The sequence below is a fragment of the Nicotiana tabacum genome, chromosome 1 (assembly GCF_000715075.1).
Source record: "Nicotiana tabacum cultivar K326 chromosome 1, ASM71507v2, whole genome shotgun sequence".
In the NCBI taxonomy this organism is placed as follows: domain Eukaryota; kingdom Viridiplantae; phylum Streptophyta; class Magnoliopsida; order Solanales; family Solanaceae; genus Nicotiana; species Nicotiana tabacum.
Window position 1 is genome coordinate 185117051 of NC_134080.1, and position 72089 is coordinate 185189139.

General features: G+C 36.5%; 3 protein-coding genes and 1 non-coding gene across 5 annotated transcripts in view; 2 read left to right on the forward strand and 2 right to left on the reverse strand.

Annotated features, from left to right (window-relative positions):
- Positions 1–12693: 12693 nt before the first annotated feature.
- Positions 12694–18683, forward strand: LOC107793495 (bifunctional L-3-cyanoalanine synthase/cysteine synthase 1, mitochondrial). Of its 2 annotated transcripts, none has more exons than XM_016615866.2 (10): positions 12694–12947; positions 15489–15598; positions 15698–15755; positions 16429–16692; positions 17121–17258; positions 17350–17401; positions 17595–17674; positions 17954–18013; positions 18275–18355; positions 18466–18683. In XM_016615866.2, exons 1-10 carry the CDS (start codon positions 12783–12785, stop codon positions 18562–18564), a joined length of 1107 nt encoding a protein of 368 aa, XP_016471352.1. In that variant the 5' UTR covers positions 12694–12782; the 3' UTR covers positions 18565–18683. The 2 variants fall into 2 exon arrangements, with proteins under 2 accessions (XP_016471352.1, XP_075111326.1); XM_075255225.1 differs by lacking the exon at positions 12694–12947 and adding an exon at positions 15371–15400.
- Positions 18684–30053: 11370 nt separating this feature from the next.
- On the forward strand, positions 30054–30139 carry TRNAY-GUA (transfer RNA tyrosine (anticodon GUA)). Its single transcript is given in 2 exon segments — positions 30054–30090; positions 30104–30139. It is a non-coding gene; the product is annotated as a tRNA-Tyr (tRNA).
- A 1134-nt stretch (positions 30140–31273) lies between these two features.
- On the reverse strand, positions 31274–36069 carry LOC107793496 (ubiquitin-conjugating enzyme E2-23 kDa-like). Its single transcript, XM_016615867.2, has 6 exons — positions 35888–36069; positions 35709–35788; positions 34820–34934; positions 34664–34716; positions 34434–34562; positions 31274–31591 (listed from the first exon to the last, which is right to left on the reverse strand). The coding sequence occupies exons 1-6, from the start codon at positions 35929–35931 to the stop codon at positions 31461–31463; spliced, it is 552 nt and encodes a 183-aa protein (XP_016471353.1). The 5' UTR covers positions 35932–36069; the 3' UTR covers positions 31274–31460.
- Positions 36070–71688: 35619 nt separating this feature from the next.
- Positions 71689–72089, reverse strand: part of LOC107793497 (AT-rich interactive domain-containing protein 1-like) — an 8492-nt gene continuing 8091 nt past the window's right edge. Inside the window, exon 3 of the mRNA XM_016615868.2 lies at positions 71689–72089. This exon is cut by the window's right edge and continues 738 nt beyond it. Coding sequence (XP_016471354.1) covers positions 72000–72089 — 90 coding nt within the window. The 3' untranslated portion in view covers positions 71689–71999.

Below are 72089 nucleotides of genomic sequence, written 5' to 3' on the forward strand. Positions count from 1 at the left end.
ACAACAATCACAAGGCAAATAGGGTAAGGGAATTCTATAACCTCGAAATAAAATCAAATAATAATAGAAAATCAGTAAATAAACGTAAAGGACAACATAACTCAACTATTAGCAAGAATAAGGGAAATCAAGGACAAGTGCATAACACCACCCTTTGTGCTTTTACTCTTGTCCTCACCATAAGAATCAATACAATAGGCATAGAATGGTACATCGTGCAGCACGACATCACCCTTCGTGCTTTACACTTTTTCCTCACCATGAAATCAATATAATAGGCACAGAATGGTACATCGTGCGGCACGACATCACCCTTTGTACTTTACACTCTTTCCTCACAATAATACAAACAATGCATGGCATCACCCTTCATGTTTTAACTCTCTTCCTCACCCAAATAATAATCACAAAAAATAGGGCAAGGAAATAAAGGAAATTTGCAATAAGAATCCCGGCAAGGGAGCAACAAGTCAAAAATTAAATCTCGGCAAGGGAACAACATCAATAACATCTACATCCCAGCAAAGGAGATAACAAATAAATCAACAATAGCCCGGCAAGGGTGAAAACATAATGATCTCTTCTCTTTCTCACTTTTACCTCACAACTCGAGCCAATGCTCTAGAGGTTCAATTATCACTTATACCTTCACAACTCATTTCACAACTCGAGCCAATGCTCTAAAAGTTCAATTGTCACTTATACTTTCACAATTCATTATACAACTTGAGTCAATGCTCCTCAATGTTCATAGGTCACAATTCTTTCCACAAACTTTATACAACAATTAGAAACCATCACCAAGGCATGAAAGACACAACGGAGTCATGATAATCACAATATAAAGATTCATGGGCATGCTAGACACCAACGTATAGATACTCGTCACCATGCCTATGCATCGTACTCAACAATTACCACATAGCAAATAAGACTTAACTCCTAATCTCTCAAGCTAAGGTTAGACCAAACACTTACCTCGATGCTACGAACACAATTCACGATTCAATTATAGCTTTACCCTTTGATTCCACCACCAATTCACTTGTATCTAGTCACAAGTTACTTAATTACATCAATAAACACTAAATGAATCAATTTTAATGCATGAAAATGAGTTTTCTAAAGTTTTACACAAAAGTCAAAAATCGCCCCGGACCCACATGGTCAAAACTTGAGGTTCGAACCAAAACCCGATTACCCATTCCCCCACAAACCCAAATATTTGATTTGTTTTGAAATCGGATCTCAAATCGAGGTCCAAATCCCCAATTTTTGAAAAACTTAGGTTCTACCCAAAACGCCCAATTTCCCCCATGAAAATCATTTATTTTGAGTTGAAATCATGTTAAAAGATGTTAAGGAGTGAAGAAAATGAGTTAGAAATCACTTACCAACGCTTTGGAGAAGAAAGGTTGTTTGAAAAATAGCCTCTTATGTTTTTGGGGTTTTGAAAAATAAAAATAACTGAAAACCCGTCTATTTATACCCCTCTCAGACCCCCTGTGCGGACGGCACAAAATGGACTGCGTCTGCACAGTCCTTCCTAAGGATACTGCAGTCCAGTGCCCCTGTGCGGACTGCACAAAGTCGACTGCGACCGCACAGCCCTCCACCGCGCACTGCACAAGGTCGACCACAGACCACACTGGCCCCTTCCGCGGTCGCACACATTTTCTTGCAGACCGCACTGGCGGGTTCAGAGACCTGCAACTTCTGGTTTTAAGCCTAAGACATTCCGGAACCTACCCGAAACTCACACGAGCCCTCGGAACTCCAAACCAAATGTGCATACTAACTCAAAAACATCATATGGACCTACTCGTGTGATCACATCATCAAAATAACATGTAAAATCATGAATTAAACCTCAAAACTCAACATTTTCATCAAGAACTCTCAAAGTTCATAACTCTTCAACCGGAAGTCCACTCACGTCAAACAAACTCCGTTTTTCACCAAATTTCACAGTTATCTTTCAAATACTATAACAAGTTTGTACCGAGCTCCGGAACCAAAATATGGGTTCGATAACAATGGTTTCAAACATTAATTCTTTTCTTTATTTCTTAGATAATTCAGTAAAATAATTTCTTTCAAAAATTGATTTCTAAGGCTTTGGACCTCGAAATTCATATCCGAGCATACGCCTAAATCCCATATTTTACTGCGGACCTCCCGGGATCGTCAGAACACGAATCCGTGTCCGTTTGCTCAAAATGTTGACCAAAGTCAACCATAATCAAGTTTTTAACTTTAAAAAATTTCTATTTCTCATATTTTCACATAGAAGGCTTTTCGGATATAGGTCCGAACCACGCACGTAAATCAAGGTGGGGTAAAAGGAGGTTTTTAGGCCTCGGAACACTAAATTCACTTGCAACACAAGTGATGACCTTTTTGGGTCATCACATTCTCCACCTCTAAAACAACCGTTCATCCTCGAACGGATAAGAAGGAAGTACCTGAGTCGGGAAAAAGATGGGGATAACGGCTCCGCATATCGGACTCGGACTCCCAGGTCAATGCCTCAGGAGACTGACCTCTCCACTAAAAACGAACAGAAGGAAAACTCTTCGATCTTAATTGACGAACCTGTCGGTCTAGAATAGCTACCGGCTCCTCCTCATAAGACAAGTCCTTGTCCAACTAGATTGTGTTGAAATCTAACACGTAGGATGGATCGCTGTGATACTTTCGAAGCATGGACACATAAAACACTGGATGCACGGCTGATAAGCTCGGCGGCAATGCAAGTCTATAAGCCACCTCTCCCACTCGATGAAGAATCTCAAACGGGCCAATGAACCTAGGGCTAAGCTTGCCCTTCTTACCAAATCTCATCACGCCATTCATAGGCGACACTCGAAGCAATACCCGCTCACCGACCATGAAAGCCAAATCTCGAACCTTGCGGTCGGCATAACTCTTTTGCCTGACTGAGCTGTACAAAGCCTATCCTAAATAATCTTGACCTTGTCCAAGGCCACCTGAACCAGATCCGTACCCAACAATCGAGCCTCTCCCGGCTCAAAACATCCAACCGGAGATTATCGCCTACCATATAAAGCCTCATGAGGAGCCATCTGGATACTCGACTGGTAGTTGTTGTTGTAGGCAAACTCTGCTAAAGGCAAAAACTGATCCCACGAGCCTCCAAAGTCAATGACACAAGCTCGGAGCATATCCTCTAAAATCTGAATAGTCCGCTCGGACTACCCATCCGTCTGAGGATGAAACGTTGTGCTCAACTCAACCCGTGTGCCCAACTCTCGCTAAACTGCTCTCTAGAAATGTGAGGTAAACTGCGTACCTTGGTCCGAATAATAGACTCGGGCACACCATGAAGACGAATAATCTCCCAGATACAAATCTCAGCTAACCTCTCGGAAGGATAGGAGACTGCCACATGAATGAAATGTGCTGACTTGGTCAGCCTATCAACAATAACCCACACTGCATCGAACTTCCTCTGAGTCCGTGGGAGTCCAACAACGAAGTCCATAGTGATCTGCTCCCACTTCTACTCAGGAATCTCAATCTTCTAGAACAAACTACCCGCCCTCTGATGCTCATACTTGACCTGGTGACAATTCAAACACCGAGCCACATATGCAACGATGTCCTTCTTCAATGCTGCGGCAAATCCTGATACATCTTAGCGGTGCCCGGATGAATAGAGTACCTAGAACTATGGGACTCCTCTAAAATCAACTCTCGGAGCCCATCCACATTAGGCACACAAACTCGACCCTACAATCTCAAGACTCCATCACCACCTAAGGTAACCTGCTTGGCACCTCCGTGCTACACCGTGTCTCTAAGGACACACAAATGGGTATCATCATATTGCCGATCACGGATACGCTCCAATAAAGAAGAACGAGCAACCGTGCAAGCTAACACACGACTGGGCTCAGAAACAACCAACCTCATGAACTGATTGGCCAAAGCCTGAACATCCAAAGCAAGTGGTCTCTCACCAACCGGAATATAAGCAAGACTGCCCATACTGGCTGACTTCCTACTCAAAGCATCGGCCACCACATTGGCCTTTCCCGGATAATATAAGATGGTGATATCATAGTCCTTTAATAGCTCCCACCACTTTCTCTGCCTCAAATTCAACTCCTTCTACTTGAACAAGTACTGCAGACTCTTGTGATCCGTGAACACCTCACATGCCACGCCATACAGATAATGCCTCCAATCTTCAACCCGTGAACAATGGTTGCCAACTCCAAATCATGAACCGGATAATTCTTCTCATAAATCTTCAACTGCCGCGAAGCATAAGCAATGACCTTGCCATCATGCATCAACACTACACCAAGTCCAATACTATATGCATCACAATAAGTTGTATAAGGCCTTGAACCTGTGGACAAAATCAACACCGGTGTCGTAGTTAGAGCTGTCTTGAGCTTCTGAAAGCTCGCCTCATGCTTATCCGAAGGGGGCACCCTTCTGGGTCAACCTGGTCATCGGGGCTGCGATAGATGTAAACCCCTCCACGAACCAACGATAGTAGCCTGCCAATCCCAAGAAACTCCGAATCTCTGTAGCTGATGCTGGTCTAGGCCAGTTCTTGACTGCCTCAATCTTCTTCGGATCAACCTGAATACCCTCTGCTGATACAACATGACCCAGAAATGCAACTGAACTCAACCAGAACTCACACTTCGAGAACTTAGCATATAACTGACTATCCCTCAAGGTCTGAAAAACCACTCTAAGATGCTGCTCGTGCTCCTTCCGGCTGCGGAATATATCAAAATATCATCAATGAAGACTATCACAAATGAATCCAAGTAAGGTCTGAACACTCGGTTCATTAAATCCATAAAAGTTGTTGGGGCATTCGTCAACCCAAATGACATCACCAAGAACTCATAATACCCGTACCGAGTGCGGAAAGCTGTCTTAGGGATATCAGATGCCCTAATCCTCAACTGATGGTATCCAGATCTCAAGTCAATCTTGGAAAATACCTTGACACCCTGAAGCTGATCAAACAAATCATCAATCCTAGGCAATGGATACTTATTCTTGATTGTAACCTTGTTCAACTGCCGGTAATCAACACACATCCTCATCGATCCATCCTTCTTCTTAACAAACAACACCGGCGCACCCCAAGGCGAAACACTAGGCCTAATGAAACCTTTTTCAAGCAAGTCTTGCAACTGCTCTTTCAACTCTTTCAACTCAGGCGGGGCCATACGATACGACGGGATAGAAATGGGCTGAGTGCCCGGAGCCAAATCAATGCAAAAGTCAATATCCCTCTCGGGCGGTATACCCGGCAGGTCTGAAGGAAAAACCTCAGGAAACTTACGAAGAATGGGCACAGAATCAATAGAAGGGATCTCAGCACTAGAATCACGAACATATGCCAAATAGGCCAAACACCCCTTCTCGACCATACGCCGAGCCTTCACATACGAGATAACACTGCGGGTGGAATGACCAGGAGTCCCTCTCCACTCTAAACGAGGTAAACCTGGCAAAGCTAAGGTCACAGTCTTGGCATGACAGTCCAAGATGGCATGGTAAGGTGATAATTAATCCATCCCTAATATGACATCAAAATCGATCATGTCCAAAAGAAGCAAATCTACACGAGTCTCAAGACTTCAATCACAACTATACATGAACGATGGACTCGATCTACCACAATAGAATCACCCACCAGCATAGACATATAAATATGAGCACTCAAAGAATCACTAGGCATGATCAGATATGGCGCAAAATAAAACTGAAGCTTCTCTACCACAAACCAAAACAGTACCTCCACCTCCACCTCTAATACCTTTACCTCTACCTCTAGCATCTCTACGTCCACCTCTAATATTTATACCTCCACCTCTAGTACCTCTACTTCCACCTCTAGTTAACTGAGCGGGTTGGACGAGTCCCTCAATGAACCTCCCCACTCTCTCTCATGGTGGAAAGTATGATAAGAGCATGACGAGCCAAGTCGATGAATATGATTTCGTACTGAGTAATAGTCATAGAACCCTGCTAGAGATGTTCAAACTGCCTCCGATAGACCTCTCTCTGAGTGATGGGGAGAAACTTCTCCTGAAATAGTTGTGTGAACCGTTCTCAAGTCAAAGCTGATGACCTAACTGGTATAGCCAATCAATAATCTCTCCAATAGGTCTTGGCGGATCCAAACAAGCGAAAAGTAGCAAAATCAACCCCATTGGTCTCAACTATCCCCATGTTCCTGAGAACCTCATAACAGCTATCTAGATAGTCTTGGGGATCCTCAATAGATGCACCGCTGAAAGTAGTGAAGAGCTTGGTGAAACCTATCCAACCTTCACAAAGCTTCCGAAGACGTATCTGATTTATAACCGATATGTGTTGTTGTTCAACTGAAGAAGCGGTACGTGACCTCGCCATTCGCGAAAGGACAAGAGTAGGGGTTTCAATTTAGCACTGAGAGAACAAAATCGCACGACAGGAAATAATAAATGTGAAGTTGTTCCTAACTCTGTACCCTCTGGGGATAAATACAGACGTCTTCGTACCGATCCCTCAGACTCTACTAAGCTTGTCTATGGACTGTGAGACCCAGGTAACCTAGAGCTCTGATACCAACTTGTCACGACCCAGATTTTCCACCCTCGGGAGTCGTGATGGCGCCTACTAGTGTGAGCTAGGCAAGCCAATTGTCTGAACAATACCTTTTTCACCCATTTTATATTAATTAACAATTGCGAAGTAATAATATTAAAACAGCGGAATCTAACATATGCGGAAGAAAAATCAATAAGCTAGCTGAACAGGAATCCAATACAATGGTTTGAGCCTCGACTACCCAGAACTGGTGTCACAGTTTCACATACGGTCTCAGAATACTACAAGTAAAGGGTCTGAAAGAAATAAATACAACACTGTCTCTAGAAATGCATGAAAAAAACAGGAATAGTAGATAGAAGGAGATGTCAAGGCCTGCAGACGCTTGTAGGACTACCTCGGGTCGTCTGATGATCAAGAATCAGCAATCTCACTGCAGTCTGAAGTCCACAACACTGGGGTCTGCACAAAAGAGTGCAGAGTGTAGTATCAGCACAACCGACCCCATGTGCTGGTAAGTGCCTAGCCTAACCTCGGTGAAGTAGTAACGAGGCTAGGATCAGACTACCAAATAAACCTGTGCAATTTAACTATATACAGCAGAAAATAAGTACAGAAAGAAATAGTCATATAAGTCAAGTATAGGAGGGGGAAAACATGATGTGGGGAAACATCAAATAGTATTAGAAGAGCAACAAATAAATATGAGGATCACCACAGTTTAATTGAAAATAGTAAGGGAAAATCATGTTGCGGGGTACAACAAGTATCAACAGGAAACCAACAATTTAGTGTAGAGAAACCATAACACAGTTATCAATAAAAATTAGGAGATCAAAGACAAGTGCACGGCATCACCCTTCGTGCTTTTACTCTCTTACCAAAACAATACACAACATCACCCTTCGTATTTTACGCTCTTCCTCACCCAAACAAAAATCACAAGGCAAATAGGGTAAGGGAATCTATAACCTCGAAATAAAATCAAATAACAACAGAAAATTAGTAAATAAATGTAAAGGACAACATAACTCAATTATCAGCAAGAATAAGGGAAATCAAGGACAAGTGCGCGGTACCACCCTTCGTGCTTTTACTCTCGTCCTCACCATAAGAATCAATACAATAGGCATGGAATGGTACATCATGCGGCACGTCATCACCCTTCGTGCTTTACACTCTTTCCTCACCATGAAATCAATATAATAGGCACATAATGGTACATCGTGCGGAACGGCATCACCCTTCGTGCTTTACCCTCTTTCCTCACAATAATACAAACAATGCACGACATCACCCTTCGTGCTTTAACTCTCTTCCTCACCCAAACAATAATCACAAATAATAGGGCAAGAAAATAAAGGAAATTTGCAATAGAATCCTGGCAAGGGAGCAACAAGTCAACAATTAAATCCTGGCAAAGGAACAACATCAATAACATCTACATCTCGGCAAGGGAGATAACAAATAAATCAACAACAGCCCAGCAAGGGTGACAACATAATGATCTCTTCTCTTTATCACTTTTACTTCACAATTCACTTCACAACTCGAGCCAATGCTCTAGAAGTTCAATTATCACTTATACCTTCACAACTCATTTCACAACTCGAGCTAATGCTCTAAAAGTTCAATTGTCACTTATACATTTACAATTCATTATACAACTTGAGCAAACGCTCCTCAATGTTCATAGGTCACAATTCTTTCCACAAACTTTACAACAATTAGAAACCATCACTAAGGCATGAAAGATACAACGGAGTCATGATAATCACAATATAAAGACTCACGGGTATGCTAGACACCAACGTATAGATACTTGTCACCATGTCTATACGTCGTACTCAACAATTACCACATAGCAATTAAGACTCAACTCCTAATCCCTCAAGCTAAGGTTAGACCAAACACTTACCTCGATGCCACGAACACAATCACGATTCAATTATAGCTTTACCCCTTGATTCCACCACCAATTCACTCGTATTTAGTCACAAGTTACTTAATTACATCAATAAACACTAAATAAATCAATTTGAATGCATGAAAATGAGTTTTCTAAAGTTTTACCCAAAATGTCAAAAATCGACGCCGGGCCCACATGGTCAAAACCCGAGGTTCGAACCAAAACCCGATTACCCATTCCCCCACAAACCCAAATATATGATTTATTTTGAAATCGGACCTCAAATCGAGGTCCAAATCCTCAACTTTTGAAAAACCTAGGTCCTACCCAAAACACCCAACTTCCCCCATGAAAATCATTGATTTTGAGTTGAAATCATGATAAAAGATGTTAAGGAGTGAAGAAAATGAGTTAGAAATCACTTACCAACGTTTTGGAGAAGAAAGGTTGTTTGAAAAATTGCCTTTTATGTTTTTGGGGTTTTGAAAAATGAAAAATAACTGAAAATCCCGTCTATTTATACCCCTCTCAGACCCCCTGTGCGGACCGCAAAAAATGGACCGCGGCCGCACAGTCCTTCCTGAGGATACTGTAGTCCACTTCCCTTGTACGGACCACACAAAGTCGACTGCGGCCGCACAGCCCTCCACCGTGCACCGCACAAGGTCGACCGCGGACCGTACTGGCCCCTTTCGCGGTCGTACACATTTTCTTGTGGACTGCACTGGTGGGTTCAGAGACCTGCAACTTCTGGTTTTAAGCCTAAGACATCCCGGAACCTACCTGAAACTCACCCGAGCCCTCGGAACTCCAAACCAAGTGTGCATACTAACTCAAAAATATCATATGGACCTACTCGTGTGATCACATCATCAAAATAACATGTAAAATCGTGATTCCACCACTAATTTGCTCGTATCTAGCCACAAGTTACTTAATTACATCAATAAACGCTAAATGAATCAACTCCAATGCATGAAAATGAGTTTTCCAAAGTTTTACCCAAAAAAGTCAAAAATCGCCCCCCGGGCCCACATCGTCAAAACCCGAGGTTCGAACCAAAACCCGATTACTCATTCCCCCACGAACCCAAATATATAATTTGTTTTGACATTGGACCTCAAATCAAGGTCCAAATCCCCATTTTTTAAAAAACCTAGGTTCTACCTAAAACACCCAATTTTCCCCATAAAAATCATTGATTTTGAGTTGAAATCATGTGAAAAGATGTTAATGATTGAAGAAAACGAGTTAAAATTGACTTACAATTGATTTAGAAGAAGACTTGTTTTTGAAAAATCGCCTAAAAGTGTTTTGGTTTTGAAAAAGTGTGAAAAATGAAAACTTTTCGGCTAAGTATAAAATTTGCAGGTTGCAGATATGGGAATTGTGACCAGGGTTCGCAATTGCAAACCCCGACCTCTGCTATGTTCGCATTTGCAAACAAAATGTCGCATTTGCGACCAAGTAGATTTTCCGGTCTTCTTCGCATTTGCGATAGACCTCTCGCAAATGCGAAATCGCATTTGCGATATAAGAGTGGCATTTGCGACTAAGGCAGTAGCTGGGGGGAATCGCATTTGCGATGGGGACCTCGCATTTGCGAGGCAATGCTGGCCTGGGCTAGTTCACATTTGCGACATAGCCTTCGCAAATGCGAAGCCTGTAGGCCTGCAATACATCAGTTCAAAATCTGCAACATCCTAAGTCAAAATTCCACTCTGTGGCCTATCCAAAACTCACTTGAGCCCTCGGGGCTCCAAACCAACCATGCACATCAACCTAAAAACATCATACGAACTTGATCGTGCATTCAAATCGCTAAAATAAAATCAACAACTATGAATTTAGCATCAAAATCATGAAATTTCTTAAGAACTTCAAACTTGCCAAATTTCTCAAATAAGGTCCGATTCACATCATTTCAAATCCGTTTCTTACCAATTTTTACAGACTCGACTCAAATCATATATAAGACCTGTATCGGGCTCCGGAACAAAAATACGGGCCCGATACCCATGGTTTCAAACACATTTCTCTTTCAAAAACTCATAATTAATTCAACAAAATAATTTCTTTCAAAAATTCATTTCTCGGGCTTGGGACCTTGGAATTCGATTCCGGGCATATGCCCAAGTCCCATATTTTCCTACGAACCCTCCGGAACCGTTAAATCACTGATCCGAATCCGTTTACCTAAAATGTTGCCCGAAGTCAAATTAATTTATTTTACTATCAAAATTCATCATTTTTTCACAAATTTTCACATAATGTCTATTCGGCTACGCGACCGGATTGCGCACGCAAATCGAAGTAATGCTGAAAGAGGTTTCTAAGACCTCGGAACGCATAATTCATTTCTAAAATAAGTGATGACTTTTTGGGTCATCACAGTTATTGTTGTTATTATTTTTGTTGACACATATTTATAGTTACAAGAATACAATAACATATTCACAAGAGTTAATACTCTAAAACCCTCCTAAATTATACAACCTTTGTTAGTTACCGACCTAAACTATAACTTGTTCCTGAAAACCCCCTGAACTATATTCCCCTTCATAGTTAAACCCCCTTGTTGCTTATATGGTATAATATGTGTAATAAATCGCTAAAGAGCGTGTGAAGGTCGAAAAAATCCATTAAAATGGCAACCTAACAGTGTCTAACAACTAATTAGCCATTTTTTTAAAAAATTTATATTTCTTTTTTATTTTCTCCTCTTTCTCTTTATATTTCACCTTCCTCATTTTTTAACCTTCCTTCTCCATTTTTTTCCTTTTCTTCTCCATTTCTTCATCTGAATCAATTTGAAATTCTCCCCTTTTATCTTTTTCATCTGAAAGACAAAGCTCCCTAATCTTCTATACCGCTTTCGAATAATAGCAAGAATAGACAGAGCAATTGAGGTTAGAACCAAGATTAATGGAGAAAATCGCTACTGAGAGAAGGTGTAGCCATACTCCGATGAGAACAAAGAGAAAATAAGTTTTTTTCACTATTTTTAACCCAGCCCCTTTTTTATTTTTACTGTTGACCCAAATAAAATTCTAATTAAGTCTGTTTATATCCATGTAGATTGCGACATGGCATATTTTAAAAATAATTTGGAGCATATATTATACGCACTAGTTAGAATGCGATAAGAGAGTTTTATTCTGAAGGGGGATATAGTTCAAGGGGTTTTCGGGGACAGACGGCAGTTTAGGTAGATAACTGACAAAGGTTGTATAGTTTAGGCGGGTTTTAGGATATTAATTCTATTCAAAAGAGTTAATACCCTAAAATCCCCGTAAATTATCATATTTTTGTCAGTTTCTTACTTAAACTATTCGGTGTCCCCAAAACCCATCTGAACTATATTTTCCTTCATATTAAAAAGCCCTCATTGCATTCTTAGAGGTGCGTGTAGTACACACTCCTAATTATTTAAAAACGTGACACGTAGCACTACACGTGGCTATTTAACTTAGCCTAAAACCTGCCTGAATTATTACTTTTTTGTCAGTTACCTACTTAAACTATTTGGTATCTCCAAAATCCCCCTGAACTATATCCCCCTATATATTAAAATCTCATGCTGGACTTTTAAAGGTTCGTTTGTCTAACTATATTATCTTATGTTTATTCATGATGTATTACTCTCGGATGATTGATTAATTTTAGGAGTTTTCGCCAAAGTAATATTTAATTTAATGTGTTAAATCCAAATGTGTCAATATAGTTTAGGGTGTTTTGGGAACACCGAATAATTTAAAAAAATTGACAAAAATATGATAGTTTAGGAGGATTTAGGGTATTAACTCTATTCAAAACAATAAAGTTCTTAATGTACTTTCCGTCAAACTTCATAATGAAAAGTGAAATTTAAGAAATGTTAATTTTTTTCATCACTAAAAAAGGGACAGTCGAATTTCATCATGAAAATGAAATTTAAGCATGGTAGAGCTAGAGACTAAGATACGATTCCATTAAGTTTAATGACTTTGATTTAAACGTTGTAATTTAGCTTAAAAATTCATTTCATATATTAAAATTAACAATGTAAAAACTAATAACTAAACAAGTAAAAATTCTGAGTCTGATTTTATGAAGTATTATAAATATTTTTACTAAAAATAGAAAAAAGAAAGAAAAGAAAAACAAAAGAAGTCCAAGGAGAGTCCATCTGTCCACTATAAAAGGGTGTCCCATCTTTCAAATTTTGAGGTGCATAGACAAAGTTGTTGACAGACTTTGTTTGTATTAAGTGCACAGTTTCCAAGTATTGAGAATTTCATCAATGGCGTGCTTCCTCAAGAGAAGATCTATTGATGTAATGAAAGCTAACAACAGATTATTTTCAACAGAGGCCTTAGCAACAGATTCTCAATCATCATTTGTTCAGAGACTCAGAGATCTGCCCAGGCACCTTCCTGGAACCAATATCAAAAGTGAAGTTTCTCAAGTTAGTATTGCAAATTTCTTGAATTATTATTTGTTCTTCTTTCTGGTTTTTGTTCAATTTTATGTACTCTTCCCGCATCATTTTATCTTCCTGAGCCGAGAGCCTATCGGAAATACCCTCCCGTAACCCTACTAGTACGACTCCATTGGATTTGTTGTTGTTGTTAGTCCAGTATCATTTTATTTGACAATATTCTTTTGTTAGTCCATTTTAAAAAGAATGAGATATCATTTTATTTGACAATATTCTTTTGTTAGTCCATTTTAAAAAGAATGTGATAGTATATTATTTTCGTACCATAAAGCTATTATAGTCGTACTAGACATATTTTAGATCACAATTTTTTTAAAAATATTATTCTTTCTGAAATTTCGTAGTGAGTTAAATTATAACAAACAAAGTGAAATTGAGAAGTATCATTCATTATTTCTATGAAAAATTGCGAATGGGTACGTAACTCTTACCTAACCGATTTAATTTTAGTCGTTAGATTATTTTGATAATTTACAAGTTTGTTTAAGCTCCGGTTTAGACATAAAATTTGGTTTTTTTAAAAAAAAAATTTTGAAGATAATGTTTGTTCATCCAACTTGGTCATTTTTGAGCTTAGTGTCTCTTGAAAACAGTTTCTCTATCTATTCGGGTAGAAATAAGGTTTGCGTACAATCTATCCTTCCCAGATCGCACTTGTGGATTTTATTGGATTGTTATTATTGTTTGGAATTTGATCATTTTTAAATTTGAGAATTTTTTTAGATTTCAAGTAAAATGTATGTCCAAATACAACTTCATTTTCAAAAATTATTTTTCAACACAATTTTAATTATCTATTTTTTTAAATTTGAACTAAATTTATGTTAAAAATATTATTTGTTTTTAATTAAATAATATGTTCAGTCATACACACTCTCCCATATAAAATGAGAGGGATAAAGTTACAGTTGAAAAATCACCCAAATGATGACACCACTCTCCCATATTTTGGAGAAGTTTTATTGTGTGTCTCGTGCAATTGACATTAGTTATGTGAGATTTTTTTTCTTTCATAAATTTATAGACCTTAATCTTACAGTTTTGGATCTATAAAAATCTGGATCCACAAAACCGTGAGACAAAAAAAATATTTGGCACAAAATAAAATTTTCTCACATTTTGTGTCCTTGTGAGCATGTGGTGTTCCTTCTCTTGGATCTCTCGCCCAAATGATGACACCACCGCTTTTCCTGTTTTTAAAATTTATGAAAGTATTGTCAATTTTTTTTTTTTTTGGCTTTCACAAACGTATTGTTCGATAATTATATTGGAGCCCTAATTAATTTAATTTATATTGCGTAAAATATATTAAGAAAAAATACCTCCTATCAAATAATTCTAAATACTCGAATTGGAACCTCTTATTAAGAGCCTATCCATCCTTGATCCTACCATAATTTTTTGTGGTGAAAGTATAGTCAATTCACTTTACTTGCTATTGAAACAAAGGGGAGGAAGCCAATTCTCTTTTCTCCTCTTTTTCTCTTGCACTCTATTTTTGTTTGAAATTATTATGTTATGAATAATGTGATCCCGTAGAATCCACGGCTATGAATGACTCGACCTTGGACAGATGAGCTATTTATGAATTTAGGTAAATTGCAGGAATAATTTGAAAAAAAAAAAACTTTATATTTTGATGTAATTTTATACGTATGTTTTAGCAGTTAATTTATTCTTTTTCAGATGACCAATAAATAATAATTCTAATAAAATATTACAGAAAACAAATGAATTAGGTGGTTGTGTTTGTTCGGCGCGCTTTGTCGGAACTTTGCATCTATCTTCCAATGTTCTCATTCTGAATTTTACGTGATTTTTCTGTTTCCTTTAATATTTTTCTCTTTTATTAATTGTTCCTTTCCTCTTTGTCAATTTTTGTCAGTAGGTCAGTTTTGGCAATTTTGTATTTTAGTTTTTAAGCTAAGTTGTTTTCATCACTTTCCTACTATTAACAAGGGAGAGTGAGAGCTGCATCCGGTTACATATTTCGGGTCAAAAAGGGTACTTTTGTAACTACATCATAATAAAATGATTGTATTGGTATTTTAGTATTAAATTATTTCTAAATATAGAAAGATGTGATTCTTTTTGGACTGACTTAAAAAGAAAGAATGTTTATATCAATTGATATGACAAGAGTATAACTTGTGTAACTATAAATTTTTTGAAATTAATGGTCTTAAACATGCAATATCATTCGTGGGTCTACGCAGGGTCGGGGGAAAGGTGGCACTCCAAGGGAGTGTAATATACGCAGTCTACCTGATGCAAGTATCAGTGGCTGATTCTACAGCTCGAACCCGTGACCTATAGGTCATACTGCTCCCAGGCTCCAACTTTAGCGTATAAATTTCTGATGAAGCGAATTTAATTGAACCCCTATGGACGATGCAGTTCCACCCACAATTAAATAGAAAGTGAGGACATCATTTGTTTATGTGATGGAACTGTTTTCTTTTCATGATAAGCTTATGTGATGGATTTGTAATATATTTTGCAATTCAGCTCATTGGGAAAACACCATTAGTTTATCTTAACAAAGTGAGTGAAGGATGTGGTGCTTATATTGCTGTTAAACAAGAGATGATGCAGCCTACTTCTAGCATTAAGGACCGGTAAATTTTTGGGCTTGTGACTTTCAGACAACTAAAAGCCCTCTTTCATTTCTATATTTTCTTATTTTGATATTAAAATTCTTTTTCCATTTTGACCAGACCGGCATTTGCTATGATTAATGATGCAGAAAAGAAAGGCTTAATCTCACCTGGGAAAGTAAGTAAACATGCTTCTTCTTTTTTTCCTTTTTTCTTCTCAAAATTACTTCATTCATTTTTGCCTACGAAGTTCAGGATGTTAGTTTGACTGGTATATTATATTAATGATTAGTCCACCAAAATACATGTAATAGTTAAAAAGTTAGTTTAGAGGGAATCTCACATCAAAATTTTAAATCTTGAAAAGTTTAGTTAAGTATTTGAAAATGTAGCATGTATCAAATATTTTGGGAATTTCTAAAGTAAAGAGAGTGTTAAGTACTTCTCTAGTCCCAAATATTAGTCATTTCTTTCGAACTGAATTGGTTCCAAAATATTTGAACAAGAAGCATTTATTACTTTTGTTCAAACACCATCGGTATTTTAGACAAACTCATTGATTAAGACTATTAATTAAATGGCTTTCTTTAAATGGGTATACAGAAATCTTGAATGGTAGATAATATGGACCGAAAGTAGTAGAAAACAAGAACTTCCGCATATACATTAGTTGGTCAATCGTTCAGCGTAACTTGATGTATACATAAATCTTAAAAGGCAGATAATATGGACCAAAAGTAGAAGAAAACAAGAACTTCCGCTTATACATTAGTTTGTCAATCATTCTGTTTAACTTGATGTTGTTGTTTGCATAGATTTTGCTTCTTATCCATTTTATGTATAATATGCAGACAACACTAATTGAGCCAACATCAGGAAATATGGGAATAAGTATGGCGTTTATGGCGGCCATGAAAGGCTATAAAATGGTTTTAACAATGCCCTCCTACACAAGTTTGGAGAGAAGGGTCTGTATGAGAGCATTTGGAGCTGATTTAGTAATCACAGATCCAACTAAAGGAATGGGAGGAACTGTTAAGAAGGCTTATGATCTTTTGGAATCTACACCTAATGCTTTTATGCTTCAACAATTCTCCAATCCTGCTAATACCCAAGTACCTCTCCATTTTACTTGCTCTCAAATCTGCTTTTTAAATTTTCTGTTAAAGGAAATGTTCAAAAATGCCACCTTTACGATATGAAATGTCTTATTTCTACCTTCTGTTATACATGAAAGGAAGCCTTGGTGTAGCTAGTAAAGCTGCTGCCATATGACCAGGAGGTCACGGGTTCAAGCTGTGGAAACAACTTCTTGCAAAAATGCAAGATAAGGCTGTGTACAATACACCTTTGTTGTCCGGCCCTTCCCCGAACCCCGCACATAGCGGGAGCTTAGTGCACCAAGCTGCCTTTACCTTCTGTTATACTTTGGTGTCAATCATAGCTTGTCGTTAGCAAATCATCTTATATATGTCTTGACGTTAACGAAACTTTAGAGACATTGTACTAATATAGGCCATTTCAACATTGACATTGTACACAGGTTCATTTTGAGACAACTGGCCCCGAAATATGGGAAGATACTCAGGGTAATGTTGATATTTTTGTCATGGGAATAGGAAGTGGAGGCACTGTTTCTGGTGTTGGACAGTATCTGAAATCCAAAAATCCTAATGTCAAAGTAAATATATATCATCTTTTTATTTGTGAATGCTCCTATGAGCTTAATCAGTAGTGTACCATCATACTTATATATTCTCCTGTCTTGCTAGATATATGGAATTGAGCCAACAGAAAGCAATGTATTGAATGGTGGAAAACCAGGTAATTTACTTGACTTTCTATCTTTTGCTATTCAGCATACTCAAGAGGGGAGTATAACAAGAAAGTGGTTGCAAATAACATTTCAGAAACAAATTCTGCCCCTTTCTTTTATATAACTTTTTTCATTTGCTGTGGCATATGAGTAGTATTTGTTGTAGAAAGATTTCTAAATGTTCTATAACTTTCTATACAGGTCCTCATCACATAACTGGTAATGGGGTTGGATTTAAGCCAGATATCCTAGACATGGATGTAATGGAAGAAGTTCTAATGGTATGTTGAGTTCTTAATTTCATTCCATGCATAGCGGATAGCGGTTCAGAGTTTTGCTTAAATGGAACTACATCCAGATAGATATCGGTTCAACTGAATCCAATATTTTCTGGTCGGAACATAGATATATATGTGAAAGATAACAAAACTTTCAACAAATATTAAATTCTAAACCCATAATTAGAAGTACAATGAATCAAGTTTAAATCGTGAGTCCGCTTCTGACTATAAATAGTCATTTTAGTAATTGATACATGAACTATGTTTGGTGTATTGCAGGTTTCAAGTGAAGAAGCAGTAAATATGGCTAGGGAATTGGCATTAAAGGAAGGGCTAATGGTAAATTAGTTTCTGCTATATCACTCTCTTATTTTTTATGAAATGTGATGGATCTTTTTTCCGTATTAAATGGCATCATATGAATAGTACAAGTAGATGAGCTTATATGGAGCGACATGGTCAGTGACGATTCATATATCTGACACCAACTTACTTGGGATTGAGGCGTAATAATAGTTGTAGTAGTTGTTGTTGTAGTATGAGTAGTACAAGTCTGTTATGATTGCTTTATGTTATAGAAAATGAACCTTTGTCGGATAGGTTGGAATATCATCAGGAGCTAATACAGTAGCAGCGCTTAGACTCGCCAACAAACCAGAAAACAGAGGCAAACTCATTGTGGTATGATTATATAAGCTACTTTGATCCACTTTACTCAATGTTCTTTTTTTCTTTCTCTCAATTTTCATATGTTAACTGATTGTCTTGAATTTCTTGGTTTGGAATTTCAGACTATACATCCAAGTTTTGGAGAGAGGTACTTGTCATCTGTCTTGTATCAAGAGCTTAGGAAAGAGGCAGAGAACATGCAACCTGTTCCAGTTGATTAATGTCCTTTTACAATGATATATACTAGTAGTCAAACTGGTACAAGGAAATATATGTATTAACCTGGAAATATTTACTGAAATAATGTTTCTGCATAATGGAAATTCAATTTTTTTCTGAATCTTGTTTTTGCTCATAATGGTGTTGTGCCATGGACATGGTAGTATGTGTACTTTTTTTGGCGCGTGAAATTGCTAATGGCGGGAATAAAGTAGGTCGACGCCCTTTTTAGAATTTTAGAAACTTCAGGGTGTAGGATTAAAACTTCATAAAAGGGTTTTCAGACTCATTTAATACTTTTTTGCTCTGGAGTCAAAATTAGTCGTCTCTCTCATCTCCCACTCTCGCCACTCTCCTCTTCTTGCACAATTTCAACCCACGATTATCGTCAGTTTTCTGGTCTGTGAGCATTCACTGAAACAACGCAGGGGCGGAGCCAACGAAGAAGCTACGGGTTCATCTCGTGTATATGTGCTGAAAATTCAATTAAATAAGTAATCCCTCTGTTTCAATTTAGACGAGCTAGTTTGATTCGATATGGTCTTTAAGGAAAAAAAAAAAGACTTCTGAAACTTGTGATCTTAAAACATTAAGGGGTAAACGCTTTGTGGGGCCATGACTAGAGCTGTCAAAACGGGTCAGCCCAAGCCTCGCGGGCTTTTAAATTTGGAGGGCTAGGACGGGCCGGGCCGCCACATGAATGGGCCTTAAAATGGCCAGCCCAGCCCAGCCCTAAGAAGGCCACGAGCTAGGGCGGGCCGGCCCTTCAATTTTTTTTAAGAAAAAAGAATTTCTTTAAATCCGTAAATATTTTTTCGTGACATAATCGATTAATCATGTAAATAACTTCTGTTTGTTTAGATAATTTCTTTCATTTTTCTCATATTCAGGGATTGCTTCAATAAGTTTAAATACTGAGGTTTTTTAAGTTAGGATTAATATCATTTGCTGATTTCATCATTATAGACCATAAAATTTTTAAATTTCTTGAAATTTGCTAGTGGTCAATTTTTTTTTTGGTGTTTTCAAAAGAAAGAATTACAAGAAAATACACATGACTTCACACCATAACAAAAAATGGCCCATGTTTTTAAGTTTTACCCAACCTAGCTCATATTGTACATATTTTGAAAGCACTAGCAAATTCAAAACTTGTGTTCTTACAGTCATTGCTTCTAAAAGCTATGGAGTTAAATGTGTTCTCACAACCATTGCTTTCACTCTCTCTTCTTCTTACATCTTCTACATATGCTTCAAAGGGTCGTCCGCCATTGATGCTTGTTACCTTGTGTCATCTAGTTGCAATGTAAGAAAATTGAAAAGTAGAAGTCCACCATTGAAGGCCATTCAAAGCTTTGCTTTCGAAAATAAGATTTTTTGAGTTTGTTAGTTGTTTGGATTGAGTGTTGTTCCAATTGATTGAAAATATCAAAAAAGATTCAAAATTTAAATTTGAAGTAATTTGGAGTAGATTTGAGCAAGATTTGAGTTAAATTTTAGAAAAGACGCAAGGAAGAAGACGAAGTCAGTTTTTTGTATAATTATGTATAATCTTGTATAATAGTGTATATGAGTGTATAAACACATCTTATACACTATTATACACTTTTATATACCTTTATACAAGCGTCCGTAGACGAACTTCTTCCATGATTTTTAGTTGCAATTCTTGTTCAAAACCGGTCCAAATCTCCATTAAGTGACTTCAAATTTTATATACAACATCCTTATACTATTTCTAACAAGTCTAAATAACACTCACTTCAAATTTCTCACAAAATCAAATTCGAAATTTAAACTCACATGTTTAATCTTGTTAAAAACTTAATTTTCACCATCCAAATAGATTTGGTTTGTTAAACTAATATTTGAGTCACAGTTACTGAATCAAAAATTAACTTAAAAGCTTGAGCAATCTTTTTTAAAAATTAAATAGTAATTTCTAGAACCTATTGGAATTGGATGTTGAATCTTAGCCTATTATTTTTGGGCTAGTTGGTTGTAAATTAAAATATGGGCTATAAAATTAAAAAGGAGGGAGTTCAGTTGTTCTTACGTGAAATTTTCCCTTTTCAAAAATAATCTTCTTCTATACTAAAGAGCAGTTTAAATATTAATAGTATATTAAAGTAATCCAAACTGATCATTGGCCACTTAAAGTAATATTTTCTTTTGAAAATTGATTATTATTGCTAAAACTTTTCGAGTTCGTTATTAATTAAGCAAAAGAAAATCTAATTTTGTCATATTACATGCATGTCGAAAATGTAAATTCTAGCTGATATGGAAGGATAAATGAGCAATCTAGGGTTGGGTAATAGGGATTATAGTTAATAGTTTTTTTTAGTTTTTACTTTTTTCAATATTTAATAGTTAATAGTTAATTAATTTGTTAATTTTTAGCCCACGGGTCGGCCCAGGCCCAGCCTCGGTCAAGCCTCAAGGGCCAGCGGACTGACTTGGGTCGGGGTTATAAGCCTCAGTTTTAAATGGGCTAAAAAAATTCTAGCCCAACCCTACCCAACTAGCGGGCTGGGTTGGGCTGGCCTCATGGGCTAAGCCCATTTTGACGGCTTTTGTGTGGTTATAAAAGTTTCTTATTAAAGGTAAAATGGGTAAAATGAAGAGTTTCAAGTTGAATTATTTCCAAATTTAGAAATGTGTCATTTATTTTGAAATAGACTAAAAAAGAAAGTAGCTCATCTAATTTGAAATGGAATGAGTATAAAAGATAGAGTTTGAACCGAGTAAATTAGACACGATATGGTAGAATTTCAAATTTGAACTCATAAAGTTCAAATTTTTGATCCGCCTCGAAAAACAAGTGATAATGGGAATTAATTTTTTTGTGAATCTTGGTTGTGCTCATATTGGTGTTGTGTCACGATAGCATGTAAGCTATACTGGCCTGTGTTAACAGCTCAACTGCAAGTAAATAATGTATTTGGTCTACACTTAGTGGTAAAGACACTCTTTAGTAACTAAAAGAGAAATTTTCATAAAGCACAATTTTTTAGTGGCAATTAGTTATCTATAGATACCATTTGCTATATTACGGATGTTAAACATAATATTCTGTATATATCTTTTGTAGTTATCTATTGCACTTATCTTCAAGGATATTAGATTGGTCCTTTGTATGTATTACTATAAATACCTCATTGTAATTATATTGTCATCATCGAGTATAATATTGTTTCATGGTATCAGACGCTTACAACTTGTTTGGATGATTGTTACATATCGTTTCATAATATATCGTATCGTATTGTATTGTACTGTACTGTATTATTTGATGAATACAATGTTTAGATGGATTGTATCGTTTTGCTGTCGTTTTATGGTATCACACACCAGTAATATGATGAATAAACTTGCAATATTATAAACAAAAATTATGAGACGGTATATAAAAAGGTAGGGTAAATGATAAAATAAAATTATTTAATAATAATGAAAGGTGATTGAGGGAAAAATACAAGGAAATGACGCGACCACATCAAATCGGTCGTTACATAAAGTGGCACATTTCATCGTTACGTAACGACAGATTTAACGATACGATACAATAAAATTTAAGTAACAATTAAAATAAACATTATATTTAAAGTAACAATACGATACGATACAACAGGTAACAACCATCCAAACAAGCTGTTAGGCTTCTTCTTTCCTCCAACATTATCTTCCCTAATCAGATTCATGTCTTCTTCTGCTTCATCAGTTTCCACAACTTCGTCACCAGTCTCTACTGACTGTTCTTTGTCTCCCTCGCCCAACACTGTTGTTTCAGTCTCTAATATCAAAAACTTAATACCTACGATACTCGACTTCACCAACTATTTATTATGGAGGGAACTCTTTTTACCAGTTTTCAAGGGCCATGGTGTTTATGGCTTCATTAATGGAAGCTTTCCTTGTCCATCCTCTACCATTATCAAAGAAGATGGTACTTTTATTGTCAATCCTGCCTTTTAACATTGGATTCAACTTGATTTTATAGTCTTATCTTGGATTTAAGCAACTATCTCTCGAGAAATTCTTCAAGCTATTCTTCGTCCCAATTGCTCTCTTACTTCTAGAGAAGCTTGGCTATAAATTGAGCGCTTGTTTCATGATCAAGTTAGTTCTCGAACTCTTCAACTTAAAGTTCAATTTCCAACTTAAAACTATTGCAGATTCTCTAAACTCCATTGGAAATCCAATCTCCGAAACTAATCTTGTTCTTCAAATCTTATCTGGCCTTCTTCCTGATTATATATCTGTTAGCACTTACTAGAATACCACTTCCTTCTTTTACGGAGACACATTCTCTGCTCTTTCTGCATGAGGCTCAATTAACTAATTTCTCAATCTCAAATGCAGACTCTTCTGCTACTGCTCTTGTTGCAAAGCAACATTATACTTCTCATGGTCGTGGTCATGGTAAGAACCATTATGGAGATCGAAACTCTAATAATGGTCGTGGTAGAGGCCGTAACGGTCCTGGGTTTAACAAGAATTTTTCTTTCTCGTCTCAAAACTTCTCTCCACGCCCTCACCCTCGCTCTGCATCTATTCTCGAGCATGCTCCTTATTCTTTTTTCCCTTCTTCCCCGATGCATGTTCCTGTTCAGTGTCAACTTTGTTTTCAGCATAATCATACTGCTCGTGATTGTCCATCTCTTAGTTCCAAAGCATTTATTTTTGACCTCCAATCAGCTTCAACTCATTCTTGTGGAATGTCTGGTGATGCACAATGGTTCGTTGATACTAGGGCATCTTTTCATATGACCCCTAATCCTGGTAATGTATCCTTAGTTCTTCTTTACAATGGTAGCGATCGAGTTGTTGTAGGCAATGGTACTCAACTTCCCATTTCCTACACTGGTCATGGTACTATCTCTACTTCTTCTAATACCTTTTATCTTTAAAATGTTCTTATTGTTCCTGATCTCTCAAGTAATTTGCTTAGTGTTTTTAAATTCAATTTAGATAATAACTACTCCATTGAGTTTGATGGTTTTGGTTTCTCTGTTAAGGACTTCAAGACGAAACAAATTCTTCTACGTGCAATAGCCAAGGTCCTCTTTATTCCATTTCTTCCAGGGATCGTGCAGTTTATCAAGCTTTTGCAGCAGTGCGACGCTCTCCGAATCTTTGGCATCAACTACTAGGCCATCCAAGTTTTGCCATTCTTGCTAGATTAGTTAGAGAAAATAAAGTTTCTTGTACTTCTTTTAAACAATTAGATTTCTTATGTAGTGCTTGTCAACTTGATAAATTACCTTTTATGGATTCTAAGTCATTCACTATTTCTCCATTTGAGTTGATACATAGTAATATATGGACTTCTCTTGTACCATCTTTTACAGGTTTTCGTTATTATATTCTCTTTCTTGGTGATTTTTCAAAATTCTCATGGGTATTTCCTTTAAAATGGAAGTCCGAAGCTTTTTTAAAATTTAAATCATTTTATTCTTATGTCTCAACTCAATTTTCCACAAAGATAAAAGCTTTGCAATGTGATGGAGGTGCAGAATATATTAAACTTGGTATTTTCCGTGACTTTCTTAATGAAAATGGGATATCTTTATGCATATCATGCCCATATACTCATCAGCAGAATGGCAAAGCTGAACGGATGCATCGCACTATTGCAAATATGATTCTTACTCTCCTTTTTCAGGCCTCTCTTCCTTCTAAATTTTGGGTCGAAGATCTCCACACTACTATTCATCTCTTGAATATTCTTCTATCTCCCAAACTTCAATTCAAGACTCCCTATGAAATCCTTTTTGGAAAATCTGCTACCTATGATCATCTACGTGTATTTGGATGCTCATGTTATCCTAATCTTAGTGATTATTCACGTAACAAATTAAGTCACAAATTAAGTCCTCGGTCTAAGCATTGTGTTTTTCTTAGTTATCCGTTAAATTATAAGGGATTTCGGTGTCTTGATCCATTAACTAATAAAGTTTATATTTCCAGGCATGACCGCTTCAATGAGGAGTCCTTTCCATACCTCTCTCTTCTAAAATCACCCTCTCCTCCTTGTGTTTCAAAATCTTTATTTAAATCTCCAACAGACTTCAACTCTTATCCATTGCCTATTTCCACTCCTTCAATGTTAAATCCTAGAGATAATTATCTATTGCGTAATCCAACTACTTCTCCTGTTATTTCTTATCCGTTTGGTACTGCAACAACTCCTTTATCTTCTCCTAATATTTCTCCATCTAGGACCTCTCAATCATTAGATGATAATAATCTCCAAGTCCAAAAGCTGTTGAATTCTTGTGTATCTCCAACACATTCACGTGAGAACTCCAAACATGCTAGATTCTAGGTTGTCTCCAGCTACTTCATGCTTCTCTCCCTTGAATAATGTTTTCAGTATCACCTTTAACTTCCTCAGGTCTATCTCCAAGTAGATATTATTTGTGCTCACGTATCAATCCTAGAGTCCAGCAATTACATCCTTCTACATCTTCTAGACTCGTAACTTCTAATTCAAATAATTTTGGGACTATTCTTTCTCTTTATCTTCATGAGATTCCAGTTGGTTATTCCCCTATATTTTTCTCATAATATTTCTCCACCATCTTCTCATTTGTTATCTTCTTTTACTCCTCTAAAGACTCGACCGCAAGCTATTCAATCTCATCCTTCTCCCTTTTTAATTAATTATCCTACATTAAGTCACTCACCTCACACAACTCCTACTCCTTCTAGACTTCATAATATGGTTACTCGTTCTCAAACTGGAAACCTTAAGCCTCGAGTTCTTCCCTCACTGTTATCCCACAATACATCTAACTGACATGTCATATCTGTTCCATCCGAGCCTACCTCATTCAAGGAAGCTAATAAGGATCCTAATTGGAGAAAGGCAATGACAGAAGAATATAATGCACTCATGGCCAACAACACTTGGCAGTTAGTTTTACCTCCTCCTAATGCTAATATTATTGGTTGTCGTTGGGTATATAAAGTAAAACAACGTTCAGATGGTTCAATTGAATACTTTAAAGCTCGTTTGGTGGCGCAAGGATACTCTCAACAATATAGACTAGACTATGATCAAACTTTTAGTCCTATGGTGAAACCTGTCACCATTCGTACTGTTATTGCTCTAGCTGCCTCCAAAGGTTGGCTAGTTCATCAACTAGATGTTAAAAATCCTTCTTGCATGGCAGTCTTAACGAACTAGTGTATATGAAACAACCTACTGGTCTTGTTCACCCAAACTTTCCTCATCATGTTTGTCGGCTGAACAAAGCTCTTTATGGCTTAAAGCAAGCTCCTAGAGCATGGTTCCATCGTTTTGCCACATTTTTTGCTCCGAATTGGTTTTAAAAATAGTATGTCTAACTGTTCTCTTTTTGTTTATAAATCTAAAACAGAAATTGCTATTTTGCTTTTATACGTAGATGACATTCTTCTCACTGCTTCCTCTTCTTCTTTACTTCGTTCTTTAATTCAATCCATTAAGTCTGAATTTGCTATGAATGATTTAGGATTGATTAATTATTTTCTTGGTGTTTCTATCACTCCTCGTGATGGTGGTTATTTTCTCTATCAGTTCAAGTATATTCAAGATCTTCTTCGTCGTGCAAATCTTTTATTTTCAAAATCTGTCTCTACTCCCCTTTCTTCTAAAACACTGTTGCACACATCTGACTCTCCTCCATTTTCTAATCCCACTCTATATAGGAGTCTTGTAGGTGGACTTCAATATCTCACTTTTACTCGTCCAGATATTGCATTTATAGTCAATCAAGTGTCCCAGTTCATGCACACTCCGTTAGAAGTTCACTATACAGTTGTTAAACGCATATTGCATTATTTGAATGGCTCACTATCTCATGGCTTGTTCATTCGTGGTGGTTCTCTGGATCAACTTACTTGTTACAGTGATGCGGATTGGGCTGGTTGTCCTACGACGCGCCGCTCTACCTCCGCATATTGTCTCTTTCTTGGAGCAAACCTCATTTCTTGGTCTTCTAAGAAGTAAAGTGTTGTTTCTCGCTCAAGTGTCGAGGCTGAATATCGCTATGTTGCTCATGCTGCTGCTGAAATTACCTGGTTGTATTCTCTCCTTCGAGATCTTCACATCTCTCTTTCATCACCAGCTACTATTTACTGTGACAATATTAGTAGCATTTATTTATCTCATAATCTAGTTCAGCATGCTCGTACCAAGCACATAGAAATCGATATTTATTTTGTTCGCGAGAAGGTGGCTTCGGGTGCATTGCAAGTTCAATATGTAAATACGGCTGATCAACTTGCTGATTTATTAACCAAAACCTCTTCTCTCTCCAAGGTTAATGCTTCTCCGTGACAAGCTCTGTGTTATTCCTACCAACATATCGCTTGAGGGGGTGTTAAACATAATATTTTGTATATATCTTTTGTAGTTATCTGTTGCACTTATCTTCAAGGAAATTAGATTGGTCCTTTGTATGTATTACTATAATTACCTCATTGTAATTATAATTAGTTATCTATAGATATCATTTGCTATATTACGGATTGTAGATACGTTTTCTGTTGTTATAAGATGTATTAGATGTATTTAAACTACTGTATTCATGAATACAGTAGCAAAAATAGGCGTGAATCAGGGAAGTCAAGCTAATCAGTTGTTGTATTCGAGTGTATTCAACTGTATTCATCGCGTGAAACATGGGATTACAGCTGGACAGATTATTGTATTCGACTATATTCACGGCGTGAAATATGGGATTACACTATTTTTAAACGGAAAGTAAATCAATTAACATAATAGACTCCTAATATAACTCAACAAACTCAATTATAACACACAAAAATTGTATTTTCAGTTATAAAAAAGATTCTCAACCGAAAAATATCCCAAAAACATAGCAATCTTCAGAGAAATTATATAATACATCTGAATACATAAATTATATTAATTAAAAAAATATATGAATACATTCATGGCATATAGCGAGACAGTGAATACAATGAAATACATAAAATACAACGGGATATATTGAAATACAATGAAAAAAAAGACAGAGAATACAATGAAATACATGGAATACAACGAGATACATTGAATTACAATGGAAAAAAAGACAATGAAATACATGAAATACAGTATAATACGTTGAAATTACATTGAAATATATTAACAAAAATTTTCTTCATCATTGCGAAAGATAAAGTTCTGGCCTGATGTCACGTGGAATTGCTCTGGATTGATGAAGTTGGTTTGATTCTGTCGAAAAGAACTCTAAATTCCCAAATAGAAGAAGACAAAGCAAAAAAAAAAGGCGAATCCGGAGCCAAAGGTAGCGGACTTTTCATTCAGAATCGAAGGCGGAGATCGGCGATGGATACTGCCGGTAAACTCCTGTCGTCGTCGGCCACTAAGCCTTTTGATTTCTCCGACGATTCGGTTCCGAAAAGAGTGGTTCTGTCGCCTGATCAGCAACGCTATTGCTTGGAAGCACTCAAAGTCTTGAGCATCATGTGTTCAGGGAATGGGGGAAGAGAATGGCATGTATCAAAGTAGATAGAGAAAGAAAATAGTGTAACTGAATAGCGTATTTAGTGGCTTAAGGATAGGAGGTAACCAAAATTAGATATTTTGCTATAAACATTAAAAGATATCTATAGAATATAATTTTTTTAAATGGTATTTATTTAAAATAAATAAGGTGTTAACCTTTGCTATAATGGGTAAAAATTCCTAACTAAAATCTGCAGCGCTTCCAAATAAGTCAGGGGTGACCCGACGAGTTTTGTGGCCTAAAGCCAAACTTTACGAGGGGCCTTAACTTTTTGTTTTAAGAAAAAAATTATTTATTTATTTGAAATCTATTTTTCTAACGTTTCTTAGATACAAAGTTATTTATAATTTTCTAATAATCAGTAGCTCCTAATAAGTCTTTCTTAATTGACAATATAGCTAATCCATTAAACCTTTAATGAGACATCGTTGATCTTAGGTGAGATTTTATCAATTTGAATTTTAAAAATTTCTTTCTGCTAAAACGATGGAAACAAAAGTTATTAACATTATTCCATAAGTAATATAGGCATTGAAAAAAGAATCAATTTTTTTTGACCGAGTATATCAATTAAACTGCTATATTCTAATTGTACTATTTTTCTTAATATTTTTAATTCCGAAAATAAGTCTAAACCATCAATATCGAATTAATTATTATTCTTTAAGGAACATTCAACATTAATGCAATATTTTTTCAAATTTTCATCATCTAGTGATCTTAATTTTTATCGCTAAATAGAAAACCGAAAATATTACATATGCTTCATATTTGTTCAATTCTATTTTGAAGTGAAAAAAATAGCATTGTCTACTATGTATGAAGTAATCAACTCCAAAGGACTCTTCGAAAGATTTTGAGATTTTAGTATCAACATTCTCATCAAATTGTTACTTCCTATATATCATACGTTTCTTACGAAATTCGAGTTTGATATTCATTTTAAATGCAATTTTCTTGGCAGAAATCATAGCAGTTGCAAATCCTTCTTCTCTATATTTGTTAAAGAAAGAAATCAAACTTTTTCACTTTACAGAACCTTTTTTTTAAAATTATATATAGCCTATTAGGTGTAACAAAAATGGGCCCCCCACAAATATGGGGCCTAAAACAGTTGATTTACTTGCTTTATGGAAGGGTCGCCCCTCAAATAAGTTCATTCTATTTGTATAAAATAAAATTCTTTTAAAATGTTGTATGTACGCACTAAAAATAATAAAAGTAAATATTAATTTGAGATTTGAAGTGAAGCCTTAAATCAACTACAGTTCCAAATCCAAATTACTTAGAAGCTGAATTGCGACAATAGGCGGACATCATATGTGCAAAATCTGCTGGCATTCAAATGGTATTTCAGGATCAAACCCCCTTTCCTCTTCCTCATACACATTACACATATATACCGAGCTCCATTTCAACATATTCGCCGAGGCTCAAAATTACTTCTCATTATTGTCTGGAAGTTGGCTTTGATTTATTATCATGTTATGTGCTCTTAAAAAAGTTAAAGTTTCATAAGCAGACTGTAATAGACTACAAATGGGTCAAAAGACGGCTTGAACTCCCGACCTATATGCCAAAACATTAGGGGGAGGGGGAGGGTGGGGGACAACTCCAAGGAAATTATTATTTTTAATCCGTTGTTTGGTATCTGCTTTGGAATCCTAACTAATTCAAATTCGTGCAGCATAAGGCCCATTAAAGGAGAAAGAGCTCCCTACCAGGATTTTTTTATCATTTCAAAGCTCGAACCTAAAATCTCTGACTAAGGGTGGAAGAATTGTATCTATCAACGAGTTTGATGGTGTATCAAATAAATAAAGAATAAGGTGAGCAACCGTGATTAAGTGATAGTTTGCTTAATATTCTCTAAATCTTCATTCTTAATACTAATACGAATATGGACGCACCGATTTTAATAAAATATTATATATTTAATTGTGATATTAGTGCTTCTCACAAGACCGACCTTAGCTCAGTTGGTAGAGCGGAGGACTGTAGTGGTACTGCTGAAATCCTTAGGTCACTGGTTCGAATCCGGTAGGTCGGATTTCCTTTTTCATTTTTTTCTGTGTTTGTTTGCTTTTTTCATTCATCATCAGAAAACTTCTTAATGCTTCGCTTTGACGCAGTTTGGGCAGAAAGTCTACATGTTTCTTTTCCTTAACTTCAGTTACTTGGTGAAATGCAACATTTAGTGTGATTTATTAACACCAATTTGTAATAGTTTTATTTCTACTTGTATGATAGTATGATTTGGAAGATTAACAGATGTTAATCACTGCTCTTAATGTCTACCATTATTAATGCCTTCGTCTACTGGTGGTAAAATGTCTAAAAGAAAACAATTATCCATCCATATTATCCATTAAAAAATGGATAAGAACCATATTATCCACTTAAAAAATGGATAACCAGTGGATAACTAATGAGTTTAAATTATCCCAAAAGTGATCATCATATTCAAGAAGCCATGGATAATAGATATATCCATATTATCCGTCAGTTAACCCATTTTTTATACGCATTGAATATGGGTTGTGTCGGATAATTTATCTGTCTTTGTATTACCTATTTTTAACCCGCTCATATCCCACCCGACCCGACCCGACCCGCTCGTTTGCCACTCCTACCTTCATCTGAGATTGGCATTTTCCAGGTTCAAGTGCTTGATTGAGAATCAGAAGCTGTCATAATACTGCTCCTACTCATTTGCATTGTTTAGACGAGTTTAAGTTCTCTACACTGACGATATATTTTTTCACACAATTAGGTCACCTATAAAGTTCTTATTGGTGTGATCTTGTAAAAATGTTGGAGCTTACTTGCAACTACATGCTAAAAGTACATAGATAAAAAGACAACCTGATGCATTAAGCACCATTATGCACGGGATCTACCAAAGGATGTGGACTACATTAAGAGGCTTTTTTCCACCGCTTGAACCAATGACCTCGTGGTCACTAGTCAGCAACTCTCATACCATTTGCACCAAAGGCTCTCCGTTGTTAAACTGCACTGATGATGTACAAAATTTTACCCTCTCCGTATATATAACTTAAAATATTTTTCTAGACAGAACCAAGACCACTGGCTTTTGATATTTAAGTGTACCTTATCTAGGCTAAGGCAATCATGCCAAATAAGCACAATAGCCTGTGCTTTTAAAGGAGCAAACAGAAAAGATCATTAAGGAAATTAAACATTAAAAACTATTTACATTGATGTTAAACTTACAGAAGAGGGGAACTTCTTATAGGATTTCTTCCCCCTTGCAATGAATAGTCTTTAACTATGAAGTTTAACTTGATTTTAAACAGGATAAATAACATCATTTACACATACAGATAGTAATGGAAATGAAGGTATTACTATGGATCAACAGGGCCTGCCATTTCCTCATCATCCGAGTCATATTCAGCTTCACTTACCTCCTCATCACTTGACTTCTCCTCTGCGGCAGCTCCAACATCTTCTGGTTTGGCATATTTTTGACAATATTCTGGACAAGAAGCATGTATGTTTCAGATTAGTACTAATTTATATGCAGAACTCTCAAGGAAATGCGACAGGATTTAAGTTATATATACTAACAGCGCAATGGAATTTTTACACTATCAGTGCAATTTAACCTGCTATTTGAAGGTTACCTGTCTTATGTTTTGAGTTATTAATTCACATACTACATGTAATTACCTCTTAGATAACCTCATATACCATCAGCAAATAGAAGTTAAAGCTCAAATGCAAAAAAGTGATGAACGTTAATCACGAAGTTTGTAGATGGGAGAGAAGAGTTCCATAAGATAATATCTACAATTTTATGCATCATTAAAGAATGTGATGGCATCCTATTTTTTGCTATTTCATGTTAGAATGCAGGTAACAATTTTTATGTAGCCTAGTCGCTGAAAGAAGAAATGGCCTGCACTTACGAAAGCAAAGAAAAGTGTGAAAGAATGGCATTCTATTAGAAGTAGCAATATAGCTTCTAACTTGGATATCCTGACACATGGAATAATGTTACTACAAAGAGACCAAAAATATGAAGGATATGGCAAAAGCACTAGAAGCATCAAGTGCTTCAGATCGTATCCCAACTAAACCACAAAGGGGAATGAAGCTTACCTGAAATAACCTCCCAGATCAGACTAATTAAGTTCACCAACCACCATAATTATGTATTGATTTGTTCAGGAAATGTGCCCATTGGCATCAAGGATTTTAGGGTTGCACACTATGTTCTGCATACTATCAAAGTCTCCCCTTTTTCATCTATGCTCTTCAGACATGGTATTTCTGCCCCTATCAAATTTCTCAGCAAAATACCCACCTGATAGAGATGAAAGGAAGAGAGATGCAGATTCTTAGCATATATGTATTTATAATTTTTTTATAATGGATAAATCCCTAAGGGCCAACTGGTGCACAGTTCGGAAAACTTGGTGGATAATTGGCTTCCCCCTCTACCCTTCTCCTTAAATACCAAGCTTTTGTTTAGGACAAGGTTCGAACTCGTGACGTGCATCTAACCCACACATCACGTGCTACGGTCTTACACTAGACCAAAGCCCTGGGGGCTGCAGATACTTAGCATTTATTGGGACAGATCTTAGCTCGGAAGAACAAAATGTGTTTGCTCCTACATAAGCAAGAAAAGTTTTGTTGTTCAATGAAGTGGGTTGAGAACCATGAGGTTTCAAGTTCAAATCCCAGCGGAGGCAAAATTCTAAGTAGTTTCTTCCTATCTGTCCAACCGTTGGTGGACAGAGTTACTAATATCTGTGCTGGTGGAAGGTGGCAGGTACCCCGTGGAATTAGTAGAGATGTGTGCAAGCTGGCCTGGATACTACTGTTAAAAAAAAGGAGAAAGTTCTGCCATGTCTCCGAGAATTTCTTCAGCTAACCTCCTCCCAGTGAGTGTTCTGGCTAAGTAGGGTAGGTGCAGAGCAACACTTTTGAAGGACATGGGAGAACACAATTGGGATAGCAGATTTAATCATTTAAACACAACCTGTTTCGCTCTGCTACTCTTTTGAGTTTTGACTGACATTATTTCATCTCTACTTCCTATTGGTAAATTTCCCCAAGAAAAAAGTTGCTTTCTGTAAGGTGAGTTTGTGGATGCTGCTGCTGAAGTTTCTGACTTGCTGGTCCCATATAAATGAAGTAAAAAAGCTAATTAACTAATTGTATTTCCGTCAAAAACTAGGGCCTGTTAATGTAGCATTGGGAGGTTTAACAATTCAAGAAGATGCCACAGTTGGGTGAGCTTCTGCTTATACGTTACCTTTCTCCAGAAAGAAAGTGAAGGCAGGTCTAACTTAAGCCGGCGGCAGCTGGAGGTTCCCTTTTTTCCCCCTATTCTTTTTGTTTTTTTGAGCTGTTTCCAGTTATATACACCATAGGCACCAGATTAGAAGCAACCCAAAACAGATTAGAGATGGTCAGACTCTACTAGCTAGTTGGAACGTTAGAAACAGGTTCACTATGAGTTCTCTTCATTCTCAAGATAATGCATACCAAAGTCACCACTAAGTGGACGTATACCAGAAAGTTTTCCACATTATATGTGGGCAAATCTGCCAGACGCTGTATGAGGACCCCTGACCAGGTTAAACCATACTTGTAGACCGAATGGACATCTTCATTGAGACAGACTAAGAAATTATACGAAGGACAAGACAGAGAAAATGAGAAGGCTGATCTGTCCCAATTGAAGTTTAACCTTGCTTTAGGCGCAAGTGCCAAGTAGGAAGAATAATTGATCGTTTAGGCGACATGTTATCTGCTTCATAGTTCTTTGGCTAGGGATCTCATTTGGTTCTTGCACTTCACTTCCTTTTTTTCAACCACTTCACTTCCTTTCTAATACAGAATTTTCTCTTAAATTGGTTTAAGAACAATTAAGCAAGACCTCAATTTGAACACAATCACTTTTATAGCATAAAAAAACTAACTTCCCAATATTTGAAACGTGCCTATGAAAAGAAACTAAAAGTCAGTAACCTCAATATGTTTCATTAAACCTCACACGGTTCTAACCATGAAATCTTCAAGGGAAGCTAACTTCAGAGCACACTGCCAATATAGAATGCTAACCATATATTAATCTGCAAATATCAAGCAAACAAAGGATAACCAATTCCCAAGAAACCAAAACAAAATTGTTAGATTGTAGCTCTATCAGAGTAGCCTACTCCCGACATGCCTAAAAGAGATTAAGCAGTAAGCACAGACCATACAAAGTACCAAAAATTCAACAAATCTAAAAGTTTTTTTCGTCCTCTTGAAGCTGCTACTGATTTTTATAACATATAAACATCTGATATGACTCAATTTACCTTTAACTCTTTGTTCATACGCAGTTCGGTCTCGCATCATCAAGGCAGCTGCTTCCCCATTCAAAGGGTCCGACGGGTTAGGATACAAGAGAAGTTGTGGAAGAAACACTTCAAACACGTTTGTCAAATCTGCGGAAATTGTTTCAAACCCATATATAATTGCTGAAGACGAAATCGGTGGCAAAGCCATAGAAATTTCAAGAATTAATCATATTCTTAAATCCGATTACCAAACATGGGACTCCAAGTCTGATTGATAACATCTAAACAAACTGAGCCTGACCTGAAAAATGATAATCCAGGAAATTTCAGACTTTGGCTAAACAAAATGAGAATGATGAAATTATCTACACAAAATTACAGAAATCAAGAATTTTACAACTCACATCTCATCAACATTTGGATGATAGATTTTATTAACAAAGCCAATTGATGGAGATTTATAAGGGTAGGCATCGGGAAGTTCAACTTTCACTTTCCAAACTCCACCATGATAAGGACCTGCAAAAGCCAGAATAAGCTTCCAAATACTCTTTTTTTTTTTTTAACTTCAACTTCAAATACACATTTCTCAAGTTCAACCAAATATTGTCCAAACAAGAAAAACAGAATCTGAAGAAAACAAACCCCCCACCCCCCACCCCAACCGTTCATACATCCAATTGAAATGATACTAAAAGGCAGATGTAACCTCAAGATTTATTAGTGAACTACCAATCGGCAGAAACGCGAAAAAAGATAATATATAACAAGATATCCTTCAACTACTCAATTGTTGAGCTAAAACGGCCCAATGATACTCTTAACATAGTGTGATATTGTCCGTTTTGGGTCAAACCCGCACAGTTTTCTCCAAAAGGTCTCACACCATTACAGATCCCTACACCTTATATGTAAAACCTTATATGTAAATTCTCAATCTTTTCAGCTACCAATGTGGTACTTTGTTCACACATCCAACGTCAACATAAGGACTCAAAAGTAATTCCAGATTGACAGAGAAACCTAAGTAGATTCATAACCAAAAAGCACAACTACACATTAACTATGCCAAATATATCTCATTTCAATTTTACCCAAGTTAATTTCCATTTGTTTGTCTAATTTCCCCTTGAAGAAATAAGATAGACACCAAAAGAAACTACCTTTAGGACATAAGAACAAGAACTCATAAGAAATATAAATAATTCCAACCAAATAACAAAGACCCTTTATAGCAAACACCTGAAAGAGCTAAATTTTTTAATATATAGGCTAAAAAGAATGGATATTTACTTTCAGCAGGTCCATGGAAATGCACATAAAATTCTTGCATGCCATCATTGATCATTTCCACCTTGTAATCACTCATCATCCTAATCCAAGAAACCAAAACTAAAAAAATTAAACCAAATAATAACCCCAAATTAATAAACTTAATTTATACACAAAAAAGAATTAGTTAGACAGCTCACAGCTTCATCAAGTCCATTTCTCTCCGTTTGCTTGGTGAAGACATGATTTTTTCTGAATTTTTGACTTCTTTTTTTTGGGGGGGGGGGGGAGTGGGGGTGGGGAGGGGGGGGAGGGATTTCTGAAGACAGAAATAAGGAATAGAGTTACTTGTACAAGTCAGAGAAGTACTAAGATAGTTCAGACATGGGAAGAGAGGAAGAAGAAGAGGGATAATATTTGTGATTTTGTTCATTAAAATATTTATGTTATATATTTGGATTGTTAAATTTTTAGATGGTAGCCATATTCAAGATTCTCATCTGTCTGCTTTTGTCACAATCTCTTTCTTATTTCTTTCCACTTTTTAATCCATGACCTAATTCTAGTAAATTCTTTATTATTACTACTATAGTGTACAAATGATAGTTTGAAATGGGGTTACATTATTGATAATCCTGCCAAATAAAGTTGGGCAATCATATGATATTTTAATTTTATATACTAATGATGTCTGGATCCGTGCATATTTCAATTATTTCACCGTGTATTTATTATTTTTCATTAATATAAATACTAGGTAACTCTACCACTAATAATTAAACATGATTAAAGAAATTGTCTAATCATATTTTATCTCTGTTAGAATTTTAATCATAATCACCAATTAGTTTGGCTTCAGGAAATTATTTCTTTATGAATAACTTGGTTATTAGAAGTTTGGCAACTTATAATTATCAATTTCTTTTTCTCCCCTTTTTAGAAGGTTATGTGAACATTAGCTTCCTGTTCATTCTATTTTAGCGGGCGTTTGGACATAAGATGGTATTTAAAAATTAGAGTTGTGTTTGGAGATGAATATAATTTTGGGCTGTTTTTGAATTTTTGTTAGTGATCTAAAGTGAAAATTTTGAATAATAGCTTTCTAGAATTTTTAAAATTTTTAAAGAATTCTAAAATTTATCTTTAAGTGAAAATCGAAAATTTCATGATTTAACATTGATTTCTAAAAAATTAAAAATTAAAAACAAAAACAAAAGAATATTTTTCAATGGCCAAACGGGCCCTTAGTCTTTTCAATTAAGAAATGTGAAACTTCAAATTTTAGTGCAGTCAAGAGAGCGACTAAAGGTAATTTTATATAAATTTCATTTGACAATAATATCTTCTTGCATCAACTTTGTTTTTGTTGTTGGAAATTGAAGGAACTAAAATACAAATAATTCAAAAAATTAATTATATTTGTGATATCAAAGATAAATTAACTCTTCTAATGATTAACAGAATGATAAATTATTGCCAAGAGCCATGCAAATCAAGTTGATACATTTTTGACGATGACGCAAGACCTAAAACTAGTACGTAAATAGATTTCTAAAGAAAGACATTGCTTGAAAGTAAGGTAACCTCCTTTTGTTATTGTTTTTCAAATGCTGAGATTCCTTCATAAATTAGGAAACTTATATAGTACATACATGTATGTGGCAGCCATTAAGTTGGGTAGGCAACCACATTTTTTAAGGCAGTTCTTGCGTGTTTGTGATGAAGTTGGGTATTTTTTTTTTCTGGCCCTGTTCGGTATTAGTATTAAAGTTTCGACTAATTTAAATATGTGTCATTAAAATTCATTAAAAAGGAAAGTGTTCCTTATTACTTTTTTTATCGTTTTCAAAATTCGAGCTCAAACATCTAAGTAAAGATGTACGACTCTCATCTAGGGGCGCATGCACTTTATCTTAGGTGGTGTTACGTGACATCGATTCGTCAATTTTTTTTGTAAATATGTATGTACAGATAATAAGAAAAATAAAAATATTGAATATAAATAAAGAAAATGACACTATTTGTCGTTATAATAATATATTTATTTGCTCATATTTTCAAATGTTGATATTGCTTACAAAAATTGTTGCGTACCCTATTGCTTCTCATCCATTTGATTTTGAGCACAATCTTAAAGGAGAGTTGGATACTTTTCATTGACACCTATAGTTGTGAATCAGTATTTTCCTATTCTCAGTTTCAACCAGTACAATGGCCCATTTCAATTACTTGAAAAAGGACGGGGAAAAGGAGAAGATAAAATAAAGAGGGCACTCACAAATTAAGCTAATAAACTGATTCACTGATCATAATAGTTACATGGTTTGAATAATATTCATACATGAAAACTAATTTCTTGAATGATTTCTGGAATTAGAAAGATAATTAGACATGCCAAAAAGTAATTATTACAAGCTTGCCTCTAATTAAGAGAAAAACAGCTAGTGCATCGACTTCTACATATGCTATACTTATGTATAATTAAATCGACTATCCCATGGATTAAGAATTAGATAAGGCTCGTATGAGAGGTTTAACTTGAATTTCTAATCTTTACTATAATAAACTTCAATATTTTGATTAAGAAAATAGCTTTAGCAGATAGGGATTTTTCAATAAATTGTAATTGAGAAAAAAGGGACATGAAGCAACAAAAGTGCCATAATTATGATACACACATACTCCTTGAAAATCCACATTGAATTCTAGTACAAAGATCCAGTAATTTAACAATTCTTTATTTCATTCTTGGTGTTGATCTTCATATAATGAATTCAGTGACAATTTGATTGCAAAAAAATTCTTGAGTGACATGTGGCGCAATTACAATACCATTTGGTGGTTTGTAGAGAGTTATGTAACGTCTATCTTAAGCCAAGAATACAACATGGAGGACTCAATAAAGAAAGATCAAATACACTATATATTAGCATCCAAGTCTCAATTTCATTCAGTAGTATATATGTTGTCAAAGAGGTTTCTAGTCCTTGAAGATGCATTAGTAGCACGCCACGCAGAGGAGGGCATATGTGTAATTGATGATAGGTTATAATTACGTATTTTAGTCGCTTATTACACTCTAATTTACTGCACTTTAATTGAGTTTGAGTTTTAATTGCTAGTGTTTTGCACTAATTGTGTGTTTTATGCCTTGTATGAGTGATTCCGAGCTATGTAGATATTATGGAATGAATTCAAGTGATTTAGAGCTTTGAAGTCTGAGTAAAAGCCCAAGGAATTAAGCTGGGATCGTGTTCGGAGATCAACGGATAATAGTTAAGAACGAACGACGAATCGAGTAGGTATACTGTACACTATCTAGTAGAATGCACATAATTTTTCTCTCAGAACTCCATTTGGGCTCTACAATACATGGTTGGAAAGCTAACTCAAAGAGCTACAATATTTATGTTTTACGTTTTCTACATTTCAAACAGAACAGGGTGAAAAGTGCATGTCAAGTGCGCGGCCGCGCACTGACCGCGCAAATAGGGCAGAACACTGGTCAATATGCGTGGCCCATTCACGGTTGATCCGCGGCAGCGCACGTCTGTTCGGGAAAAGTGTCTTTTTTTGCATAGGAGGAGGTATAATTGTTTGGTCCTAACCCTACTTGGTATATATACATGCAAAAACGATATTTTGAGGACTTTTGACATATGTATGGCTAAGTTTGGCATCCATTTGGGTAAGTAAGTTATTCGTTGGGCCTGGTGTTTGACCATATGTGTTGTTGCACATGTGCATTAGATTTAGGAGTATTGTATTGTCCTGGTGAGCCTGTAGTTTGGTCCTGTTGTTTGTGTGGGGACTAATTCTATTGAAGGCCTGGGAATACCCTGGGTTTACTTTGATATTGGGCCTACAATTGCTTTAGAGGCATGTATTTGTTTCAGCCTGTATTTGGTCCTCTTTAAGTATGTATTATTTCATTCTCGGCCTGTAATAATTTTGTAAACAAACAATGGGGATTTAGTGAAATTGGGGGAAGGGGCGTGCTCTATTCTGGTATAAAAGGGCAGAAAACATGCCTATAGGGTCTACGTGCTTTATTTGCTACTTTGTTTAACTTGCTTTATTTCTGCACACTAATAAAAATCATGTCTATAGGAATCCCGCACACTTCACCTAACTTGTCTAAAACTCGTATATTATCTCAAGCATGTTAGAAATCACTATACTTGATTTTCCGTCTACTACTGTGCGCTCTTAAATAACATGCCTATAGGAATCAAACGCCTTGATTAATTATGAGACAACATGCCTATAGGATATGATAATACATGTCTTCACTAAATGGTCATCTAAATATCATGACTATAGGATTTTAATAAACTACTTCTGTTATTTTCGTTACACTACCCCGCCTAGATGACATGCCTATAGGGATAAAATTTTATAAAATCAAGTTCAATTGTCAATCCTAACTATAGGATATTATCACCCATCTAGAAAACATGTCTATAAATCAAACGTTGTTAACTCTAAGCCTTCGAACAGTCTTATTGCCTCATTGCGTGAACAATTTAGAGATCATGCCTATAGGGGTTTTAACTTTTTCAATCGGGAGTTCATCTGTCTAACGCTGCAGCACTGCTTATACTATACTAGAAAGTAGAATCGCATAGAAACCATGTCTATAGGATTTAACAACTCTAATGCATCTTAATTCTAAAACTATATATTGCCTATTCTGCTCGCGTGCATTTGTTGTTTATGTGTGGAGGCTAACTTTGAACCCTTAATTGTTTTTATGTGATGTCCTATCTATTTTGTATGTCACCTAGTTTTATCATTTTGAGTAACCTAAGTAAAATCTAAAACCACCTAATAGTAGGTCCAAAGCCTCCTGGACCATAGGCATGTGACGGGTAGTGCACACATAGGATAATGTTTAGAATTGATCTAGAGCATCTTTAAGTAATAACTTCAACATAGTGAAGAGCTCTCAATCGACTGTGCCTATTTAGTGTGTATTACTCGGGAGAGAATGCATATTTAGATAGTTGTTGAACAACATCACTCCTAACGTATATGAGGGATCAATACGATTGGTTTAAAGGTAGGATTAGGGATAACGAAACCTTGGTGCGATCTGAGTGAGTTGTACTTAAGGCCAGCTAGCGTAATTCGAGAGAATATGTCTAGTATATTGTGGTAATTACTCGGGCAAGAGTTACAACAGTCTGAGTGCTCATGATCGGTAGAGAATACTTATGCGAAATTATAGAAGACGTAGCGGGAAGGATTCCGACAATTGAGGAAATCGTAACTCTAGACCTCCTTAATCTTGTCTTTAACCCTTAGTATCTTTAGTTGTTAATTTACTATTTTAATTTGTTAGTTAATTAGTAAAACACAAGAATCTTAATATCTATAAGTTAAAAATTGTTCAAGCTTGTCTTCTTGGTGATAGTGAACAGTTGTAGCTAAACCTTAGTTCTCTGTGGGATTCAACTCCGGACTTGTAAACCAGATTATATTTGCAATGACCGTTTTATCCTTTTTATAAGGCATAGTTGGGCGAGATAGAATTTTAGCGCCGTTGCCGGAGAACTAACGGTGTAGTTGTAGCTGTATATATTGCTAGGTTGCGAGTTTGAACTTTTATTTTATTTTGTTTTGTTTTGTTTTTTGTATTTTTTTAATTTTATTATAACCATTGATTTGAGAAACATGACATCTTGGAATTATGGGAATTTAGGTGTAGATAATTCTACTATTGATCCTCATAAATATTGGAAAGGAAACCGCCCGTATCAAAATTATCAAAATATTTTCGAGAGCGAGTTATGTGCACCAAATTAAATCTTATTTGTGGAATGTGTGTGATGTGTGTGGTGGTAAAAATGGTCACTTTCATGGTTGTACTTATATTTTTTATCTTCCCCCAACCCCTTACTATGATGGTTCTACCTTTTCTTGTGAAGTTAATAGGAACAAAGAACCTGGGAATGCGGACCTGAAGGAGATCAAAGATATGCTAAAGTGCCTTCTGAAACAAAACAATAAGAAATAATTTGCAGATAGAAAGGCAAGAGGGCAACTATTCGCAACTTGGAGGCTCAAGTGAGTCAAGTGGTTGAAGCTTTTAATGCTCAGCAAGCCAATTTTGAGGATAGGATCCAAGAAGAGCGTGAATTTGAGGTGCTAATTGATGAGGTCAGAGTAGAACATCAACAACCTAGCCAACTACAATTTGAGGATGTCGATATTGTAGAAGTGAGATTAGAGTTAGCCAAGGACATTGTTCATGTGAGTGAGCGCATTGGTCCTCACTCCAAACATTTTTCTACATTGTGTTTGGATGACGATATGGAAATAGAGTCATCCGAGCTGATTGAGAAGTCAAGGAATGAGGAACAAGGTGCCTACATTCTGAAATTTTTCTTGCCAGAAAGACAGGACTACATACCTCATCTAAAAACCAAGAAGTATAGAATAGTAATTGCTTGGGCCAATTAGATTTGTTCCTCCACCCCTAGAGCATAGCCGAAAACTTGATGCCAAATTGGGGGTTCAATTCATAAGCTCGAGGTGGAAGCAAAAAGTGATTCGCGTCGTGCCACGACGTTAAATCAAGCGCTTGTTGGGAGGCAACCCAACTTTATTGCTTTTTTTTATTTTTATTATTATTTTTTTAATTGTATTATTTTTGTAATGTCGATTTTTGACTTTTTAGGAGAATGGAAAGCAAAGCTATTGGAATGATGCAACAACAAACCAGATGGTTGGAACTAAGTGTGAGGTACCCGCACGAATGACCAAGCCTGGAAGAAGTCTGAGTATCCCATGAGCTGCTAGTGCTTCGGCCTTTGGCCTACCAGGGAGTTTCTCTTACCCTCTTACAGTTATGATGTTCATTGGAGACAATGTACAATTTTAAGTGTGGGGCGAGGAGATTGTCTGGGTGACTTTTCATGCTACTTTAGCTGTGTTAGTTTAATTAATAATATTTTTTTTTAAAAGATTGGACTTTTCCCGACGATGGATCTATTAGACAATTTTCTTGAGGGATTTAAGTCTAAAGAAAAAAGACAAAAAAGATTTTCTTTTGTTAAATAATGTAGCAATTACCCCTTGGTTTTTCTTTGTGCCGCAGTTCTTTTCCAAGGGTTTTTTTTGAACTGGGTGTAGTTAGTTTTTTTTTGGAGTAGGAGCCATTGTGTTGTGTTTTGACCTGAAGCAATATCTCTTGACTTTGTTATGCCTTGAGAATAGTGAGTACTTTGGTTGTGATGCTTAGGCTCAGTTTTTGACTCTTGTATAAGTACCTTAAATTGTATGATTTTAAATTTACTTAACTGCTTTGACTAGAGTGTCTTGATGAATCCAATCTTGAGTGAGTTATGTGCCATGTGTGCATGTGAGGTTTTGTGTTATTCTATGCATTGCATTTGATGCCTAGAACTTGCCCTGTGTGTGTGCAAAGAGAAATAGTAGTTTTGTTCAGTCTTGGAAGTGATATAAACGTTTCTTTGTTGAGCCAGATATGTATAGTTTATCTGCCTAATTGTTATGTATCATAGTTAACCCCTTTGAGCCTATAATCCTGTTTCTTTAGTAACCACATTACAAGTCTTAGCCATTTGTTTGAATTAACCATCTATTTGAACCCTCTAACCTCTCACGAGCACTTGAATTATTATGAACTGTGCAAAATTTAAAGTGTGGGGTAGTTGGTTTGGCTTTTGAGTGGAACTAAGGAAATAAGAAGAAAGGTGCACTGTGTTGAAAAAAAATAAAAGCCAATTGAATTGAAAAAGAAAAGAAAAAATAGTTGTATTGTGTGCAGATATTCATTGACAAGTGGTAACTCTTGATGTAATTGTGCTTAAATAATTTGGGAGTTGATGTATATTGATGTGAAGGTGGAGTCATGGTTTGACATAAGCATAGGCTTGCATGTTAAAGTATATGTATTAAAGTGCTTAGGGAGGTGTAGTCACTCTTATATACAAATATATCCTACCCGTCCCGCAGCCTACATTACAACCAAATAAAGTCCTACTTGATCCTAGACTGAATGAGCTCGATTAGTAGAGTAGTACACTACGAGCGGCCTATGGTGCATATTTTGTGGCATATGAATGTTGTTTCTGAGAGTGAGTGAATTCTCTCTATTTAAAATTCCTAAGTGTTCTTAAATTTGTGAGTGTGTGGAACTACTTTCTTTGTTGTGTGAGGGCACTTGATTCATGAAGGAAAGGTAATCCTTGACCTCTATATCAGAGTAAGTGGTAAAGTTGTGAATAATGCGTGGTACTTATGAGTCAAATCTTGAGGTGAAGATATTACGCTTTTGTGCTTAGTCTATTTTAAGTATTCTTGGTGTGATAAATTAGGAGAATTGTTTTAAAATGTCGTGTCTATATAAAGTGTAGTTTGATTGGTCGAGGGAGAGCAATGATTTAAGTATGGGGTGTTGATGATAGGCTATAATACGTATTTTAGTCGCTTATTACACTCTAATTTACTGTACTTTAATTGAGTTTGAGCTTTAATCACTAGTGTTTTGCACTAATTGTGTGTTTTATGCCTTGTAGGAGTGATTCCGAGCTATGTAGATGTTATGGAATGAATTCAAGTGATTTAAAGCTTTGAAGTCTGAGTAAAAGACCAATAAATTCAGTCGGGATCGTGTTCGAAAATCAATGGATGATAGTTAAGAACGAACAACAAATCGAATAGGCATATTGTACACTGTCTAGTAAAATATACATAACGTTTTGCTCAGAACTCTAATTGGGATCTACAATATATGGTTGGAAAGCTAACTCAAAGGGATACAACTTACATGTTTTACGTTGTTCCAAATTCCAAACAGAATAGGGTGAAAAGTGTGCGTCAAGTGCGCGGCCGAGCACTAGCCGCGCAAATGGAGCAGAACACTGGTCAATATGCGCGGCCCATCCGCGGTTGATCCGCGGCCGTGCACGTCTGTCTGGGGAAAGTGTTCGTTTTCGCGTAGGAGAAGGTATAATTATTTGGGCCCAACCATACTTGGTATATATACATGGAAAAATAGTATTTTGAGGACTTTTGACATAATTTAGACCTAAGGAGGCTAAGGAGAAGAGAGATTCGACCTAAGGAAGCAAGAACACATTGGGAGCAAGGCGGAGGATTCTTCTACAACTTTTTCACTTCCTTCTTCCTATTTCATTATTGGTTATGAATTCCAGTATTGTAGTTATGCATACTATTATGAATAGCTAATTTGTTATTTAGAGTTTTGATGGAACCTATTGAAGGATGATTTTCTTGTTACGTTAATATAGATTTGTCGTAGTATTTTCTCTATTTGTTCAACTACGTTATTATTGTGGTTGGTTGAAGATCTCTCAATCGACTGTACCAATTTAGTGTGTTACTCCGAAGAGAGTGCATATGTAGGTAGTTGTTGAACAATATCACTCCTAACGTATATGAGGGACCAACACAGAGGGTTTAAATGTGGGATTAGGGATATCGAAACCTTGGTGCGATCTGAGTGAGCTGTACTTAAGGCCAGCTAGCGTAATTCGAGAGAATATGTCTAGTATATTGTGGTAATTACTCGGGAGAGAGTTACGACAGTCTGAGTACTCCTGATCGGTAGAGAATACTTAGACAAAATTATAGAAGACGTAGCGGGAAGAATTCCGATAATTGGAAAAATCATAACTCTAGACCTCCTTAATCTTGTCTCTAACTCTTAGTATTTTTAGTTATTAATTTACTATTTTAATTTATTAGTTAATTAGTTAAACACAAGAATCGTAATATCTATTAGTTAGGAATTGTTCAAGCTTGTCTTCTTGGTGAGAGTGAACAGTTGTAACTAAACCTTAGTTCTCTGTGAGATTCGACTCCGGACTTGTTAATCGGATTATATTTGCAACGATCGCTTAGTCCTTTTTATAAGGCATAGTTGGGCGTGATCAGTAATAATGAGAGGGTTTTGGATTAGTAAACTTCGGCAGAAATTATATATATATTGTGAGCACGTGATGTTTTCCTCACACGAATTACTCCAAAAGAATTTCCAAAATTAGGTCTTTTCTTTAATTATTTGTTATTTTAGGCATTACTATGCGATTTTCCTGATTGTTATTTACATTGATTCATCCGGAGTTACTCACTGTTTTCCTGGTTAAACATCTGGGCTGTTCTTGCTGTTTAACTACTGCTGAACTTCATCCCCTGTTTTCCTTTATTTCCAGGTATAGTCTCTTGAATTCTGATGGATGTAGGTTTCATAATAAAGATGAAAATGAGAGTTTGAAATATGACATCAAACCTGTGTTGTTTATTTACATGGTGTTTATATTCTTGGCCATTTGATTCAATATAGTTTAGTTGTTTTAATTAGATTGGCTAAGTTATTATGTTGTAATTGAATTATGGACTGTTGAAAAAAAAACTTGATCAAGCATGAATTAATAGATAATTTTGTGTTTAGGCTACGGTAGCTAAATATGTTGTAACTTGGAACTATCAGGGACTACAACAGTATATTTCCTTAATATATGACTTTAGCTTCAAGTTTGGTTAAAATAGATACTGTGATTGTATGAGATTCTGTATTAGAACAGCTGTCGGTAATGATTATTAAAGTAACTCCTCAACAGGTTCATTATGTTATTTTCTCTTTATTCTAATGTAATCAGTTGTGTTTGTTAATTTGTGGTTGGTAAATTCATGTGACTGTGGTTACTTGCATCTTCTTTAGCTTCTGGTGGATTTGCTTATTTTTTGGGCAAGTTTAATATAAGTTTGAACCTGCGATTTTTGGGCTTCTATGTTGAATCTGAGTGTCATTAATCACGGCTTGCAGTTTTCAAATAGCAACTAGTTCGGTTGAGTTCTCTATCGTTGCGTGTGTTCTGTTTCCGTTTGGTTTTGGTTTTGTCACGATGTTAATGACTACGTATAATGTTGTAGAAACGGACGTTTGGGTTTATTGTCTATCTTGAACTTCCTAATTAGTAGCTTGTGTTTTGTTTGGGTTTATAAAGTTTACTGTGGAGGTGAGTTTCGAATTTTAACAAAGCTAGGTGCACATAGGTTCTAATGATCATGTTAACATCCTTATGAAATTATAGTATCCAATTAAGTTGTGGCTTTAGTCTTAATGATCTTGGAAATGGTTTTGGAGACATGATTCTTTGTTCATTTAACTAAATTTTGGTCATAAAGGGGAGTATCACAATACTGTCCTCAAGCTTTTGTTGGAATATTTTAAAACTTGCAATCAAATTTTGTGATAAGTGTTTTCATTTACAGTACATATCCAACAAAGCATTCCTTATGAAAGTATCCATTTTAATATGTGAAGCGGTCTGTCATTACCTGTATGCGGGCACTTCAGTAGGCATTTTAATAGGTGAAAGAGTTGCATATGTTCTCAACGCATAAAATTATTAGACGTTGTATTGTTGCAAATGAGTGTTCAAGAGAGATGCAATTATGGGCTACTGTTGTTGCACTATGTCTCCTAAGCAAATCAAATCAAGTGTGATTGTGTACACGTTTGCGTGACATAATTACGATTCTAAAAACCAATTTGGAGTATGCGTTCGCGCAACCTCAATCAAACCTTCTTAATAATAAAAGTGGGTGCTAATGGGCCGTTAACTAAAATTAGTTCACATAGCATGAGGTGTGCCATGTTGAATAAAATTCCAAAACCCATAGCCCTCACTTAATTAATTTTAACTCTTTAGAAATTGAGATTTGCCATTTTTATTAAATAACCCATGGCCCTCAGATAATTAATACTAACTCTTTTAAAATCGGGGTGTGCCATCAATTGAATTTTTTATGGCCTCCGCAAACTTTTTTTTTGTTATTTTGAACGATCGTAGTTTGCTTTAGACTCGATTTAGATTAGCATTGTGATTATGTATACACTCGCGTAACATAATTGGAAATTTAACTCTAAAAAAAGGACTCGAGGGATGCGTTCGCTCAGCTTGAACTAAAATTTTCTTAAATAAATAAACGTTATTAATTATGGACACGTACGCGTGACATGATTTTTGACGCTCCAAAACAAAAGAGTATACATACGCGTAACTCAATTCTTTAATTACGAATAATTAAGTGATTTTTTTTTAAAAAAAAGCGGTAAAGGTAAAATGCATGTAGGATATTAAATAATTTAAGCCAAGTATAAATTGTTAAGCGACCATGCTAAAACCATGGAATTCGGGAGTGCCTAACACCTTCTCCCGGGTTAACAGAATTCCTTACCCGGTCTTCTGGTTTCGCAGACTTAAAACTGAGTCAACCTTCCTCGATTTGGGATGTAAAATAAACCGGTGACTCGGGATACCATAAATTATCCCCAGTGGCGACTCTGAATAAAATAAATAATCCTATTTTGATTGTCACTTAAATTGGAAAAAACTCCCCTATACCCCTCTCGGGGAGTGTAGGTAAAAAGGAGGTGTGACAGCTCTAGCGACTCTGCTGGGGATCGAACCCAGAACTTCTGGTTCAGGGTTCAGAATTTGAGCTCAAAATAACTGTTATATTGGCTTTATTTATTATCTGATTTTATTTACATGATTGGGCCTAATATGCTAAGTGTTGTTTTTTACCGCTTTGATATTGGTGAACTGTATATAAACTGTTACGAAACCCTTCCTCTTTCTGAGTCTTCTGAATTTATGGTGCACACGTGCCGTGGCCCACCTTTTTGTTAGAAGTCATACCAAATAGAACGAAGTTGGGTCAAGTAACTAGGCTGGGTAGACTTTCATGCTCCCGATACATAGCCTCCACTTCGGCTCGAGCTGTCCGCTTGGGTAAGCCGGGTTTAGAACAATATACCCTGGGTTTTACACTTAGAATAACTCAGCTTCATGCCAGATCCCTAGTAGGAACGTTTGATTGCATCATGTGCATTTGACTTTGGAGACTCAACACAGGGGTTGGGTCTGTCTAGGACAAGTGTACCCGAAACGAAAAGACCATCCTGATGCATCTTACTTGCTACTTGTGCATTCATTTGTTTCGGATTTGCATGTTGACCGGCTTATAGAGGGAAAGTTAGAGAAGGAAAATCAATGTGAGGACCGAGAAAGAAAATTAGCTGTTTCCGAAAAGAAAAAAAAAATTTCCAAAATATTTTAAAATACTACCGAAATTTTGAAAAAAAGAAGAAGGAAATTTTGTGTGTGTGTTTTTTTTAAATAGTTTTATTATTACGAACTACTTAAGTTTGATTCTCGCCGGATGTGAGATACGTAGGCAACCCACATCGGGCCCAGCTATTTTTTTTTTAAAAAAAGAAGAAAAAGATAATAAATAAATAAAAACGTGGGTATGTAAATGTCGTTGTGTTGTCATAAGTAAGGTGATGCCATTCTTGTCCAAAATATGCCGAATGTCCCCAAAAGGGCGCCGGAAGGCCGTTTTTGCAAGAACAGCCGCCCTTGGTCGTTTGTTTTGAAAAAAAATTTGGCCGGTTAGCAAACACAACTTTTAAATCTTCTTCATCGAAGTGCTTTTTATGAATTTTTTTAGAAATATTGATGATTATTTTTTTCAAAATGAGTCTTGATTTTTGTTTTTAAAATTAAAATCACTCACAGGTACAAAATGAGCACCATCCAAAACCCACCATTCATAGATGTAGAAGAGTTTCTATTTCGGCTTCAGATGTGGTGGTATGAATTAGGAGGAGATGGTCAGAAATGGGTCATTAAGTATTTGGGAGGTCTCACAGATATTATGAAAGTTAAACCACACGATGATTTGATTATGACACTAGTGACTTTTTGGGACCCTGTTCACAATTTCTTTCGCTTCTCTGATTTCGAGCTTACTCCCACATTAGAAGAAATAGCTGGATATTTCGGTTTTGACGGAGATTTGAGAAACCAGAATCTTATATTCCCAAAAGCTCCCTCTGTACATCGATTCTTTGGTCTTCTGAATATCAGTAATCAAATCAGAAAGAGCAACGTTGTCAAAGGGTGTTGTTATTTCAACTTCCTATATTCAAGGTTCGGAAAGCCGGATGGATTTGAAATTCATGAAAAGGGCCTTACTAACAAACAAAACAAGGACACCTGACAGATTCACCGTCGCTTCACTTTCATGGTGGTTTTTCTGGGAATCATGGTCTTCCCAAACAAAGAGCGGACGATTGATATTCGCATAGTCAGAGTCGTACAAGTCCTCACTACCAAAGAACATCACACTCTTGTCCCGATCATTCTCTTAGATATTTATCGGGCGTTGACTTTGTGAAAGTCTGGGGTAATATTCTTCGAAGGGTGCAATATTTTGTTGCAAATGTGGTTGACTGAACATCTCCGACATCACCCCAAGTTCATGCAGTATGGTCCAAGCAAGGACAATTTCATTGAGAGTTATAAAGAAAGAATAAAAGATTATAAATCTCCAGAAGGGGTGGAAGCCTGGATATCCCATTTAAGATCTTTAATGGCAACTCAAATTGAGAGGACTTTGGGATGGCTCCCGGTAAAAGAGGTAATACACATGTCGGCCTTAAAGAGTTATTTGTTACTGTTGGGTTTGAAGAGTGTCCAACCGTATGCGCCACAGAGAGTTCTAAGACAGCTAGGGAGATACCAAGTGGTGCCTGATGATGAAAATTTGAGTGTGCAAGTGATTGAGCTACACCCCGAAGCCACACTCCCTGAGGCTTTAATCTAGCGGATTTGGAATGGTTGTCGATACTTGAAAGATGATACCCAAGTTCCAGATCCTGCAAAAGGTGAGATAGATCAAGGTTATGCTATGTGGTTTGAAAAAAGATCTCGTGTGGATAAATCTCGTGCACCAGAACCCGATCCAGAAGGCCCATAAAAAGACCGCATATCCAAGCCTTTGATGACAAAATTCAAGAACGGTTGGCTTGGGGTGAAAAGGAAAAGGGGTACAAAGCAACTATTCATGCCTTAGAAGAAAGCCCGAGGAACCTCAATTTTGAGAAAAACTTACAAGCACAAGAAGCAAAAGGTGAAAAGAAGAGTCTGATTTGCGAGAATAAAACTCTCCGCGCTCAGTTTCAACAGATGAAGAAAGCCTCTGAAGCGCCAGTAAGAAGTTGGAAAGATCAGAAAATCATTGCTAATATGATGGAAAGGATGCAAGATTATGACTCCATTTTGGCAAAAACCGAAAAGGCGTTAGACAAATCTAAGGAAAAAATCATACAGCTAAATGAGGAGGCCAAATCTAATAAAGAACACCAAGTAATGAGATTTGAAGAAGAAATGGCTCAATTCAAGAAAGAGAAGGATCGTTGGATACGTTCAAAGGCTCAGCTCCATGCACAATTGGAAGAAATGAGAAGGTACAACAGAGAACATCAGCATGCAGATATTGATAGGGAGATAGTATAGGCAAGACTCAAGCAAGCCAGATTTCGGGCTCAATTGGAGTCGGTTTTAGATCGCGAGGACCACATAAGAGATATAGCCACCACTCGCCAATAGAAATTACAAAACCAAGACCAAAATCTCCAAGATTTCAGAGCACAAATCCATGATTTGGCCGTTTATACCTCTCAAAGTTATGTGAACTGTCAGGGGATGGATTATGAGAGGTTTTTGGAGCATGCGCCTACTTTTGCCTATCATCTTGCAGTAGAGTTAGAGAGGATGTACCGTACATTAGGGGGTCAGCCGGGTCAAGCTCCGCCGTGTGCAGATGTTCCAGTGATTGAAAGCAAAAGATTGTGGAGTGAAGCATAGTCATAGTTGTTAAAACTTTTCATATAATAGTCATGTTTTAGTTTGAGTCCATGTTGAGTCTTTTAAACTATTTTCTTAAAATGTTGTCCAAAAGTAATGTCATTGTACTGTTTCGTTTGTTAAAATAAATAATAATAATAATAATTGTTTCCACCAGAACTACGCTCGGTCTGATTTATGCAGGGTCATGATACGTAGGCAATCTCCATAGGATTTGACCACAACCAAAAGAAAAAGAATAAAATGGAAAAAGAAAAAGGGAATAAAGGATAGACGTGAGTAACAAAAAAAAGGGAAAGGTCATAAAAAGGAAAAGTCGGGATGACACAAGCAACCGAGCAAATACATGATAGAAATGACTATTTGCCTAGGTGCATTACATTCCTATGTGCGGTTGCCTATTTGTTAAAGCTCTAATCACTACCAAGTTTTGTTGTTGTCCAAAATTCAAGCAGTTAGTTCACCCAAGCATACTGGCAACCCACCCATACCAAACCAGATCCAAAGGTGAAATAATCATGTCTATCCCAGATGTAGACACCAGTACCATCGAAGGATAAGAGTTGGACGTTAACGCCATAAAAGAAGAGATGTACAAATTAAAACAACAAATGGCCGAAATGTATCAGGCCTGGGCTAAAGGACAACTGCCATCAACTTACCCGGCTAACCCTACCTTCACTCCACCACTGGCTCAAACTCAGGATCATCATGCCACTGATCTATCCCCGAGCTTTCCCATTTACCAACACTACCGGGGAACCACTTCTCATACACCACAATCTCCACCCCCTAAACCAATTCCATACCCTCCTCCACCAGTAACTCCTATCTTCGTAGCACCTCCACTAGCTACACTCCACAAATCTCCTAGCGAGCCTATGTTCCAGGACCAGTACAACCAATACTACCCCTCGGAGCCCACTTTTAAAGCTCCAGAAACCCATTCCTATACTCCTCGCTTTGACCTCCCGATAGAAGCTGATAAACCAGTCAAAAATCCCGAACAGGAGGAGATGTTCAGGAAAGTTAAAAGCTTAAAACAATCATTCATAGACATGCGGGGATTGGGAGGGCAAGTAAGCGTAGCCTACAAGGACCTATGTCTGTTCCCGAATGTGCAATTACCGGCAGGTTTCAAAATGCCCAAGTTCGATCTATACAACGGGCACGGTAATCCAGTAGCCCACTTGAGGGGTTTTTGCAGCAAGATGAGGGGAGCGGGAGGAAAAGATGAATTGTTAATGGCTTACTTCAGTCAGAGTTTGAGTGGATCAGCATTGGAATGGTATACCCGCCAAGACCATGGAAGATGGTACACGTGGGATGATCTAGCGCAACATTTGCTTGTCACTTCCAATACAATCTTGAGATCATTCCAGATCGACTGTCCTTAACTAAACTGGAAAAGAAACACAGTGAAAATTTCAGAGAATATGGTTTCCGATGGAGGGAGCAAGCAGCAAGAGTAGATCCCCTATGAAGGAAAGTGAGATGGTAGATTACATCCTACAGGATTTGGAACCTACTTACTATGGCCATTTGGTCTCCGCTGTGGGAAAGTCATTCAACGAAGTGGTAAAGATGGGGGACATGGTAGAAGAGGGCCTCAAGTCGAATATAATCATGAGCTATTCGGCTATCAAAGCGACTACTCAGGCTATTCAGGGTGGCATAGGAGGGATTGGGAAAAAGAAGAGAGAGGAAGCAACAATGGTTGATTCAGGAACTTGGTCCGGATCCAGAGGTTCACCTTACCACTACAATCAACCTCGACCCCACCAACAAACTTATCACCATAATCCACCCCAACACTACTATCCCTTACCAGAATCTCATTTTTCCGTCCACCATGCACAAGCATACAACCAACCTCCTGCCCACACTCAATGGCGTGCTCCCGTCCTACAAAATACTTATCCAAATCTACGAGCCTACCAAAACACTCCCGGACCAAATTTTCGGCCTAGTCAAGTATTCAAGAGTGAAAGGTTGCAGAAAAAGAAAACCTTTACTCTGTTGGGAGAATCATACACTAGTCTATTCCACAGGCTAAAACAGCTAGATATGCTAAGGCCGATACAGTCCAAACTGCCAAATCCTCCTCCAAAGAATCTTGACTATACTGTCAGCTGTGAGTATTGTTCTGGTACTCCGGGTCATGATACAGAGAAGTGCTGGCACTTGAAAAGTGCGATACAGGAGCTTATTGATACAAATAGAATTGAAGTTCAAGCTCCCGAGGCGCCCAATATTAACAGGAATCCAATGCTATCCCACCAGGAGGAAAATATGATTGAAATAGTGCATGCGGAGGGAGAGCCCAAGAAGCCATCACAGACCGTCATGAGGATTTAGTCTAGTGGAGTCAAGACAGATAAACAATCAGCAAGTGAGAAGTTGGTGCTCAAGCCGAGCAAAAAGAGTGTTGAGCCAGCTGTGGCAGTTGAGAAAGGGTCTTCGAGCAAGGTTGCAACGAAACAGGAAGGGATAAAGGTGATTGTACCAGGAGCGGTCAGCCAACCTATCATAATCGTGGAAGGTGCCCGTGCAGATCGGGTTATTATCAAGCTAGTAACCGAATTACCAATAATCAACAGCAAGGCCGTTCTTTGGAATTATGAACGAGTGGTAGTGATGTACAAAGGGAAGGAAGTCAAAGAAGAAGTCTGTGAAGCACAGGGTTTAACTCGCTCGGGAAGGTGTTTTACTCCCGAGGAGTTAAGAAGAGCAAAAGATAATCCGGCACTGGTAAAGAAAGCCGTAACTGAAGAGGAAGCGGAAGAGTTTTTGAGGAAAATGAAAGTGCAGGACTATTCAGTTGTAGAGCAATTGAGGAAAACGCCTGCTTAGATCTCATTGCTCTCATTGCTAATCCATTCAGATGAGCATCGTCAGTCGCTGATGAAAATCTTGAATAAGGCCCATGTTCCCGACCAGATCTCGGTAAACCATCTGGAGAAGATAGCAAACAAAATATTTGAGGTAAACAGAGTTACTTTCTCCGATGATGAGTTGCCCGTGGAGGGTACCAAGCATAATAGGGCACTTTATCTGACGGTAAAGTGCGAAGATTCTATGGTTACCAGAGTTCTAGTCGACAATGGGTCTAGTACGAACATTTGCCCTCTCTCCACGTTGAACAAGCTGAAAGTGGACAATGATAGAATTCATAAGAATAGCATTTGTGTTTGGGGGTTCGACGGCGGGGGCAAAGATTCAGTAGGTGATATAATACTGGAATTGACAATAGGGCCCGTTGAGTTCACTATGGAATTCCAAGTGTTGGACGTGGCAGTTTCTTACAATCTTTTGCTAGGGCGACCCTGGATTCATGCCGCCAAGGCAATACCGTCTACTTTGCATCAGATGATTAAATTTGAATGGGACATACAGGGAATTGTGGTGCACAGTGAGGATAATATGTGTGCCCAAAGTGATGCCATCATACCTTTTATCGAAGTTGAAGACGACAAAGGGCCATGGGTATATCAGGTCTTTGACGCAGTATCAGTTGAAAAGATCCCAGAGGAGAAAAACATTCCAGTTCCTAAAGTAACAGCCGCGTCAGTCATGGTGGTTTCTGAGATGTTGAAGAATGGCTTCATACTTGGCAAGGGTTTGGGTGCTTCGTTGTAGGGCATCGTACAGCCAGTGTCTCTGCCCAAAAACTTAGATACCTTTGGTTTGGGGTTTAAGCCCACAGCTGCGGATGTAAGAAGAGCTAGAAAGTTGAGGCAAAGGGCGTGGGTCCTTCCAAAGCCCATCCCGCGGCTATCTAGATCATTTGTTAGGCCAGTGCCAGAAAGTGCCCAACAGCAACGGTTCCCATTTCATTGATTGATGTTGATGGAGATTTAGATAAGGGGTTCGAGAGGTTGTTCAATGATGTTAACATGGTGGAAACTGGAGAAGGATCAAGTCAAGCGGATGTGCAATTCATTGGGCCAAGTGCAAAGATCAGTAATTGGGAAGCTACTCCTCTTTCTACTCGGAAGGAGCTTTGGTAGTGGGATTTATTTTTTCTTTCAGTTTATCTGGATTATTCTAGGGTTGTAATCCAGATTCTATGTTCCGTCCATTTGGATGTGTTAAACATTGTTATCTTTAAGACTCAATGAAATGCAATTTCCCCTTTCTTTGTCATTCCTGATAATTTCCTTTTGTTTTTCTTTTCTTTTCTGTACAGTTCTTTTTACGCTGGCTCTAATGACATGGCATGCATAAGAAATCCTCAGCCTAGTCTTAAAAATCAATCTGATTCCGAAATAATAGTTCAAGAAGTAGATTGTGACTACGAATTAGAATACGATGAGGATGAAGCCTTCGAAGAGATTAGTAAGGAGTTAATTCACTTCGAAGAAAAACCTAAACCCAACCTGAATGAAATAGAAGCCGTCAATTTAGGGGACACAGATAATATCAGAGAGACTAAAATAAGTGTCCATCTTGAGCCAAAGATCCAGGAAGAATTAATCAAAGCACTCATTGAATACAAAGATGTTTTTGCATGGTCGTATGACGACATACCGGGTTTGAGCACTGATTTAGTGGTCCATAAATTGCCCACTAATCCAGCGTTTCCTCCTGTCAAGCAAAAGTTAAGGAAATTCAAAACTGATATGAGTGTGAAGATTAAAGAAGAAATCACCAAGCAGTTGGATGCAAAGGTTATTCGGGTCACTCAATATCCTGTTTGGTTGGCTAATTTCGTGCCTATGCCGAAGAAGGACGGCAAAATTAGAGTATGCGTCGATTACCGCAATCTTAACAAAGAAAGTCCGAAAGATAACTTCCCCTACCCAATATCCATATTTTGATCGATATTTGTGCCAAGCGTGAGATTGGATCTTTTGTGGATTAGTATGCCGGGTATCATCAGATTCTAATGGATGAAGAAGATGCAGAAAAGACGGCATTCATCATGCCATGGGGAACTTATTGCTACCGGGTAATGCCATTTGGTTTGAAGAACGTTGGGGCAACTTACATGAGGGCGATGACTACTGTGTTTCATGATATGATACACAAAGATATTGAGGTATATGTAGATGATATGATCATAAAATCAAAGCATCAGGCCGACCACGTTGGGGATTTGAGGAAATTCTTCTAGAGGCTTCACAGGTACAACCTCAAGCTTAATCCTGCCAAGTGCGTATTTGGTGTTCCATTCGGAAAGCTGTTAGGGTTCATAGTCAGCCGTCGAGGCATTGAGTTGGACCCGTCAAAGATCAAAGCTATCCAAGAATTTCCGCTTTCGAAGAACAAGACTGAGGTGATGAGTCTGTTAGGGAGGTTGAATTATATCAGCAGGTTTATTGCTCAGCTCACGACAACTTGTGAGCCTATTTTCAAGTTGCTGAAAAAGGATGTTGCGGTTAAGTGGACAGATGAGTGTCAAAAAGCATTCAATAAGATAAAAGGATACTTGTCAAACCCACTCGTGTTGGTTTTGCCAGAACTAGGGAGACCTTTGATTCTTTACTTAACAGTCCTGAAAAATTCATTTGGCTGTGTACTGGGGCAGCATGACATCACCGGCAGAAAGGAACATGCCATCTACTATCTTAGCAAGAAGTTCACGGCTTATGAGGTTAAGTACACTCATCTGGAAAGGACATGTTGAGCCCTAACTTGGGTGGCTCAGAAATTGAAATATTATTTGTCATCCTACACTACTTACCTCATTTCGCGCTTGGATCCGTTGAAGTATATCTTTCAAAAGCCTATGCCGACAGGAAGACTTGCCAAGTGGAAGATTTTGCTCACAGAGTTTGACATCATCTATGTGACTCAGACTGCGATGAAAGCCCAAGCATTGGCCGATCATTTGGCCAAGAACCCGGTCGATGATGAGTATGAGCCATTGAAAACTTATTTTCCCGATGAGGAGGTGATGCATATTGATGAACTGGAGCAAATTAAAAAACTAGGCTGGAAACTTTTCTTTGATGGGGCTGCCAACATAAAAGGAGTTGGAATAGGGGCTGTGCTCATTTCTGAAATAGGGCATCACTACCCTATTACGGCTCAGCTTCGGTTCTATTGTACCAACAATATGGCTGAGTACGAGGCATGTATATTGGGTCTAAGGCTAGCTGCAGACATTGATGTACAGTAAGTCTTGGTCTTGGGAGACTCAGATCTTCTGGTACATCAAATTCAAGAAGAATAGGAATCAGCATGCTTACTGCAACATGATTGAAGAAGAACTTGATGGCGAACCATGGTTCCATGATATCAAGGAGTACATCAAAATGGGGATATATCCAGTGCAAGCCACGGGGGATCAAAAGAGAACAATTCGACGGTTGGCAAGTGGATTCTTCTTAAGTGGAGGAGTTTTGTATAAAAGAACACCAGACCTTGGATTATTAAGATGCATAGATGCTAGACAAGCTACGACTGTCATGTCCGAAGTACATTCAGGAGTCTGCGGACCACATATGAGTGGATATGTGCTGGCGAAGAAAATTCTCCGAGCAGGTTATTATTGGCTCACCATGGAGCGAGATTGTATTAGTTTTGTGTGCAAATGTCATCAGTGCCAAGTACATGGAGATTTGATTCATTCTCCACCATCGGAATTGCATACAATGTCAGCACCATGGCCCTTTGTTGCTTGGGGCATGGATGTCATTGGACCAATTGAGCTAGCAGCATCCAACGGGCACAAGTTCATTCTAGTAGCCATTGATTATTTCACCAAGTGGGTTGAGGCCAAAACTTTCAAATCGGTGACCAAGAAAGCAGTGGTCGATTTTTTCACTCAAATATCATCTGTCGATTCGAAATCCCAAAGGTGATCATCACGGATAATGGTGCTAATCTTAACAGTAATTTGATGGAAGAGGTATGTCAACAATTTAAGATTACACATCACAATTCTACCCTATATTGTCCCAAGGCGAATGGAGCAGTCGAGGCAGTCAACAAAAACATAAAGAAGATACTTCGGAAAATGGTAGAAGGTTTGAGGCGATGGCATGAAAAATTACCATTTGCGTTGTTGGGTTATCGCACTACTATCCGAACTTCGGTAGGTGCAACTCCTTATTTGTTGGTATATGGCACTGAAGCAGTAATACCTGCAGAAGTTGAAATCTCTTCCCTTCGGATTGTCGCTGAGGCTAAGATAGATGATGATGAGTGAGTCAAAACCCATTTGGAGCAGTTGAACTTGATTGATGAAAAAAGATTGGCAGTAGTGTGTCATGGCCAATTATATCAAAAGAGAATGGCAAGAGCATACAACAAAAAAGTGTGTCCCCGAAAGTTTGAAGTGGGTCAGCAAGTGCTGAAACGTATCCTTACACATCAGGCTGAAGAAAAAAGCAAGTTCGCCCCGAATTGGCAAAGGCCTTTCATTGTAACCAGAGTATTGCCCAATAGTGTTTTATGTTTAACAGATATCGAAGGAAAATGCATAGACATGGCTATAAATTCTGATGCAGTCAAGAGATATTATGTATGATTTCTTTGGTATAATTGTTGATTGTTTGTATTTGACATTATTTCGAAGATTGAAATGACGAAGGCAATTTGTTCTGCTATCTAAACACTTTACCCTTTGTTCCCCTTTTTGAGCCTTATTTATTTCTTTCATACCCATCTTTTTGAATCAATAACGAAAAAAAGAGAAAAGAAAGAAAAGAAAAAAGAGAAAAGAAAAGAAGTGAAAAAGGGTATAACAACAAGGAAATTCAGGTGTGAACTATGTTTGACCTGATTCATGTTAAGGATACGTAGGCAGCCTCACGGCTCGGTCATATCATAGTAAAATAAAATACCAAAAGATCCCCAAGCAAGAAATTGGGGCAGAAGTCGTGTTTGTAATAAGAAATGTGATTCCAAAAGTTGTAATTCTGAACCATTTAAAGTTGTTTTGAGCCCGTTTTATACCCTTTTCTTTCCAAACATATCCAAGAACCCACATTGTTGTCCAAAGAAAGACCTCCCGATCAGTCTTCGAGAGATGCCAAGTCAAGCAATGTAAAGAGAATTCATATCAGGGGCAACACTCCGGTTTAAGCAAGAGAAATCAAAAAATGAGAGAGTCTTATTGGTGAAAACCCTCATGGGCACCATGAGCGACGAAAGCATTGAGGAACAAACCAATGAGAGAGGTTTGTCGGTGAAAACCCTTTAGGACACTGCAAGTCGAACAAGGTCCGTAAGTTGGCGGAAAGTAAAATTGGGTTGTGGAAATCTTGGAGAACAAAGTAAAACAATTGGAAAGGAGATTGGTTAAATAGACTGGGTTGATTAATCCAAAATGCATACCATGATCATTGGTGCCAGTGACTCCACTCAGATAAGTTCCTTTTCCTATCTCCAACAGTCATCCAAATTTGGATTTTCTTCTTTATTCTTAATTCTCAAAATCGTTGCATTTCATTGCTGTTAATTTTTACTCCTCTAAAGCTCTCCTAAGGTTAGCCTTGTTTCAACAAACAATAAGGAATGTCAAAGTGTACTACCAGATTCAAAATTGCACAAAGCAAAATGCGGCTAGGACATGCCGGAGATAGTATGATGAAAAGTGGGACATAGGATATAAGCAAAGGTTAAATCGGTGGAATGGTTCAATAATGTCATGAGAGATGTATTGTTAGGAATAAAAGGGTCAGAAGTGAAAAACAACAGTTGGGGATCCTGTAATTAAGGATCAGTCATGAGGTCAAAACAATTCTCGACCAGTTCAAGACAGTCGGTCGAAGCAAAGCATGGCAAAGAGAAAACCATCCCCAACAAGAATGCCACAACTAACCACCACATTTTAAACTGACAAGATTTTCTTTGATTTAAAATAGGGGCAAAGATGACATTTGTTTCAGGAAGCACCCTGTAAGGAAAGCAAGTACCATGCAGGTTTGATCGCAGAATTCTCAGGACGCTCCTGGAAAACGGGACTTAGTTTAAGATCTAAAATAATCATAAGTAGTAGATATAGCATAAATGTACACCAGAAGGAATATAAGTTGGCTTCAAAGTTCGCATAAGAGTTTTCAGGACCCACCTGAATAATGGGACGTAACTTTAAGCATTCCATTAGATAAGTAAGTATTGTTATAAGAGAGTACAGTTTAGCGTTGGAATTGTCATTTGTAAGATAAGCTTTAATTCGAAATTTCAGGACCCTCCTGAATAATGGGATGTAGCTTTAAGACTGTCTTAGATAACAAGATTCGATGAAAGTCCTACCTCTAAAAAATATGTGGCTTTGGAAACTTACTAGAGAATTTCAGGACCCTCCTGGATAATGAGATCTAGCTTACAGATTATTAGAGATATTTGGTGAAAAATTAACGCTCACAGATGCGCCCGACTACCAAACTGGGGCAGAAAATTTTCTTTTGTTTTTCTATTTTGCTGAAGTCAGATGCCCGTCTGAAGAACAGGGAAGGACAACATGGATATTAAAGATAAAAAGTAGAGCATGACCAAGTAATCAGGGGCCCACCTGGAGAACAAGGGAAAACAAATCAAGTTTCAAGTAAGATTGGCACAAGTATTAGTAATCAGGTGCCCACCTGGAAGAGTGAGGGATAACAAGTCAAAGAAAAGCAGTTTCAAGAAGAGGTTGAAATATCAGCAATCAGGCGTCCACCTGGAGAACAAGGAACAACAGTTGAAGTATCAACAATCAGGCATCCACCCGGAGAACAAGGGAACACATTTCAAGTTTCAACAATTAGGAGCCCACTAGAGAACAAGGGAATACATTTCAAATCCAGCAATTAGGAGCCCACCTCGAGAACAAGGGAATACATTTCGAGTTTCAGCAATCAAGAGCCCACCTGGAGAACAAGGGAATACAATTCAAATTTCAAGTAGTCAGGAGCCCGCCTGGAGAACGAGGGGAAGAAGCAATTCAAGTTCGAGTAATCAGGAACCCGCCTGTAGAACAGAGGATATGAAACAATGGTCAAAGGAAGACGTTTAAAGGTTCAGCAATGAGGTGCCCGCCCGGAGGAAAGAGAAAGCATCTCAAAAAATACAATTCAAGTCAGCAGCAAAGGAACTTCCGTTGAAAAACACAAGTCAATGAGGCAACAAGAATCACAAGATCAAGCTTGAGAAGAATAGAGTAGATATTTGTAATGCATAGATCATATTTTAGTCTAGCTTCTTTATTTTTGTCATGGTGTAATAAGGAGGTCAGTAAGCAGTAGCAGCAACAGCAGCAACAGTAAAATCACAGCTTCATGGTAGTCCCAGCTACCGAAACTTCCTGAACTACATTGACCTGATTCCTTTATAGACAAGAATATGTAGGAAACCTTTGAAGTAGAGGTTCGGTCAAATCTTTGAAAAAATGCTTCCCACAGAGTATTCAAACGGGCAAAAATCGCTCGTATCCGCTCACTTTATCTTTGCTCGAAAACTCTTCGTGTTTCTGGGCAAAGAGGGGCGGCTGTGAGCACGTGAGTTTTGCCTCACACGAATTACTCCAAAGAAATTCCCAAAATTAGGTCTTTTCTTTAATTATTTGTTATTTTAGGCATTACTATGCGATTTTTCTGATTGTTTGCATATGTTTGTGTGCATGTTTAATTTTATTAATGCATTAAAAATACAAAAAATACAGCATCTGCACTTAGTATTTGATTTTACATTTTTGGTTAATTTAATAAAATGTTGTTTTACAAAAATGAAAAATTCACAAAAAATAACGCATTTTTGCATTTTTAGTGTTTAATGTCAAAATTTTGCAATTTTTTTCTTTTAATTTGGTATTAATTATGTGTGATAATTATTATTTAGAGATACTTAGTATTTTAAGATAATTTGGGTTTTTATAGCTTAATTTAGGATTTTTTAAGTTTTAATTTTTGAAAGAAAAGGAAGAAAAGAAAAGAAAAAGAATTAATAAAAGAGAAGGAAATCAATTTTGGGCCAAATTCAATTTAATTCAAGAGGCCCAAATCATATACACCTGAAACCCCCCCCCCCCAGTCCGGCCCAGACCCGTCCCAACCCGGTCCATCACCACACTAAACCAAAAGACGTCGTTTGGACATGCTTTAATCTGGGCCGTTGAATTAATTTGATCGAACGGTCCAGAACTCCGCCCACAACCCGAACCCGACCCGATCCCTGAACTGATCCAACCCCAATTAACCAAAATGACCCCGTTTTATTTAAGGATTTGATCAGAGCCGTTGGATTCCAATCATCCAATGGCCCTAATTAAATCATTAATTTTAATATACCCAAAACCCCAAACCCCTTACCCCTCTCAGAACACGCCCTCCTTCGTCTCTCATCACCTCAGAGACGACCCTGTCTCACCGTCACATTCCGCCCGCTGGAAATCATCCACGGCGGCGGACGATGGCCAATCACCCCCAAAAATACACCCCAGAACCACCCCGAGCCCCTCTGTCCAAATTTATAACTCGTTTCCCTCGAATCGTCTCAGAACTCGTCGAATATTTGATTGAAGTTCGGACCCCTGAACCTTAGACTATCCAATCACCTGCATCTTTACACCATAGAACCACCCCAAGCCCCTCTTTCCAAATCCATGACTCTTTTCCCTCGAATATTCCCCGAACTCGTCAAATTTTGGATCGAAGATAAGACCTAACAATGTCAAAACTCCAGAATCGATAGATTTGGTGATGATTAAGACCAAAACGGACCTCAGTCATGTATTTTCATCTGAGAATACGTGATTGAGATCTCTTTCGGTCGAAATCGAGAGTTTGAAGAAGAAATTCAAAGCTGGCCATTTTTGCTAGGTATTTTTATTCATTAAAGTGGTATTGCATGATTTTGTTTGTCATTTTTAATTTCATTTTAGTCTTTGTTATATCCGCCTTTCTTCTCTTTATTATAGACTCACCTATTAGTCCGTCAGTATTACATGATTAATTTAATAGCATGTTTAATTCATTAGTCTCTATTATTTAGTTCGTCATCATCTGTTCCTTCGCCCCTGTTTCTTTGTAAAAGTTTCTTGTTTTGTTTGAGATGGGTTTCTGGATGGTGCTCAATGGGGATTACAGATTTATGGGTTCTGAATTGGATCAACTTGACCCATTTTGGCTTTGATTCCAGGGTTATTCAGGATTGTAAGGATAGCTTGAGAATTGTTTAATAAAAAGTGGTAGTCACCTAATTAAGAAGCTTCTATAGTGGTAGGGTTTAGATTTTACTACTGAATAAACTAAAACCTTAAGAATTGAGTGGAATCAAATTTTTAAATGTTGAAAGGGCACTCTGTGAATCCAAAAGGCATTTCCCATTGCCTATTTAAGGAAACAACACACTGAGAAAAAGGAAGCAGGCTGGGACTCTGAAATAAAAAGATTCTAGTACTCTGAAATACACAGATTCTGATACTCTGAAATGCATAAATTTTGATACTCTGAGATACAGAAGAGAGAGTCAAAAGAGTTCACAGATAGGAACATTCTGAAAAACTACTGATTTTTTTTTACTGTTACATTGATTCCTCCTGAGTTACTCACTGTTTTTCTAGTTAAAAATCTGTGTTGTTCTTGCTGTTTAACTACTGCTGAACTTCATCCCCTGTTTTCCTTTATTTCCAGGTACAGTCTCTTGAATTCTGATGGATGTCTGTTTCATAATAAAGATGAAAATGAGAGTTTGAAATATGACATCAAACTTGTGTTGTTTATTTACATGGTGTTTATATTCTTGGCCATTTGGTTCAATATAGTTTAGTTGTTTTAATTAGATTGGCTAAGTTATTATGTTGTAATTGAATTATGGACTACTGAAAAAAAACTTGATCAAACATGAATTAATAGATAATTTTATATTTAGGCTACGGTAGCTAAATATGTGGTAACTTGGAACTGTCAGGGACTACAGTAGTATATTTCCTCAATATATGACTTTAGCTTCAAGTTTGGTTAAAATAGATACTGTGTTTGTATGGGATTCTGTATTAGAACAGCTGTCGATAATGATTATTAAAGTAACTCCTCAACAAGTTCATTATGTTATTTTCTCTTTATTCTAATGTAATCAGTTGTGTTTGTTAATTTGTGGTTGGTAAATTCATGTGACTATGGTTACTTGCATTTTCTTTAGCTTCTGGTGGATTTGCTTATATTTTGGGAAAGTTTAATATAAGTTTGAACCTGCGATTTTTGGGCTTCTATGTTGAATCTGAGTGTCATTAATCACGGCTTGCAGTTTTCAAATAGCAACTAGTTCGGTTGAGTTCTCTATCGTTGCGTGTGTTCTGTTTCCGTTTGGTTTTGGTTTTGTCACGATGTTAATGACTACGTGTAATGTTGTAGAAACGAACGTTTGGGTTTATTGTCTATCTTGAACTTCCTGATTAATAGCTTGTGTTTTGTATGGGTTTATAAAGTCTACTGTGGAGGTGGGTTTCGAATTTTAACAAAGCTAGGTGCACATAGGTTCTAATGATCATGTTAACATCCTTATGAAATTATAGTATCCAATTAAGTTGTGGCTTTAGTCTTAATGATCTTGGAAATGGTTTTGGAGACATGATTCTTTGTTCATTTAACTAAATTTTGGTCATAAAGGGGAGTATCACAATACTGTCCTCAAGCTTTTGTTGGAATATTTTAAAACTTGCAATCAAATTTTGTGATAAGTGTTTTCATTTACAGTACATATCCAACAAAGCATTCCTTATGAAAGTATCCATTTTAAAATGTGAAACAGTCTGTCATTACCTGTATGCGGGCACTCCAGTAGGCATTTTAATAGGTTAAAGAGTTGTATATGTTCTCAACGCATAAAATTGTTAGACGTTGTATTGTTGCAAATGAGTATTCAAGAGAGATGCAATTATGGGCTACTGTTGTTGCACTATGTCTCCTAAGCAAATCAAATCAAGTGTGATTGTGTACACGTTCGCGTGACATAATTACGATTCTAAAAACCAATTTGGAGTATGCATTCGCGCAACCTCGATCAAACCTTCTTAATAATAAAAGTGGGTGCTAATGGGCTGTTAACTAAAATTAGTTCATATAGCATGAGGTGTGCCATGTTGAATAAAATTCCAAAACCCATGGCCCTCACTTAATTAATTTTAACTCTTTAGAAATTGAGATTTGCCATTTTTATTAAATAACCCATGGCCCTCAGATAATTAATACTAACTCTTTTAAAACCGGGGTGTGCCATCAATTGAATTTTTTATGGCCTTCACAAACTTTTTTTTTTGTTATTTTGAACGATCGTAGTTTGCTTTACACTCGATTTAGATTAGTATTGTGATTATGTATACGCTCGCGTAACATAATTGCAAATTTAACTCTAAAAGAAAAAGGACTCGAGGGATGCGTTCGCGCAGCTTCAACTAAAATTTTCTTAAATAAATAAACGTTATTAATTATGGACACGTACGCGTGACATGATTTTTGACGCTCCAAAACAAAAGAGTATACGTACGCGTAACTCAATTCTTTAATTACGAATAATCAAGTGTTTTTTTTTTAAAAAAAGCTGTAAAGGTAAAATGCATGTAGGATATTAAATAATTTAAGCCAAGTATAAATTGTTAAGCGACCGTGCTAAAACCATGGAATTCGGGAGTGCCTAACACCTTCTCCCGGGTTAACAGAATTTCTTACCCGGTCTTCTGGTTTCGCAGACTTAAAACTGAGTCAACCTTCCTCGATTTGGGATTTAAAATAAATCGGTGACTCGGGACACCATAAATTTTCCCCAGTGGCGACTCTGAATAAAATAAATAATTCCGTTTCGGGTGTAGGTAAAAAGGAGGTGTGACATATATGTATATATGTATATCTTGAAAATGATTAATTTAAATCACGCGACTTCGTGTTAAAAGTCTTTTATAGGTACTGGTTGACCCCGTCGTGTTAAAATCCTGAGTCCACCTACTACGCCACGTCACTCATATAAATATTCACAGTAATTCGATAAAAATAACGATCTACAATAACAAGTAACATTTTCTAATAAATTTGATTTGGTATATAGAAAATAATCATGTATTACAAATTAAAATGCATATTAATATAAAAATTAATTATATATATATATATATATATATATATATATATATACTAGTTTCTATGTACGTGCCTCGCACGTATATCTCGCTCGTAAAAAAATATTGTTTTCCTCCAACTTAATGTTTAAAAAAGAATTTTTATTTAATTTTAGACAATATACATTTTCTACATCTTTTTCAGAAAATTATATTTTCTACGCCATGTCTCAAAATATTATGTGTCAAAGGGATGATTTTTGAATGATAACATCACTTAGTACATAAGTAAATAACATGTGGAAATCGCTGGGAGAAGAACATAAAATAATAATTTAGCTAAATTATATTTGATAGCATTGGCTTTTGAAGATCCAAAAGATTCTAAAACGTATAGAACTCATGAAGAAGATAACACAAGGGTAAACAATATAAATTACAAAGTTAAGAACATTATGAAAGAAACAAAAAACATACTGAATAACTCTAAGAGATAATCAGTTTCAAGTATGGTTACGGTAGGGGTGGCAAAATGGTTCAAAGAAAACATTTAACCACCCATATTATCCATTAAAAAATGGGTTGGATAATGAATTATTTAAAAATGGGTCAAATATGAATAAGAACTATATTATCCATTTAGAAAATGAATAACCAATGATTAACCAATGGATAACTAATGGGTCTAACTTTTACATTTGTAAAACCTCAAATTGGGGGTTCCTCAAGTTAGGGAGACTAAGAATTCTCCCAAAAGTGATCATATGTAAGAAGTCATGGATAATATGGTTATCCATATTATCCGCCGGTTAACTCGTTTTTTATCCGTATTAAATATGGGTCGGGTCGGATAATTTACCCGTTTTTTCATTATCCGTTTTCAACCCGAACCATATCCAACCCGACCCGCCCGTTTGCCACTCCTAATGGTTAGGTATATAGATACATGCACGACGATATTTGTTTCCTTTGTCAGGTCAGAGCTAGCCTTCGACTTACACGTTCGGTAGAATTAAGTGATTAATTTTGACTCAAATCTTGTATTGTGTTAAAAGATTCGCTTAATATGTATAAATGATTTATTCAGAACACAATAAATTACCTTTTCTAAAATTTAAAAACCATAAACTCAAAATTCTGACTCTATCTCTGCAGTCTGTGCTACATATGAGCACATCTGTATATAAAGATAGTAATATATAGTACAACTAAGTTTTACAATCATGCCTAAAACATATATCAATAAATAATGTAAATTTAAAGTAAAGAAAACAATAAAAAGAATATTTACATGCCTCACATGTAACACTCCAGACATGACAAAAGAAAGATGAGAAAACCAAAGTCATATTATGGTATGAAATAATACTATAGATATTAGGATCGTATAACAATACACGACTAATTAACGGTTCACGCAAGATAGGCGAATACTTGTAAGGAGAAAATATATTGATAATTTCATGCAAGTTACATATGAAGATATTAAAGATGCTACTTTGTATATTTACCTGACCTCTATGATGATTTTCTTCCTTTAACTTCAATGTACTTGATCAATATGTTTCATCCTAAGCTCTTTTAATTTGGATATTATCTCGATCATAGAGAGATGCATTATTATCTCTAAGAAATTGTTGATGGGATTGTTTTCTTTCTTTAACTTCGGTGCATCTTTTTGTGCGAAACTACTCTAAGAGAGGCAGATTTCTTGTCGTTTGCAATTATTGTTTCCAACAAAGTCTTTTATTTCTACTAAAAGTTGGATTGCATATGAATTTTTATTTCTAAAAATATCTTAAAAGGGACATAAGCGAATAAATTTGCATGTTTTTTTTTACTTGGTTTGCTAACCATATGTCTTGTTTGTTTTTGACTTCATAAAGGGATTATATTGCACATAGTAAAATTTATAAAACCTTTCAAACTGTTAATTATATTATTTTCATTCTATAAATAGGTAAAGCTTTATTGAGCATTTAGTAGTAATTGTTTGTTGGACACCAAATCAAGATTCAGAGACCGCAATACTTAATAGCTAGGTACATAGAACTCTCTTCTTTGTATGTTATTTTTAACCAAATTGTCTACAGAAGTAGAAATTCTTTTTATTACTTTGTCAGCCAATATGGTTAATGTAAGAGTAATGTGTTCGTGGTAAAAGTCTTACCATACTTAATTTGAATAGGAATGAAATCAATCCATACTTTTTTACCCAAATTCTAAGTGGATATAATTCTCGTTCAATTCAAAATTCGATTAACATTAGGTAAAGTTCAAAAATTACGATTTTATCCAATTTTGAATTATTTATTGATCAATGTTTTAAGGCTATTTTGATAAAAGAATATTGCATTCATACTTTTATAATTATATATATATATATATATATATATATATATTAAAAAAATTCATCTTTTTATTGAAATAAGTATGGTTTAGAAGACTTGAATCAAGGAGCATAAGAATAGGGAGAGTGAAAGCTGATTGTTGTATGCCCCTTTCGGTTTGATTAATGAAAAGTGCAAAAGGAAAAAGACAGTAAGTACTGTAAAGGGATATTATTTTCTTGTCAAAGTGTGAATCCAAGAGAAATGCATTACTGATAACTGAAAGTAGATATTAGAGATTCTTTTCGTAGTTAAAAGCAGCTTGCTTCATATTCGTTAGAATATCTTTTTTTTGTTTCCCACCCGGTGCCCGGTATTCCTATTGGAGTCCGACTATATCCGGATTCGCGCCGCGTAGGGCCCCATTCGGGGGGAAGCGCTCCCTACCAAGGATTTTTCCATACCCAGGGCTCGAACTCGAAACCTCTGGTTAAGGGAGGAGCAGTCTCATCCACTGTACTACATCCTTTTGGTGGTCGTTGAATATCTCATTATTGCTTTGCAATATAGTATTCTAGTTTGGAACTTGATAGACCTCATTACCAGATTGCACATTAATTTTTAATAATATGACAATAAAGCAAAATCAAATTCAAAATTTAAATTTGATGAGATTTATATTGTAAGAGTCCGTTTGGACATAAGAATTTTTTCCCTTTTCTCGAAAAAATTTCACTTTTTTTCGAAATTAGCGTTTGGTCATAAAATTTTTAAGTTTCACTTAAAGATGCATTTTGAAAATTTTTGAAATTTTGAAAAACTCCAAAAAGCTAATTTTCAAAATCTTCACTCAGATTACTCATAAAACTTCAAAAACAACCTAAAATTATATTCATGTCCAAACACAACTATAATTTTTTTTTCACATTTTTTGGAATTTTACAATTCTTATGTCCAAACGCCCACTTAATATTCTTATGCTATGCTTTAAAATCATAAGTTCAAAATTTAATATTTAAAAAATTCAATTAATCTTTTATATACTATATAAATTTATAGTTTGCGTTAGAAATAATGGAGTTACACCCATCACTTCTAAGTTCCATCAGCCTCTGCTGTAAAGCATATCAAACAGCTCGAAATCAATATTTCAGTAATCAATTCAACCTTAAAAGCACCTCATTTAACTTCTCTAATACGGTTCCCTTAAATCTGACCCAATAAGTACTTTGGCCTATTAATTACTTAACTTTGGGTTTCAATTATTACTCTTCTGAGTTTGTGGCTTAAACGAACTAGGGTGTTTGAAATAAAAGAAGTTATTTTTTAGAAAAATATTTTCTGGTATTATAATTTTTTTTTAATCAAAGACGAAAATGACTTCTCATTCTTCTTGCAACTATGTTAACTTTTGACTTTATACTACTTGCTCCGAGTGACACTTAGATAATATTATTAATCTTTCGTACTTAAATTTTTAAAGAAACGCTCTTTCATTTACTAATATTATTCTTAGTCTTTAATATAGAATTTTTAGATAAAAATAAATGTTTCTATCGGATCCATTCTGAAAAGGGAGAAATGAGTACTACTTAATAAAATAGGTTTTCTTAAGATCAATTTCAAATTACTTGTTAAAGGTTGTAACAACCGACACAATATTATTAGAACCCTTTCATCGTTGCACAAAAGCCATTACTTTATGTTCAATTAGCACTTAAAAAACTACTCTTGGTAGAATTATTGGCCTAGCCTAACATTCATTTGCAATTGCAAAATCAGTAGTAAATTTGAGATTGCTGAACCTGCAAAGCTAATTCCATATGTAATACTGTTTATCGTATCATCGACTCTATCTATTCAATGGAATTTACATTATTTTCCTTTTAGTACCGGAGAGAATTTTTTTTTAATTCCTTAGTGAGCTTTTCAAGACAAGCATGACATGTCAAAAGTTATTCATATCGTAATTTTAATTTTCTTTTGCCAGAAAATATATTTTACACACGAATTTCTCTCCATAAATATATTTTCATAAATTTTATATGACATGCAACCTGGTTTCAGCCTAAACCAGAAAAGTGGCGGGGACAACCAGAGCACATCTATCTCCAGAGCATGGACAAGAAAAGTGAAAGCGAATACAATATATGGTGTGCTTTTAATGTTTAGTCAATGTATATGCACTCTCAATCATATAAGCTAGAGATTTGTAAATTGGTCATAGAGATCTGCAAGTGGATTTCAATTTTGTATTATCTAAAATGTCTACTGCATTGCTTCCTTGTGGGATTATACTGAGTTATTATTGTTGTTGTTGTTGTCTACTGCATTGCTTCCTTGAGGATAACAAAATAAGGATGAAAAATCTCTATCCTGGAGTAGTCACAGCAGCAAAATTCCAAATAGGATAAGCTCTGATATATTGATATATCTGCTTGGCCCAGACAAGCTTCAGACTAGTGATATATTTAAGAGACAAATATGGAAGATAGAGACTTCACAACTTTAAAAAAAAAAAAAAAAACCTTTAGCTTTGCTGGCATGTCTAACCAACCCCCACATCCAGCAATCATTTCCCCTATTGTTTGAAAAATAAAAAAATAAAAATGGGATCGGGTCTGATATGGCGGTAAGAGTTGCCGTCCTGTGACAAAGTGATCATTAATTCAAGGCATTATAATGATCTCTTGCAATAATGCAAGGTAAGACTGCGTACAATAGACATAATATGGTTCAACCTTTCCCTGGACTTCATGCATAACGGGAGCTTAGTGTATTAAGCTGTCCTTTCTTACACCAAATCAGCTTGTATAAAATATATTCATTGATTTATCAGTTATCCCAAATGAAAAGCTCAATGATTTTAGAGATGCAAAGAAAACACAAAGCAAACAGCTGATATATAGAGATCCATATCAGCAAATCATAACATTAGTTACTGTACATAAACTTGCAGACTTAATTGTTGAGTGTTGAGTAAGCTTACTTTGTTCCTTTCAAACAATAGATAGGAGGTGTAAAATTAACATTCTTAATCAGTGTTTTGAACAATAACAAAGTAGGGAAACTGTGTATGCAAAAAGTATGTCCTTGAACCTTCTTTGTAACCAAAGTATCCACCAACTCAAAAATATACAATTTTCAGATGGTATCACGTGTCTGCACTTTGCAACTGACAGAAGATAAGAATTTGCTGGTATAAATTGCTGATGAGCAAAAGCACAACAAAAACCTGCAATTTACATTTCTGAACAACGCCGTGGTATATATAAACATTCAATTACTATCTCGAATCTAGATGCTCTTTCCGTGGGGAACAAAAGATGGAGAATTTTGAATCCCTCCCAAAACAATTAGTTCGAGGTCCGTACTC

Bases quoted from the DNA above. Each gene is read 5' to 3' on its own strand.
- LOC107793495 (XM_016615866.2), top strand. From the start codon at position 12,783: ATGGCGTGCTTCCTCAAGAGAAGATCTATTGATGTAATGAAAGCTAAC. The intron at 12,948-15,488 runs GTTAGTATTGCA...TTTGCAATTCAG, and splicing joins TCAAAAGTGAAGTTTCTCAA to CTCATTGGGAAAACACCATT. The intron at 18,356-18,465 runs GTATGATTATAT...TTGGAATTTCAG, and splicing joins ACAGAGGCAAACTCATTGTG to ACTATACATCCAAGTTTTGG.
- LOC107793496 (XM_016615867.2), bottom strand. From the start codon at position 35,931: ATGTCTTCACCAAGCAAACGGAGAGAAATGGACTTGATGAAGCT. The intron at 34,563-34,663 runs GTAATCGGATTT...CAATTTCCGCAG, and splicing joins GACTTGGAGTCCCATGTTTG to ATTTGACAAACGTGTTTGAA. The intron at 31,592-34,433 runs GTAAATTGAGTC...CTTCTTGTCCAG, and splicing joins GTATGAACAAAGAGTTAAAG to AATATTGTCAAAAATATGCC.